Source organism: Marmota flaviventris, chromosome 14 (genome assembly GCF_047511675.1).
Source record: "Marmota flaviventris isolate mMarFla1 chromosome 14, mMarFla1.hap1, whole genome shotgun sequence".
Classification (NCBI taxonomy): domain Eukaryota; kingdom Metazoa; phylum Chordata; class Mammalia; order Rodentia; family Sciuridae; genus Marmota; species Marmota flaviventris.
Genome location: NC_092511.1, coordinates 53,128,991 through 53,192,370, shown reverse-complemented (window position 1 = coordinate 53,192,370; position 63,380 = coordinate 53,128,991). Strand labels below are relative to the sequence as shown.

General features: G+C 42.6%; 2 pseudogenes; one reads left to right on the top strand and one right to left on the bottom strand.

Annotated features, from left to right (window-relative positions):
- The first annotated feature begins 14,778 nt into the window (after positions 1-14,778).
- LOC114091879 (solute carrier family 35 member B1 pseudogene) lies at positions 14,779-15,933 on the top strand (annotated as a pseudogene).
- A 1,508-nt stretch (positions 15,934-17,441) lies between these two features.
- On the bottom strand, positions 17,442-27,266 carry LOC114091981 (RNA binding protein, mRNA processing factor 2-like; annotated as a pseudogene).
- Positions 27,267-63,380: the final 36,114 nt, after the last annotated feature.

Here is a 63,380-nt window from a genome sequence, read left to right as displayed (position 1 = left end):
GGCTGTGTGACTTGGGACCGCCCGGAGGTCCCCTGAATTGCTCGGCCGTTTTCTGCGGTATGCGGGCTGAAGGCTAAAATTCTTCTAGAAGAAAGAGCTCTCGCGCCACCACTTGTGCGTTTCTGCCACGTAACCGCAGCTGAAACACCAGCCCCTTTAACCTCTTCATCCCGGAGCCCGCCGTGGCGCCTAAGCATTGCAGACAGCAGTTTGGCCATCCTGAAATGTGGTTCCTTATTGCTCACGTCCAGTTGATTTCCTTTTTATTTGATCCTTTATTTAACATCTGCTCTGGCCACCGCAGATATAAGGGAAATCTCTGCAGAGTCTGTTTACTGTGCTACGTTTTTATTTATATTTTCTCATTCTACTTTTGAAAAGAGTTATTCTTTTATGATGTCTGTGAAAGTTTTAATATGTACCTCACTTGGGGAGGAAGGCTACTTACTCTCGATTTCTTGTGGAAAAGGAGTCATCTTAAAACATATCATGACATACTTGTGCAAATTAAGATGCCTTCATAAGGAACTTTTGGAACTGTCCAAATTTTGGGACAGTTCCTGGTTCATTACTCGAAGCCGGTAAGCTGTTGGCTAGAACTAGTAGGGGGTTTTGGTGGAAGGGAAGGGATGCGTCTGGTAAAGAGCCTACATATTTTTTATCTGGTTTACCAGAACCAATTTATTTTTCTGTGCCCTGAAAAAAGAGTAATTTCTACAGACACCCGCTTTATTTTGCCCATCATCTTCTTCCTTTGACTACCCCCTTTATGCAAAAGTTCTCAAATTGTGCTCTAGAAATAACTTTCCAACTGCCTATTGTAACATCTCCACCTGGATATCCTATGTATCTCAACTGAACACACTCAAAACCAAATTGATGGTTGCTTTCCTCAACCCTGCTTACTAATCTGATTTCCCTGTTTAGGTTACCAGTATCATTGATGACCCAGTCACCTGTGTGTGAAATTTCAAAGACCTTTGATTTTCCCCCTCTGGTGTCTTCTCTCCTCTCATCTGTTGCCAAGTCCCACAGACATTCCTTTCGCAATATTTATCACATTCCTCTCTCCCATCCATTCCCTTTACTATCATACTGGCTTAGTTCTTACTTCCTCACTTCTTATCTAGGCTATTGAGTTCTTCTAATCAGCCTTCCTTCCTCCAATGTTTCTCTTGTTTCAGCCATTCTGTAATTTGCCTTGCCCAAGGGTAATCTTCTAGGGAAAAAAAAAAAATGGACCAATGAGGGCATTCATTCTCCCTTTAAGAACACCTGTAATCCCAGCTACTCAGGAGGCTGAGGCAGGAGGATTCCGAGTTCCAGGCCAGCCAGGGCAACTTATCGAGACACTGTCTCAAAATAAAAATAAATAAATAAAAGCAGGGTATGTAGCCCAGTGGCAGAGCACTTGCCTAGAACCTAGAATGTGTGAGGCCATGTGTTCTATTCCCCAAAAACCAAGGTAGTGGGGAGGCGTGGTGACATGATACTTCCTAAAACTTGTACACATTATTTCTCTCATATTTCTTAATGAAAATTTAATAAAAATGACCATACCTAGCTGCAAGAGAAGATAGGAGATGTAATTTGCATAGGCTTGCACTCAGTTAAAAGATGGGCTGATGTTATTGAAGAAGCATAAAAGAATGCTACTGGAGGGCGGGGGCTGTAGCTCAGTGGCAGAGTGCTTGCCTAGCATGTGTGAGGCACTGGATTCGATCATCAGTACCACATAAAAATAAATAAAATAAGTGTATCCTGTCCATTTAAAACTACAAAAAAAAAAAAAAAAAAAAAAAAAGAACAATACTGGAGGACAACTCCTTCCTATCACTTTTTGTTCAAAAGCTTTTATTGGCTCCCAAATAATTAAGAATGTGTTCTGGCCACAGTGGATTACCTCTGTAATCTCAGTAATGCGGGAGGCTGAGACAGGAGGGTTCCAAGTTAAAAGCCAGCCTCAGCAACTTACTGAGAACTTGTCTCAATAAAAAAAAGAAAGAAAGAGGGGTGAGGATGTGGCTCTGTGATTAAGTGCCCCTGGGTTCAATCCCTAGTACCAAAAAAAAAAAGAAGAAGAAGAAGAATGTGTTCCTCACCCTGTCATTCAAGCATTCAAGGTCTGCCATGATCTGGCTTCAGCTTACTGTCTAGACCTGTGTCCTCTACTTGTGAAACAAAAATAGGATTGTGTGCTGCTCCCACATTTTGGGGGAGGGGCACTTTCTTACCAGTCCCAGTTCAAACACAATATCCTTCCCATAGACTTTCTGATTTCCCCTTTCTTCAGCTCTGCTTGCTGCCTATATATATATATATATATATATATATATATATATATATATTGTACTTGGGATTGAACCCAAGGGCGCTTAACCACTGAACCACATCCCCAGCCCTTTTATATATATTATTAGAGACAGGTTCTCACTGAATTGTTTAATGCCTCACTAAATTGCTGAGGCTGGCTTTGGACTTGTGAACCTCCTGCCTCATCCTTCCTAGCCACTGTGATTACAGGCATGTGCTACCATGCTCAGCTCCATAATTTTGTGTGTGTCAGCATAAAACAACCACCATCCCTAAATAGAATGACATAAAATGACAATCCTTTTCTTATGCTCCTGACTTTGTAGGCCAGAAATTCAACAGGGCATGGCAGTGGATCTCATCTCTGCTCCCTGATGACTGAAACCTCAGCTGGGGTGCTTAATGGCTGGAGATAGCTGGGAACACATTAAGAATGTGTTCTGGGCACAGTGGATTACCTCTGTAATCTCAGTAATGCGGGAGGCTGAGACAGGAGGGTTCCAAGTTCTGGTTATCCACTAGGATCTTTGGTTCTTTCCCATTGTCACATCTACTGAAGCTGGAATCTTCAAGATGGCTCTTGCATTTACTCAAATGGCACCTGGGCTAGCTGTGGCTAGCTAGGCATTTTTCTCTGTCAGTGTGGCTAGCTTGGGCTTCCTTGTGGTCTGGTCATCTTAGACAGTCAAACCTGAGTAGTTGGCCTCTCTCAGAACGAGTAGTCTAAGAAACTAGGTAGAATCTGCAAGACTTTTGACCTAGCCGCAGAGTCCTAGAATATCATTTCTTTCCCATTCTGTTGTCAAGCAAGTCACTAAAGCCTCTAAGAAGGAGAATTAAACACCACTCTAGGGGCAGAGTAGCAAAACATTTTCAGCCATCTTTGATCCCCAGTAACATTCCTACTAAAGTGTTTATATTTTGTAGGCCAGAGTAACATATATAAATCAATATTTCCAAAAGTTTGTCAGCTCTGGAATCTCTTTGGACAAGACTATTGGAAAGTTCATTTGGCAGTCTTTTCAATTAATGATGCTCGGGAAATTACATATCCACTTGCAGAAGAATGAAATCACCCATGCCCCAGACCATATACAGAAATCTATTCAACCTGTAATCCCAGCGGCTCAGGAACCTGAGGCAGGAGGATCGCAAGTTCAAAGCCAGCCTCAGCAACATTGAGGCGCTAAGCAATTCAGTGAGACCCTGTCTCTAAATAAAATACAAAATAGGGACAGGGATGTGGCTCAGTGTTTGAGTGCCCCTGAGTTCAATCCCCAGTACCCACAAAAGAAAAAGAAAGAAAGAAACTGCTCAAAATGGATTAATGATTTAAATGCAAAACCTGGAACCACAGAACTACTAGAAAAAAAAATGGGGGAGCCAGGCTCAATGATGCACACCTGTAATCTCAGTGACTTGTGAGACTGAGGCAGGAGGATCATGAGTTCAAAGCCAGCCTCAGCACTTTGGCAAGAAGGCTCTGAGCAACTCAGGGAGATGCTGTCTCTAATAAAATATAAAAAAGGGTTGGGGATGTGGTTCAGCTGTTAAGTGACCATGAGTTCAATCCCCAATGCAAAAGGAAAAAAAAAAGAAAATATGCTGGAAAGCTGAGTGACATTGGTCTGGGTAATGATTTTTGAATATGATTCCAAAAACACTGTCAACAAAAACAAATGAGATTTCTTTTAGACCAAAAAGCTTCTACATATCAAAGGAAACAATCAACTGAGTGAAGAAACTAACCTAGAGAATGGGAGGGTATATTTTCAAACTATAATACGATAAGAGGTTAATTTCCAAAATACATAAAAAATTTGAACAACTCAAGAGGAAGTCAAAAGTATAACTAAAAAATGGGCAAAGGGTGGGGGGGCTGGGGACATAGCTCCATTGGTAGAGTGCTTGCCTGGCATGCACAATGCCCTGAGTTTAATCCCCATCACTGCAAAAAAAGAAAAAAAACAAAAAAGGCAAAGGGCTTGAATAGACATTTCTCAAAGACATACATGGCCAATGGGTATGGGAAAAATGCTCAAGATCACTAATAGTCTGGAAATGTGAATTAAAGCCACAATAAAATATAATCCCATGCCTGTCAGAATGACTACCATCAAAAAGAAGAAAAATAACAAGTATTGATGAGGAGGTGAAGAAAAAAGTACTTGTATATCATTGATGTGAAAATAAATTAGTACAGTCATTACAGAAAACAGTATGGAGGGTCCTCAAAAAATTAAAAATGGAACTACCATATGATCCAACAATCCTAAATACTGGGTATATATTCAAAGGAAATGAACTCAGTATATGTGTTCACGGAGAGAGAAGAGATATCTGCACTCTTGGGTTATTGCAGCACTATATATAATAGACAAAATATGGAATCAATCTAATTGTCCCTCAGTGGGTCAGTGAATAAGGAAAATGTGGTGTATATACATGATAGAATACTATTTAGTTTTTAAAAAGAAGGAAATCTTGTCATTTGCAACAACCTGGATGTACTTGGATGATATTATATTAAGTAAAACAGGCCAGACATAGAAAGACAAATGCTGCATGATTTCACCTGTATGTGCTCTGTAAAAAAGGTCTAACTCAGGTGCTGGGGTTGTAGCTCAGTGGTAGAGTGCTTGCCTAGCATATGGGGGGCACTGGGTTTGAGTCTCAGCACCACAAATAAATAAAGTTCTATCAACAACTAAAAAAAAAAAAAAAGAGGGGGTGGTGGTGGTGTGTTTGTGTGTCTAACTTATTGAAACAGAGTTGAATGGTAGCCAGACACAAGGAGTGATGGTGGGATTAGGGAGATGTTGATCCAAGGACACAAAAGTTTAGTTAGATAGGAGGACAAGTTCCAGAGATTTATTATACATCATGGCAACTAAAACTAAAAACAATATATTACTGCTAAGAGAGTAAATATAAATTGTTCTCACCACATGCAAAATGGATTTGAGGTAATGCATATATTAAATAGCTCCATCTAACCTTCCACAATATACACATATATTAAAATTTGTTGTATACCATAAATATACTTAATTTTTACTTGTCCATTAAAAATTTTAAAATAGGTCTCTTTGGCACATTTAGTCATGCACTTGAAACCATCACTACATCATCCATCATGAAAATCAATTTTCCCTAATTTAAGCAATGGCTATAGGTTTTACTTGGTGTTATTCCTACCTTGTCAAAGTGACTGGTTGTCACTGTCAATTACTTATGTATCTGAGAATAGCTTGTGTGACACACCCACATGCTGGCTTCTGCTAGTAAGAGATTATCTCAGTTCTATTTTCATATGTGATAACCAGTTCAGTTATTTTTTTTGTTCAGTACTGGGGATCGAACCCAGGACCTTGTGCATGCTGGGCAAGTACTCTACCATTGAGCTGTGTACACGGCCTTTTTGTTTTTATTTTGAGACAGGGTCTTGCTAAGTTGCCCAGGCTGGCCTTAAACTTGTGATTCTCCTTCCTCTGTGTTCCAAGTAGCTGGGATTACAGATGTGCATCACCACACTGGCTTGTTGTGTTTTTCCTACATTATTCACTAGAGTCACTAGAGGAATCAGTGGCATCACATAATAGGAATTATATTTTTTTGTCATTATAGAAAAAAAGAAAATTATATTCTGTATCTTGGGCAAATTTGGATTCTAGAGTACTTCTTTACTGAAAGACATCAGATAGTTTAACAATTAAATTTAAAAGTTAAATGTCAGTTTATGTTTTTGTATTTTTCTATAAATATAGATTTATAGAAATTACAATTCTATCTATATGTAATTTTTTATTTTGGTTTTGGGGATTGAACCTAAGGACATGTAACACTAAGCCACATTCCCAACCCTTTTTTGTATTTTATTGAGAGACAGTCTCACTGAGTTGCTTAGCACTTCCCTAAATTGCTGAGGCTGGCTTTGGTCCTCCTGCCTCAGCCTCCCAAGCCTCTGGGATTACAGGCATGTACCACTATGCCTGGCAGAATATTTGTTTTCAAAATACATTAGATTACTTAGCATTCAGAGTAAGCAAAGAGAAAATCCAAAATAATAAATAAGTGAGTTTTTTTTTTTTTTTTCCCAGTAAGGACAACTTAGTATACACTGGCATCAAAGTACTGGTGACTGTGTAATCTGTAGTCCTTCCTTTAGGGTCCTTCAGTGTCATCTCTACCCCCAATTTTTTTTTTTAAAAAAAAAGGAAGAGAGAGAAAAGTGAGGGGGGTTGTAAAGATTCTCCTAGAACCAAAAGGTCAGGCTCAGACTCAGATAAATAATTTGAATCAACACTAAACAGGGAATTTTGTTCGAGTAGTAGCAAAAAGCAGGATGAACCAGAAGTAATGGTTTGTTTCTATGGTTTAGAGATTGGCTAAAATATGTCAACTAATGCTTTCTTCTTAGAGAAGCCAAGTGAAATAGGAATGCCCAAAAACACGACTTCAATATGGAAATATAAATTAGTTGGGCTAGCATTTTCTAAGAGTAGGGATTTAATTCAACAATACAACCAAATGTTCACAGAGTTGTTTACTAAGAAGACAAATCATTCTTCAAGGCTCACAGAGCTAATACAAAAAAAAAAAAAAAAAAAAAAAAAGAGATAAGCATTACTTTGATAGGGGGTTAAAATGCATATTCCTGAGCTTAGAGCAGAGCTGTCCATAAAACCTAGACACAAACTAATTTATATTTCCATTATTGAAGGGGCATTGGGGCTAAGTATCATGGAGTCCGCATATGGCTCTCAAGAGGACTGCAAAGGGGAATGTGTAAATATGAAGAGGGTGATGTTAGTAGCAGAGGCCAGATGTTAGTAGCTGGTGAAACTGGATGAGGAGTGTATGGTTGGTTGTTCACTGTTTTGCTCTGGAAACTTTTCGGTGGGTTAAAATTTTTTGAAATTATAAAACATTGTTTTTTGTTACAAGAACATATAAGTGGTGAGGAAAAGACTTTGTTTGATTTTGTGGCATGCACAGTTGAGTAACTTTGGCAAAGGTATAATTATAGAAGTTTGAAGCAGAGAGGTCACTACGGCCTCTGGCTTTGGTTCTCCACTTATTTTCACATGACAAATGATGCTTATACACAGTGCCCACAGCCACGGGCATTGGATATAATCTTGGCTAACCAGGATTAGATATAATTCTTAGCTACTGACCTAGAACACAACAGATTTTCCTCCTACTTAAGAAAGAATGTTGTCTTATGAGTAAATGATGTTATCGAGGGACAACTTTGAATCTGATTGAATTTATATAAAAAAAATTAATGTCCTAACTTTCTGCACTTTTGTGTGGAAGGAGTTTCAAGATTCTGATCATTCTTTGCTATTTGTGACTGATCTAATCTTTGTCACAGGCAGTCACGCACTGGGTCATTGCATGGAGGAGAAATTGATTTTAACTCGCAGGTAACTACAACATAGTCTTTCCCAGTTTAAAGAATGAATACTCAGAATTTCAGACTACCTTTCTTATAAAAAAAAAGCGATGGTATAATGATGTGATTGTAGAGAATTGTAAGGGGGGTTATAATGTTTGTAAAAATTGAAAAAGAATGGCCCTTTGGCGGGGGATACTGGGGATTCAATTCAGGGGCACTCAACCACTAAGCCATATCCCCAGCCCTATTTCGTATTTTATTTGGAGACAGGGTCTCCGTGAGTTGCTTAGTGCCTTGTTAAGTTGCTGAGGCTGGCTTTGAACTTGTGATCCTCCTGCCTCAGCCTCCTGAGCAGCTGGGATTACAGGCGTGCGCCACCGTGCCCAGGCAAGAATGGTACTTTACTTAAAAGAAAAATGTACAGACATTGCGGGGATTACAAAAGAGTCCAGTTCTTCAATATGCCCTGCATCCTGACCTTCTGTCATGTTATGTGTTGGGGATCTCCAGCTCCGAATCTGAGCTTAGCCATGTGATTTTTCTCTGTAACTGACCTGAGAGGACTGGAGGTTTGATGTGGGCTTATAGGGACATTAGGCTGCTCCCTTGTGCCTGTGCTGTCACCCTGAGACCATGCCTGGCCCCACCTTCTGGAGCGTGAGGCACAGAGCACAGGTGCATCCCCAGTCATCACAGTGGAGATTGTCCTAGTTCAAATACCAACCCAGCACTGTCTAGTTTCCACTCCCTCACCTCCAAAACAGGACATAAACATAAACACTGTTGTATGCCTGGAAGATTTTGTGGTCCTTTGTTACTGTGTTGTTCCGTCTTCCAGGATGCCAAGATGAAATAAAATGTGTAAGGATTTTCCTGGGGCAGATGACTTACTCAAGAGAATGGAGAGGGAGCTGTGGGTTGGGAGAGCCATCAGAGGCAATGCCCCTGAAGGAAGTGTCCCTGAGTGAAGTTCCCCTATGGGAGTTCCCCCTGGGGGAAGGAAGTTTGGGAGCAAACATCCTGGGCTATCTTGCAGTCAAAGGAAGATGCAGCCCAGCTGTTGAGGAACCTCTAGGCAAAGTCAGCTGCCCGCTGATAAGTCTGCAAGGTGCTTTCTTATGGCCCCTGAAATTCCACAGCATTTTTGTGGTTAAGACTTAACTGACAGAAACATGGAGACTACACCTGTAGAAGGGTCGTTCTTAATATAGGCAGTACTGCCTCCTAGGGGGCATTTTGGGAATGCCCAAGAGCATCTCTTGGCTGTCAATGATTGAAGAAGGCTACTGGTCATTAGAGGGCATGAGTCAGGAACGCTGGAGATCCTGCAATGCCCAAGCCATCTTCCTGTGTCTTCCATGAGTTCCAATGCCATAGTTCCAAGGGGAATTATCTGTTTAAAGTTATCTGAGCCAAGAACCTAATTCTGCTTTACCCAGAAACTTTAAATATTTTTTTCCCAATGTAAATGGGCATAAAATTTCTAAGATTGCAATTGTCATGGACATTGAAGAAAGACCGCTTTGCTTCAGACTTTATTAAGTGTTGGTTACCCATTTGGGAAGCTCATGCCACCAAGCATAGCTGCTTGTGGTATTTGAACAGTAATATAATACTTCTGAGATTGTTGACCTTTGTGGGCACGGTCACCATGGGCAATAGGCAAATATCTGATTATTTTGTTATAATTCCCCTGTGTGATCATGCCCAGGCACTTACAATGAAACACATATCATTTGGTTACATTAATCTTCTTTAAATTATGTGGTGAGTAGGCAATATTACCTATGAATTTTATTTTGGGATGAAAGAAGATGATAGGTCTGACATGACAAAGGATGTCACCTATAGAAGGAGGGACAAAAGGGATTACAAAAGAGAAGAAAATATATATACTCATTGGTCTTAGTCCATTTTGCTGCTATAACAAAATACTCAAGACCAAGTAATTTATAAAGAATAGAGCTTTATTTATCTCATGGTTCTGGAAGTTGGGAAGTCTAAGAGCTTGATGCCAGTATCAGGTTGGCCTTTATCCAGTATCACATCATGGCACAAAGCAACACATGGTGAGACAGAGAAAACATGTTAGCTCAGGTCACTCTTCCTTTACTTGTGAAGATACTAATGTCACTATGGGGACCCCACCTTCATGATCTCATGTAATCCTAATTACCTCCCAAAGGCCCATCGCCAAATAATATTAATATATACATTTGGGAAGTAAGTTTGCAACATGAACTTTTGGAGGAGACAGTCAATCCGTAGCACCCATATTGATAGCAGCATTACTCCCAATAGCCAAAATGTAGAAGCAACTCAGGTGTTCATTTATGGATGGATTAAAGAAAATTTGGTGTATTCATACACCTTCCCAACAGTTCAAACTCACATCCAGCTCCACCCCCTCATCAGAGGGCAGAGCACCATCTGTGCAGGGAGATGTCTGAGCATCAGCCCTGCAGAACTCTGTCCTCTGAAGTCCTGGTTCTACTTATACCGCCTCCTCCCTTTTCCTCCCCAGTCCTGGATGTGGTAGCTGCTGTCCTCAGTAACCTCTGGCTGGCTGCAGCATTTCCTTTTTTTGTTTTTCCTCCCAGTTGCTTGACACCTTTGCAATCAATTACTTGTATTATATCTCTTCCATTGGAAATTCCTAGTGTGATTTCTATTTTCCCTGGCTAATGAAATCTCTGAAAAATATACATTTCTGCATGCTGGTAATCTTAGTTACATGAAAGGCAGGAAGAGCAAAAATATGAGAACAGCCTAGGCAACTTAGCAAGAGCCTGTCTCAAAACACAAAAATAAAAAAGGCTGGGGATGTAGCTCAGTGGTAGAGTGCCCCTGGGTTCAATCCCCAGCACTACCATGAAAAAAAAATGGGTTTGATATAGCAATTATTTCTCTTTAGTGCCCTCTGAAACTTCATTTCTAGATGTCTGAGTGGAGATGTTGAATCAGCATTTGTGATCTTTTTCTAGAGTTGAGAAGTCTGGGCAGATAAGTGTGATGTCCAAGGCTGCAGGAACAATTGCAAAATCTCACTGGATTAACACAAATGTTTGTCATATGTAGAATTCTGTTTCATGTTATTTCCCCTCTGGGTCGCTGAATAAGAGAAGCTCAAATGTCTGGACTACTACTATGGCCAGAGGAAGAAAAAAATGGGAGTCTCATGCCAGCAATGAAATACATACATTCACTTTGAAATGACCCATTGCTTTTCCTTGGCTCAAGTCAATCACGTGGCCTTCAAGGGGGTGAGGAAGCACGATTCTACTTAATGTCTGGGAAAGGAAGATCAGGAATATGGGCGCTCAACATGCCTCCTGGATCTGGAGGTATGCAAAGGAAGCATTCATCAGCACATAGATGGTATTTAAAGCCATAGGACTAAACGAGACGGCCAGGAAGTTCAAGGACTGAGCCCTGGGGACCTTCAGTATCTGGAGTTCATAAATTCAATTAATATGCTTAATATGGCAATTCTGTTCCCCTTGATTACATGAGTCATTTATAACTCCTAGATTAAGTAAAGAATTAACAGCATTGACAACTTGGTGTAAATTGTGTTTATATAAGTATAATTACAAATTTTGAATTTTTATACTGCTCATATGGTTTTTTTCCTTTATGATGCTCTTGGTGATTAAGATAATCTGGCTTATTTATTAAATTTGTAAATCTGCTTTCCAAGGTTTATGAATCACTTGAATAATTAGGAAGATTTTACTTGCTAGATTTATAAGTCTGTTTTTGATATTTGAAGCTCTTAGGAGAATTCAGATATGCTGTGTTTGTGAACGAGGTTTGAAATCTCTAAAGGAATTTAATTAATTGAGTTTGTAAATGTGTTAAATGTTTAGGGAGCAATTCATCTATAAAATGTATAAGCTTATTGAGAATAAATTAAAAAGAAAGCAAAAGTGAGTACTTTTTATTTTAATACAAGGAATTACTAGATCTATAAATATATAAAATTTATATGTTGAGCTTAAAGCCTTTTGAAAAAATTTAGGTTGATAGATTTATAAGCTAGTTCAGTGTTAATGGAAACATGAATAACATCTTGTGTTCTTTTCCACACATATTAGCATCCCGTGGATGCTGAAACCCAAGCGGTCCTCCTCCTCCTAGTCCTTCTCATGATGGTGTAGGAAGGGTACCTAAGTGACCTTGTGATGGTACAGGGGTCCCTTGGGCACTTGCTCCTCTATCTTTGGGGGCCATCTCAGGACTAATGCTCAGCCCACTCCTAGTTGTGTACAGCTGTCACTATCCTGATTAGCCTGTCCATCTGATGGATGGATATTTTTTTGTGATGGGTTGAGACTGAGTTAATTATTCAACATTCTGAATATTGTTGGCTATTTTGGATCATGGTTATGTTCCATGCCATTTCCTTTGGTCTCAAAGTCACTGCAGGCTGAATCCCATCCCCCACTCCCAGTATTGGGGATTGAACCCAGAGTTGCTTTACCTGAGCTATATCCCCAATCCTTTTTATTTTTTAAATAGGATATCTTGCTGAATTGCCCAGGCTGGACTCAAAGTTATGATCCTCCTGCCTCAGTCTCCCAAGTTACTGAGATTCTAGACATACACCACTACACTTGGCAATACTTCCAAATTTTAAGGCACAGTTTGATGTATATGCTCAGCCATTCCTCTCTCAGAGGCATTCAAGTTTGTACCACCTGTAGGCCAGGGCTAAGTGAACCAGGGAAGGCCACCAGACTCAGGACATGCTAGTCAGTGTTCCTTCTTTGGGACTGTAGAATTGGGCTGAGACAGTGTGAACTACTATTAACATGGGAGTGTAACATCTCCAGAAGCCGCAGAGAGAAGAAGGCAGCAAGCCTGGTCCATCCAGCGGACCAGGGGGTCAGAGAAACCAGACTGCATGGGTGATGAGGATACAACAGAATCACAGAGGAAAGCAGAGACAGGGCAGAACTCAGATGGCCCTTCAGTTCTTGATTCTAGTCCTTCTCAAGACCTCTTAGCATTCCTCCCCTTGGGTTCTGGGATACACTCCAGTCCCTTAATATATTCCCTATTTACTCCAAGTAGCTTCATTGCTTCTGTAATTTACAACCACAAAGTCGTAACTAACTCACCAGTAAAAACACATGTCAAACTAACGAAGCGGGTGATTCACCACATTCCTTTTCTTATATTGTAGTTAACTATACACAACACAACATATTACTATTTTAACAATTTTATCTCTATTGCTTTCTCTCTATTGATCCTATTGGTCCTCTGCAGAACCTGATTAATATGCCATGTTCTACTGATCCTTTCCATTTTGCCCATTTTTCTTCACAAACACAGTCAAATGAAATATTCAAATAGGGGCGTAATATCCCTAGCATTCAGTGTGCCTCACGATTTCCAACTTTACCTAAACAGCATCAAGTTTATGAGATCTTCATTTTTTTAATCATCAGGTTGAACGTTTTTATTTTTCTACTTAACACTTATTTTATAAATCACTGAAAATGTAATAAAATATTAAATAATCGATTGGCATCCTAATAAAAGTGATGAAACTACAGACCAGCCATTGGCTGGCGAGCAACTCTGCTGTGAGATCCCTGGGAATATTCATTTTACCAGCTGATGCACGAGAGTCTGCATTTGGCAAATAACATGAGTGCAGGACAGTAAAAGGAAGTTTGGTTGTTTCAAAGCCCAGTTATCACAGCTGAAGACGAGTTATGCCAGGTAGTAATGAGGGATGAGAAGTGCACAGATGACTTTAAAGCCAGATGTTACAAGTACCTAAAAAGGAACCCAGGAAAAACAACAGTGAGAGGTAAGGTCATGCCTACCTGGGAAGGAGGGGCATCTGGGGTGGCATTTGTTCCGGGTCTTAAAGAACAAGGAGAAGATTTGAAGGACAGGCAGGAAATGTTGATGTCAAAGAAATTACATACCCTTCTCCTTCCCTTTTGAATTTTGAATTATTTGAGATGCAGACACGGAAGTCTGGCAGCTGGAAATTTAATTATCACTTTTATTATCTATAAAGCTGCTAAGGGAACAGGGCTAAGGCCTACTGCCAAGAGGGCTGAAGTGACATTCCTCGGTCAGGGGATCCACTAGGCGAATGATTCATTTTTGTATGGCAGAGATGTCAACCAGGACTCAGTCCATCCCAAAAGCAGAGCAGAAGGGACTGGGATCAGCATGCCCAGATCTTTCTCTCAGATGCCACTTCTGAAAGGAATACTGAGAAAGGAGAGGGAGAGAGGCCAAGAGTGGGGCTCAGGTGGATGTTTCCACGGGAAATGTGAGGAGGGGGATGGGACAGGGTATCCAGCTATTTGTTCTTTCATTGCTTAGAGTTTATCAAGTGTGCCATCACCTGCCCAGGGTAGTGGCTCATGTCTGTAATCCCAGTGGCTTGGGAGGCTGAGGCAGGAGGATTGCAAGTTCAAAGCCAGCCTCACCAACTTAGTGAGGCCCTAATAAAATATAAAAAGGGCTGGGATGTGGCTCAGTGGTTAACAGCCTAGAGGGTGTTATTCCCACCTTCTGATATTGGAATGGACCTCTGAATGTCCTCTTAGGACCACTGCTGGCCAGTGTATATTTTATCTCAAGAAGGGACGAAGACAACCCAGAGAATGAAAGAGTCAGATAAAAAATATTAGTTAAATCATTTTTGTTCCAGTTATAATTGCTGCATCATAGACTCTTACAAATTTAGTGTTAGAAAACAACAATCCATTGTTATTCTTAACCATTCTTTAGTGTACCCTTCAGTGGCATTAAGTGCATTCACATTAGTGGGCAGACGTCACCACCATCCGACTCCAGAGCTTTTTCACATGCCCATACTCAACCTCTCTACCCTTTAAACGCCAAATTCCTGTTCCCTCCTGTCCCCAGCCCCTGGCAATCCCATTCTACTTCCTGTCTCTGAGTTTGACTACTTAGATAGACCTCATAAAAAGCCAGTCATATTGAGGCCCCTGCCGCCGGTCGGCGATGTCCGCCTGGAGTTGTCGCCTCCGCCGCCAGTGCCGTTACCGGCTGTGAGCGGGTCTGTCGTCGGCTCGTCCGGGTGTCTCATGGCCGCTAGCAAATCTCTGGTGCCCGACCGGCTGCGCCTGCCGCTCTGCTTCCTTGGTGTCTTTGTCTGCTATTTCTACTATGGGATCCTGCAGGAAAAGATAACAAGAGGAAAATATGGGGAGGGAGCCAAACAGGAGACGTTCACCTTTGCCTTAACCCTAGTCTTCATCCAGTGTGTGATCAATGCTGTGTTTGCCAAGATCTTTTTTTGACACTGCCAGGGTGGATCGTACTCGGAGCTGGCTCTATGCTGCCTGTTCTTTGTCCTATTTGGGTGCTATGGTCTCCAGCAACTCAGCACTACAGTTTGTCAACTATCCAACTCAGGTCCTTGGTAAATCCTGCAAGCCAATCCCAGTCATGCTCCTTGGGGTGACCCTCTTGAAGAAGAAGTACCCATTGGCCAAGTACCTGTGTGTGTTGCTAATTGTGGCTGGAGTGGCCCTTTTCATGTACAAACCCAAGAAAGTAGTTGGGATGGAAGAACACACAATCGGCTATGGAGAATTACTCCTGCTATTGTCTCTGACCTTGGATGGACTGACAGGTGTTTCCCAGGACCACATGCGGGCTCATTACCAAACAGGCTCCAAACACATGATGTTGAACATCAACCTTTGGTCGACATTGCTTCTAGGAGCTGGAATCCTGTTCACTGGGGAGCTCTGGGAGTTCTTGAGCTTTGCTGAAAGGTACCCAATCATCATCTATAATATCCTGCTCTTTGGCCTGACTAGTGCCTTGGGTCAGAGCTTCATCTTCATGACAGTTGTGTATTTTGGTCCCCTGACCTGCTCAATCATCACGACAACTCGGAAGTTCTTCACTATTTTGGCCTCTGTGATCCTCTTTGCCAACCCCATTAGCCTCATGCAGTGGGTAGGCACTGTGCTTGTGTTCCTGGGTCTTGGTCTTGATGCCAAGTTTGGGAAGGGAGCAAAGAAGACAACCCACTAGGAAGAGAGAGACTACCTCCACTCCAAGAATACTTAAGTTATTATCTCCAACAGTGACATCTCCTGGGAAAATGGACTTAGTAGTGATAAGGAACTGGGTTCCAGATTTTGTTTGTTTTTTTTTTTAATCAAAGGAAGCAAAATCACATATTCTAAAAAAAGCTCTTGGATTTTAAAAAAAAAAAAAGCCAGTCATACAGCACCTGTCCTTTCGTGTCTGGCTCATTTCACTACAGGGCCTATTTTATATTTTAGTTTGTTTTGCCTGGGGCTGGGGACGGAACCCCGTGCTTCACCACATGCTAGGCAAGCACCCTACCACTGAGTTACAGAGCTGGTGGGATCTATTTTATAAAATAAAATCTGCCATATGTTCTCAGATCAGGTTGGGACAAAGCTAATTCTATTTTTCTTTTTATTTATTTATTTTAGTTATAGGTGGACACAATATCTTTATTTTATCTTTATATGGTGCTGAGGATCGAACCCAGGGCCTCCCACAAGCAAGGTGAGTGCTCTCCCTCTGAGCCACAATCCCAGCCCCTAATTCTATTTTTCTATCTAAAACTACATCCAGCCACACTACTACTGTGCTTAACTGGTTTTGCAATGAGTTAAATAGTAAAAAGATGCTCTGATAATACATTCTAACAGAGAGGACCCAAATTTGAACATAAACATCTCTATAATTATCAAATTCCCATGGGAGTAGAGTCCTAGAATTAATTCATTTAATTCAGTCTATTGAACTCAAATTCTAAAAGTTTTGAACTAAAGTCTAAAAGGAATTAAGGTTTAAAATAAAATGATCTTGTCCTATGAATTAAAGTTCAAATTTCTTAAAGTTCAAAAAAAAACTTTTTTTCTTTATTTTTCTTAAACCAATGCCTGACACAAAGGCTCGCTGCTGAAGAATGGAAACCCTTTTCTTCTTCATGCCTCAAACCAAACATTAAACTTATCTGACAAGGCAAACAAGGTCTCTTTAATAATTAATAGTACACACATGAAAATCCTTTATGATGCATAAATATTTTGTTACACAGAGTACAAAAACACTTTTCACATCTTGTTTGATTTTTTAAGGTTTGGAAAAAACAAGGAGCAGTGTTGGGGGCAGGGCGTCCTGTGGAGAGGTCAGCAAGATGGGCAGAGGAGAGGACTTTCTTATAGTTATTGGCCCATCTGAGAAGGAAGTAGAGGACTGATTCCAAATGACAAGGCAAATGTTGTGTGGTGGTTGCTGAGCCTGGAAGTGTGTGTGGCACACGGGTCCTTGGGGGAGAAGTGGCCACAGGGCTCAGGCCTCTATGAAGCCTGGTGGGTGTAGGGGCGGGGTGTGGAGAGAGGGACCAAGCACCATAAGCTAGGACCTGTTGCTATGGAGACAGTGTGAGAACAAACTGTACACTCACATATACACAAGTTGAAGTGTCTTAATTCATGCCAGAAAACATGCAAAATTAAATGCCTCTTTTCCTTGAGGGAGAGCTTAAGAAGCATGTTTGAGTAGGAGGTCAGGTCAGGTCTTGCTGGGTCACAGTGAGGCCTCCTAGCTCGGGCTGGGTGTTCCAGCAAGAAGGCCCTCAAATCCTCCAGGGAGGCCTGGGAGAAGGGTTTGGGGTGGAACAAGCCTGAGGAAGAGGGAAAGGAACAGGAACCCATTCACTGAGTCAGGCTTAAGATTCACAGTCTCCAGAGAAGCAGCAGCTCTGCACAGGCCGCAGGGGGCAGTGGCAGCTCAGGGCCCTATTCTGGCCCCACCACATAGTTCTAGAACCAACAGAACTGGGATACTTCCATCCTTGCTGGGTGCCGTGGGAGGAGGGGTACCAGTGCACCTGAGCATGTAGGCCAGCAGCAGCAGCTGCAGTGGCATCTGGGTAGGTGAACACAGCATGTGAGATGGCTGGGGTCAGCTCTGTGGTATACAGAGGATAAGGGGCCCAGGCCTCTGGGGAAGCAGGAATCAGAGCAGCCCCTATCAGGTCATAGGGATCCCTGGTGATGAAATGTGCTCCTAGGGCAGGGTGAACACTGGTGGGATTTGGTGTTGCAATAAGCTTGCTCTTGGCCATCTTGGTGTTGGCTTTGGCAAACTCTAGCCTCAATGGTTTGTGGGTTCTCAGGATCAAAGCGAATATGCTTCAGTGCATTCTTGGAGGCTTCTGCTCCTGCCTGACTGTCAAAGATGACAAAACCAACAGGCTGTCTCCAGGTGAGCTTGATCAGGGACCCTTCATGTGTCTTGATGGCTGGAAGAGCAGGTAGAGTTCTCTGGGTTTAATGTCCACAGGAGGCCACTGACAATGTCCGAACCTCCTCCTCCAGGATTGTGCTGGCTGTCAGGCTTCAAGCTGCTCACGGTGAAGGGGGAGGGGGTGGCTAGGGGAAAGGAACAAGGAGGGCGAGCCTGGCGCCTGGCCCCGCTGGGATGTATAAAGTTCAAAACTTTTAAAGTCTGGCCGGCATGGTGGTGCATGCCTGTAATCCCAGTGGCTCTGGAGGCTGAAGCAGGAGAATTACAAGTTCAAGGCCAGCCTAGCAAATCAGTGAGGCCCTAAGCAACTTAGTGAGACCCTTTCCCAAAATAAAAATAAAAAGAGCTGGGGATGTAGCACAGGGTAAAGCATCTGTGGGTTCAATCCCCAGTACCTCCTCCCCCCCAAAAAAGGTACATTTGGCAGCCACCTTTTGGAATGAACTTTAAATCAATAAATGCCTCTCAGTCATTAGACATTTTCTAACTTGCCATTTTTACCCAATTTGGTGCAGTTTAGGAAACGAGATAATTTATCTTGGAATTGTATCAAAAACTGGCATAACAAGTATTTACACATGCTCACTAAGTGCCAGGAACTGTTCCAAGTGACTCTGTGTGTCATTTCCAGTTTATTAGACCCATTTTACATACAAAGAAACTGAGGCTTAGAGAGGTGCTGCTGTAGATGTTGTTTTTAAATCAACAACAGAGCCAAAATAATTTTTAAAACTAACCTCCTAGTAATCCTATTTAAACCAAAACCAGGAACCATTATATAACTGGAATACCACTTGAGAGAACCATTTTATAACTGGAATACCACTTGAGAGAATCCTCAGTTCCCCAAAGTATATATAACCTGATAAAATTCTGGAAGTTGTCCTATCTTTTTTTTACCTCCCCAGTTCGGGTGATTTTTGAGTCCTGGCTTAGTCCCTTATGCATGCTAGGCAAGTGCTCTACCACTGTACTACATACCTAGTCCTATTAAAAAAAATTAAATTTTGAAACAGGGTGTGGCTGAATTATCGCCCAATCTGACCTTGAACTTGAGAGATCCTCTTACCTTAGCCTCCAAACTAGCAGGGATTTACATGTGTGCCCCACAGCGTCTTATCTATCAGGCCATCCAATAGTGGCTTCTTACTCCCCTCACCTGACAGTTTTCTCCCTGTTGCTTGGCTCTGTTCCCCTTCCTCCAGTGGCCATATTGTGATGTTCTTTAAGGGAAGCAGGAGATGGCTCTTGATTCGCCTGAGCTTATAATGACTGACACATTCATGCGTTTCTGAGTGATTGTTTAGATAAAGATACAGATATGATCAGGTCAAATAAGATTGGAGAATATCTGCAACATTTCTGGGAAGATTTTCCTCACTTTCAAAAAAGTAATAGATGATAAGGACATTTCCTTTTTCTGTCTTGAGATGCCATTCTTTGAGTGTGTGATGTTGCAGCTATTTTGTAGTCAAGAGGGAACAAGCTTGGAAACAAAGCCCAATCACTGAACACGGAAAAACAGAAAGATGGAGAGAATCGATGTCCTGGATGACGTCAACCAACTTCTGAGCTGAGCCCAGGATTTCCCTCACGTCTGGACTTCTTGTTTTGAGAAACAATAATAAAACTCCTTATCTTAAAGTCACTTGCAATGAGTTTTCTTTTCTTATGTTAAAATAATCCTAAAGGATACACATTCCCCTTTCCAGAAGAAATATGTCTTTCAAGGAACAGAACAAAATGTTCTTGATCTAATTGTTCCTGAGAAAATTGGTTCATTCTTTTACTTTATTCTTCAAAATTTGGTACAACTTGGATTCCAGCAAATTCATTTCAAGTTCGAAAGTCTGGAAACATCACTTGGATGAGATGCAGGGCAGGCAACGCTTTTGTGGTGATGTCAGCAAATTCTGCTTTCAAATCCAAAGTTCATGAGGATAGAACAAATGAAGGGGAAATGGATGGGCAGGATTAAGACGGAAAGTATGAGACAGTTCTATTAAGAGAGGTTGATGAGTAAGCAGCATGTTAAAACATGAGGCGATGTCTCCAGGAGGTTTTTTTGTTTACTTATGGATTTATTTGCCTACTCAAAGATTACCATATTATAAAATCTTACAAGCAAAGAAAAAAAAAAAAAAGGAGTTGCAAACCAAGTGTATGTAATGCTTCTTTTAAGACCAGGAGGGAGGGCTGGGGTGGTGGCTCAGTGGTAGCGCATTTGCCTGGTGTGTGTGAGGCACTGGGTTTGATCCTCAGCACCACATAAAAATAAACAAATAAAGGTATTGTGTTCATTGTGGGTGGGGGGAATACCCAGGAGGAACAATGTAATTATCAAAACAAATAGGCTAAGGTTATTTAAAACATTTATTAGTGGAACGATCCATCTAAAGGAATTCTACATAGCATCCAAATTAATAAAATGGAAGTGTTGTATAAGGGTTCATATGTGAATATGGAAAGACATGCAAGATATATTAAGTGAAAAAAATTGCCGAAGTATCTGTGACGTAGGGATAAACAATGGTCCAGGTTTTCAGGGACTGAGGCGATTCCTGGGATATGAGCCTTTCAGTCTTAAGGGGACAAAATGATCCACCTAGATAATGAGATTCTATTTTTGAAACAATATATTCTATCAATTTAGTTGTCTTCTGCTGCAAAATAATGGAATCCCTGGCTTATTTGACTTAAGCCATGAGGATATTTGCCCTTATAAGAAGTTCACATTCAAAGTGTTAGTTTGATTTTCCAGTTCAGTCCCTCAGAGACAATTTGGGTTTTCTTTTTTTTTTTTTTTTTTTTTTGGTGGTGGGTACTGGGGATTTTTTCCAGTACCCACTATGTGAGCCACGTCCCCAGCCCTATTTTTTATAGAGTCTCACTGAGTTGCTTAGGGCCTTGCTAAGCTGCTGAGGCTGGCTTTGAACTCATGATCCTCCTGCATCAGCCTCCCAAGTCGCTGGGATTACAGGCTCGCAACTGGCTCATTTTTTTTAAAATATTTTTTTTAGTTATGCATGGACACAATATCTTTTTTATGTTTATTTATTTTTATGTGGTGCTGAGGATCCAACCCAGTGCCTCACATGTGCGAGGCAAGCATTCTGGCACTGAGCCGCAGCCCCAGCCCTCAGTTTAGGTTTTCTTAATGTCAAATATATCCATCACTCAGAAGAGATTGTCTTGGTATCCAATTCAAATAAAGCAACATTAAGCAAAAAAGAGGGGCTGCCTCTTCCTGGGATATGAGGGGTCTTTCCAAGAAGCCCCCATCAGTTTAAAAGTAGTTGACAAATTCTGCTCCTGCCTCAAAGTTTGGAGCAAATATCCTTGAGGTATTGCCTCAGCGCTTTCTGTTTCAGACAGATTATTACATAACAAGATGATAGTTGTTGAGTCTGTTGTGTTGTCATTTAAAAAAAAACAAACATTTCTGCTTTTCCATAATGAAATTAGTAGTCCTAAGTAGGATATGATAGGTTTGGAACTGAGATCTATAAAGTCTTTTAAATCTAAAATTAAATTTAAAGTTGTTTAAATATAAGAGTGTTATTTTTTAAAAAACACCTGTGTTTCCTGGAAGTCCCAGGTGACTTGTTCTCAAGTCTCATTGGCCAGAATCGCAGCCTGTGCCCTTTAAACCAATCTGTGCACAAGAAATAGCTTGGATTTCCTGATAAAAATGGGTTATTTAGAAAAGAACAAGGGTAGATGTTGCATAGAGAGTCAACAATGTCTTCTGTGTATAAATTTTTACATATTAAAAATATATGTACTTGGAACTGCAAGAATGTAAATAAGGGGCTGGGGTTGTGGCTCAGCGGTAGAGCGATCACCTACATGTGCAAGGCCCTGGGTTTGATCTTCAGCACCGCATAAAAATAAATGAAATAAAGGTATTGTGTTCAACTACAACTAAAAAATAAATTTAAAAGAAGGATATAAATATAATAAATATAAATATAAATCAAGGCAGCTGTTTTTGTTTGTTTTTGGTACTGAGGATTGAACCCAGGTGTGCTTAACCACTGAGCCATATCCCCAGTACCCCAACCCCTCTTTTAATATTTTATTTAGAGACAGGGCCTCACTGAGCGGCTTAGGGCCTCGCTAAATTGATGGGGCTGGCTTTGAACACACAATCCTCCTGCCTCAGCCTCCTGAGCTGCTGGGCTTGCAGGTGTGTACCACCAGGCACTAGCAGGTCAACTGTTTTTTATGAGAGTGGATTTGTGCTAAGAAATAAATGTTGGGGCTGGGGATGTGGCTCAAGCGGTAGAGCCTTGCCTGGCATGCGCGGGGCGCTGGGTTCAATCCTTGGCACCACATAAAAAAAATAAAGATGTTGTGTCCACCAACAACTAAAAAAATAAATGTTAAAAAGTCTCTCTCTCTCTCTTTAAAAAAAAAAGAAAGAAATTCTCTCTCTCTCTCTTTAAAAAAAAAGAAAGAAATGTTTCTGATTTTTGTTTTGTTTTATTTTTATAATAGTTTTTTTTCCAGTAACGAGCATTATTTTTACATTTAAAAATGGAATCATTTAGAAATGAGTGCAGGAAAAGAGGATTAATTTCACCCAGGATATGGACCCATGCAGATAAAAAGAATAAAATCGTTCATGATTGTGGAAGGAGAGACCTTCAGCTATAAACCCAATTCCATCCTGAGGGGGAAGAATGATTTCCCAAGAGGCCTTTATTTGTTGTTCTCAGGACAGATTCTGTGCTTTTTAAAACACCTGAGAATGTCAAGGTAGATGCAGGCAGTACAACTCAAATTAACAAGTTTCATCATTATTTTTGGAAGAGTGGGGGTGGGGGTGCTGGGGTTGTGACTCAAAGGTAGAGCACTTGCCTAGCATGGGTGAGAAGCTGGGTTTGATCCTCAGCACCACAAATAAAGATATTGTGTACACCTATAACTGAAAAATTAATAAATTTTTTTTAAAAAGGAATTACCCAGGAATTATACAATGGGTTACTATTTATTCATTTCAAACTTGGAAGTAAAAATTAGTTGTCCTAAATAGGGCATGGTAGGTTTGGAACTGAGATATATAAGTAGATTTTATTTATATATATATATATATATATATATATATATATATATATATATATATATAAAATAGTTGTCAATGGACCTTTATTTTATTTATTTGTATGTGGTGCTGAGAATTGAACCCAGTGCCTCACACATGCTAGGCAATTTCTCTACCACTGAACCCCTACTGTAGCCCATAAGTAGATTCTTATGTAAAATTAGAAAAAAAAATTCTAGTTCAAGGGTGCATTAAAACAAAACAAAGCAAAACAGACAAACAAACAAACAAAAAACACCTTCAAGGAAGTGTGGAGTTTTTGTTTTTTTCTTTCTCTGAGCTATACCCCCAGCCTTTTTTGTTTTGAGACTGGGTCTGGCTAAGTTGCCCAGGCTGGCCTTGAACTTGCGATCTTCCTGCCTCAGCTTGCTGAGTCACTGTGATTACAGATGTGGGTCACCACGCCTGGCATTGATCCATATTTATAATTAACCAGAGTCTATACTTTATTCAGATTTTCTTAGTTTTTACTTACTATCCTTTTATGTTCAAGGGTCCCAGGATACTGCAGAATATCTGTTCATTTTGTTCTCAAGGCTCCTAGGTTCCCCTTAGCTGTGACAGTTCCTTGTTTTTGATGACCTTGACAGTTTGGGGTCTGAATGTATGTTTTATAGGCTGCCTCTCCATTGGGATTTTTCTGCAGTTTCATTCATGACTAAGCAGGAATTATAGGTGTGGCAGAGGAAAACCATTGAAGCATCATTCTTATCACATTGTGTCAGAGGTGCACAGCATCATCATGACTCATCACTATCGATGTTGATGTAGATTTAGCCATTCTTCATATACTGCTTTTCATGTTGAGATAAGAACCTGGGGGCTGGAAGTGCAGAGCATATGGTTAGCATGCACAAGACCCTGGGTTCAATCCCCAGCACCAAAAAAAAAAAAAGCTCAATAAACAAATATAAGTACCTGGTCCTAGTTCATAACTGCCAGTGTCTCCAGTTAGCAAGGACTTAGAGACTCTAAACACAGGTATTATGATTTAAGAGGGACAGATGACCTTCCCGTTGGCCCCAGGTATGGGAGAAGGGTGTGGGGTAGAGAGGAGTCAGGAGGACCTGCCCACTTTTGCCACATGCCAAACCCACAAGGGATGCTTGCCAAAGGCCAAGGTCAGCTGCCAAGCAGGGCCGAATGCCCAGTCCTCTTCCTGTTGACTAGTAATGACCTTTCATGGTGCAGCTTCAAGTGTTCAACTCCCTCTCTTCTGTAAGTGCCTTCCTGTGGATGATGACTCACTCTCCAGGGCAGATCAGCAATAGTAAGGATCCAGGCAAGCTGGCCTCGAGTCAAGGGAGGGAAAAGGGAAACTAGGAATTAGATATGAAAAATGCACCAGAAAAATGTCTAACTTCCTCCCCGTCGCACAGCAATTTTGCTTGGATTGTTCCTTGCATTATTTGAACATGAACAAGTATTCAAATTCTTTGTCCTTGGAAGGAATTTTTTTTCTTTCTTCTGACACATTAACCAGTTCATGCAACTGAAGTAGATCACACAAAAATAATATAATTATAATTATTTTAGTTAACATATATTAAGCATTTTATAATGTATCAGGAAATGTGATAATTATTATATGTTCCAAGCTCATTTGATTTTCAGCAATACTGCAAGGTTGCTAGCCATGTTTTATAGAGGATAAAATGAGGCACAGAAAGGTTAAGGAGCTTGTCCAACTGAGAACACATAGCTAATATGTGGCAGAGGAGGGTTTAAATATGTCTGATTCTTCACTCCACACCCCTGCACTGTTCTACCAACCACTCTGCTAAGTTCTTCAATAAACCGCTAAGCCACCCGGCTGCACCAATCACGCTCCATACTGCTGGGTCATTCCACAAACCACTACTTTTTCCGCTACCTCCTTCAAAAAACAACTATGTCACTACTGCACTATTCAACAAACCACCACCACCACATAAGCTACACTCAGCAACAGACCAGTATGATCAGTACAATATCCATATCCAGGATGGTGTGGAGGGTTAGACAGTTAACCATGACATCATAGCACTACACCGTCCAACGTGCCTCTACATCAGTCAGCAGTGTCACAATGCTCCCAGCAACATGCAAAGTTCTGATAGTAAGAGGATGAATGAACTGGGTCCCAGTACAAAGGGTATTACTGTTGGTTCACTTAACCCTAGAAGTGCAGGGGATCCAGAAGTTCCCATGTGACAGTGTGAGACTCAGGGCTGCAGGAGAGCTGGCTGTGTAGAAGAGACCTTCAGACAGGATAAAGAACTAGCAGGGTATGGTGGTGCACGCCTATAATCCCAGCAACTCAGTAGGCTAAGGGAGGAGGATCACAAGCTCGAGGCCAGCCTAGGCAATTTAATAAGACCCTACGCACCTTAGTGAGACCCTGTCACAAAAGAAAAACAAAATACACTGAAAGGGGGCTGGGGAAGTGTCACAAGCAGTAGCGCTCTCGCCTGGCATGCGTGAGGAGCTGGATTCGATCCTCAGCACCACGTAGAAATAAAATAAAGATGTTGTGTCCACTGAAAACTAAAATAAATAAATAAATAAATATTTAAAAAAATTCTCTCTCTCTCTCTCTCTCTCTCTCTCTCTCTCTCTAAAAATACACTGAAAGGGCTGGGGATGTAGCTAGACTATATGCACCTCTGGGTTCTGTCCCCAATACTGCAAAGATAGATAAATAGATAGATAGATAGATAGATGGATGGATGATAGATAGAGCTCCTTGGTGGATCATTATGTAAGTATTTGAGTGTTTCACTGATTGAGAGGGTATTGGCTGAGGCTTTTTGGATAGGTTGGGACTGCATTAATATTTTCCCCATTTTAACTCATGAAATTTGTTATGCAGCATTTTAAAGAAAGCTATTTGATTCAGATGATTCATTATGCCTGGGATGCCAATTCAAGGCCATCTGGGGAGACTTTTTGGGGATCTTCTAAATTACCATGGAAGCCACCTCCTGGCTCAGCAGGCCCACTCATAGGATCTGAATACCTTCTGATGGATGGGTAGTGCTGGGTGGATACAGCAGCCTGAAAGGGACTTCACAGCTCTGCAAGGAAAGGAGCAAAAAGGTCCTGCATTTGACCGCAACACTAAACAGCCCTTTCATTACTAATGAAGAGGGTTTGGGGAAGGTTGGCCAGGATCCTGGACTGGGAGTTAAGGGCAAGTTATTAAAGACCTATAAAGAACCTCACTGGGAAGTTTAAGGGATTTCTGGCTCTGATATTAGATGGCATTGAAAGAAAGGACCAAATGGCCCTCCAGCCTCAAGAGGGGTCCTCCTGGATGGAGGCTGCAGGTTGCTGCCATCAGGTTCAACACCAAGCCAGGGAAAAGGAGAGGAAGGAAAAAGAAATAATCTAAGAAAGATCAATATTCAGCTTTAACGATGCTGAAGGGGTAGGAAAGGGGGTGATCACTTCCTGCCCATCATACAGGGTCATGGCTGACACCTCTATAACAAAGGACAAGTTAAAAGAGAAAAGCATTAACAAATATATTTGTTCATGGTTTTACCTGACATAGGAGCCTTCAGAATGAAGACTCAAGACCCAGGGTGAATGCTCCATCTTTATACTTAGCTTAGCTAAAGCACACACAGTTATATAGAAATGTGATTGGATTAAAAAGGGGGTGACCTGATAGTGAGAGGTTGAGTGGGGAAACCCAGCAAGGTGTGTCTGTGTGACCTTCCCTCCTTCTGGGTCTGGGGCAGGACCCTTTTTGGATTGAGGGTCTTAGGATCTACCTTAATTTTTTTATGGCCAGCTCATATGCAGAAAGTTAGGAAAAAGAAAGAGTAGCATTTTTAGGTTTCATGGCTGACTTTGGGGAAAAGGAAGTCTAGTTTCTTTGACCTGGGTGGGGGAAGCAGAATTCTAATTTCTGTGGCTTATGTCGAGGAGAATGGGCGGGGGGGGGGGGTGAGAGATAGGAGGGAGAGGAAGATCAAAGAGAAAATTCGCTCACTAGGACTTCACTTTGGGGTATTGCTTTTCTGAGTCCCAACAATACTAAGTGGGTATTCACGCTCTTTGGAAAAATGAAGCCAGGTAGGGAGCATTTGTTTGCTCAAGGAATCAAGACTCCTTGCCTCTCTTACCTCGGTAACCTTTACCAGACTTCATCACGTGCTTCTTGAGTTAGGTCTGGAGACTCAGTTTTCTTTCTGTTATTAAATATGAAGACATGCACGTTCAAGTTTTCCCATCCCATGAGATGGGCTAGACAGAGGTTCAACAAAGAAAGAGTTGTCCCTTTCCACCTTTTTCTGTCTCCTTAAAGACTCGTTATTTATTCCAATGTTCCTTTCTCACATTTATCCATTCTTGGTCTGCCCATTAGGAGAACAGGGCCGGAAACACCTGTTCTATCCATCAGCATGAGGATATCATGGGGCTCCATACACTTTGAAAGATGCATGGATGATCACTGAAATATTGACAAAGAGTAGAAGTCTTTGGGTTTTTAAAAAATTTTGTATGTATGTGTGTGTGTGTGTGTATGTGTGTGTGTGTGTGTGTGTGTGTATTGTTGATGGGCCTTTATTTTATTCATTTATTTTATATGTGGTGCTGAGAATCAAACCCAGTGCCTCATACATGGGAGGCAAGCGCTCTACTACTGATCCACAACCTCAGTCCCAGTCTTTGTGTTTTAATATTGTTTGTTAAAAGTTCTTAATTCCATGAGGGTGGTGGGGGTTTGTCTGGTTTTTCACTGATTTCCCCAGATCTTAGGACAGTGACAGACACATAGTCAGTGTGATGGCAAAACCAGACCTGGTTGTAAAATGAAATTATAAAAATGTTATGGTAAGAAACAATGCCTAGAAAAAGGGTCAGTTCCCCTCCCCTTCTAATCAGCCTTTCTTCAGGAAAACTAATTAGCCATGGGTCTCTACTTTTGGATTGTACATAACTGTCTCTAGGAGTCTGAGTTCTCCCTCTTGAAATGTAAACACCCCTGTGCCAAGCTTTCCAGGTTAGAGATTTAACAGATGCCGGGGGGGGGGGGGGGGGGGGGGAGCCATTTCTTCTTATCTGTTTCTGTAAGTGCTTTATGTTAGAGACCCTGAACAAGGCCTCCAGTCACTTTTTAAAGAAAAAAAAATGATGGATGGGTCTAAGATGATGCCAAATAACCTATAAATGTTAAAACATATACAATATGGATCAGGGCTCAGAATTTGGAGTTTCTTCTCTGGGCCTGCCTGCATAAAATGAAGTTTGGCATTCTCTTCCTCTCCGAGTGCTGCTTGCTGCTTCTCGACCAGTCTGATTCCCTCAATAATCAGCTCTCAAATAAAGTTGTTGAATGCATGGGAAAAGAGAAAAAAAGAATCATAGAATTTAACATCTGGAGGTTCCTTAGAGATCATCTCAACTCTCAATGGAGAAATCCTAGCAAGCTTTAGACCTCTCAAGATATCATGGCCTCAAGGGTTGAAAAATTGAACACGTCTCCCAGATGACGTGGGGCCCAAGTTTCACATTCAGTTTCTCTTCCCACTTTGCAATAACCTGAAAGCAATTTTGAAAAGCAAAAAACAAAACAAAACAAAACTTTAGGTCTATATTGACTCTTTTTTTTGTGTGTGTGTGTGGGGGGGGACAAGGAAAAAGGAAACCATTTCCACCCAGCTTGGAACACTACATGTCTAGTCTTATTCCACTTTTTAAAAGTAGACAGAATACCAAAACTGAGAGATTTTCTTGGCATTCCATGTTCTCATTCCTGGGTCACAGCACAGTCAGCATACGCATACCACCACGAACTTCTTCTCACACCAAAGTCACACTGTGGGCTATGTCAATGTGGCCTCCCAAGAGCGTCCCCCACACTTGGACCCACCAGCAGATTTTTCTGTTGGAACAATTGGGTTGATAATGGCCAAAAGGACTTCAGAAGTCTGGAGTCTTTTTGCCATGGTTACCTGGCTAGCCAGTGGCACATCTTCCCCAGTGGCCCAGCTTAGAGACATTTAATGAAGGAATGCTGCTTGTCAACTGATGCTGGTCCCTCTTCAGACCACAAGACCTGTTATTGTGAGTGGGGAAACCCACATTCTGTGGGTTAACGACAGGGGAAGTTGCACATCTTCCATGCGGCCTCTTGTTGCACTATAGCACGAGAGAGTCCATGTTTATGCATGTTGCTATCCCTGGATTCTTCAGCCTTTCCTGAACTTTCCCTGGATCTTTCCTCAGCATTGAGGCCCTATGTCTGTTTATGCAAGCAAAAGAAAAGGTGCAGAAAGATGTTTGTCAAACTGTTACCAGTGGTTATGTTGGGTGGTAGGATTGGAGTCAGGCAGAAGGAGATTAATTAACTTTTGCCTTCTCCACCTTTGCTCATTACAACCAGCATGTATCGCACCTACAGTTTTAAAATCCCAATAAAACTAAAAAGCAAGTTGCAAAAGGATGCATACGGTATGATATCATGCACATAAAATCCAAAATGTTTCTGACTTCTCCCTACAGGCTGATTCTCCACACAGGTCTTGTTGAACAACAGGATGTATTGTCATGGGGTTCGTACCTAGGGATCTAGTAACAGCCTAAACCCTGTTGGAAGACTACACACCCCCTGGGAAGGGCTGATAGAGAAGGGAGGTGGAATGAGGTTGAGGGAGGCAACTTCACCTGGACCCGTGACCTTCTGTTTCCTAAAAAAAACAAAACCCTCAAAGCAAATATGGCAAAAAGGTCAATGTTCATCCCAGCAAGTGATGTGCCCTTGGGTGACTGTAACAGTATTCTCCATACTTTCCCATATGTTTGAAATCCTTATAAGCTAAAAAATCAACTATAATAAAAGGGAGAAAATAATTGAGTTTATCTCCTGTGTAGTTCATCATCTTTAAGGAACACTCTATTAAGTACTCCAGGCAGAAGAAAGGAGAGGAGAGAGGAAGGAAGAAAGAATGAAAGTAGAAGCTGGTTTGCTTTTCTGACTCCCCCTCCCCCCAGGTCCTATTCAGCAGCAAACATGAGAAAGAGGCAAAGTTAATGTCATCTGATGGACGGACAGAGGGATGGATAGATGGACAGGTTAATGGACAAACAGTTTCTGGTTCTCAGTGTGGGTAGGAAGTGGCCTTCCCCAGGAAGGCTCATGGGGGCTGCCCCTGTGGCCACGGAACTGGCTGCTGTTCTCTGGATGTAATAAACTCTCTCATAAAATCAGGATCCGTGCCTGTCTGACTGCAAGTACCTACATGTAGGAATGAGTAGTTATGACAGAAATAGCAGCTCCTGCCCATCATTCCCCTGAGCCCTGCGGCAAACATTCCTGAAGTCCTGCCCCTGCCCTGAGTTCAGACCTGCAGCTGTGGTTGTGGGGATTCAAAGGGAGATAGTGGCTCCCTTCCTCTCCAGCCAGGAAATAATGATGAACTATATGGCTGTTTCTCTGCATTACTGTAATTCTTTTTCTTAAAAACAAACAAACTGAAAACTATTGAGCAGGGCAGGTGATCTGCATTTTACTCCTTCTCTTGGAATGTGTAACCTCCATCTGGGTGGTAAGGGTCTAGCCCAGGGTCATAGCTAAAGGCATGTGTCCTAGCTCGGACACCAGAGCTGAGCTTGTGTATTAACAAGCATAGAGGGGCTCTGGAAGGGAGCCTACTGGGGAAGTGCCCATCCCATCCAGGTGACAGCCAATATTTTCTGGACTCTCATGCTCCAGATGCTACACACTTTCAGACGTTATTTAATTCTCTCAACAGCCAGTAAGTTAGGTGAGTCATGTAGCTGGAATGTCAGGGATGCATAGGATGAATCTACAGAAGCCTGCCAGGGCCAGGCAGGGAGAACCGCCACCTGTGCTAAGGCTTCATCAGCAGGACAAGGAGGAGCCATCAGTGACTTTTAATAGGGGAGTGACGTGACCTGACCTGCTATCTGGAAAGGGCACTTTGGCTCCCTGGTGGAGAAAGGATTGAAGGGACAATAGCGGAGGCTGAGCAGGGAGGTCACTGCTGGGATTAGGATGGTCAGTAGGACCAATGCTGGGGCCTTGGGCAAGGACAGGAGAGATGGCTCTTGGATCTAAGAGGAGAACAATATGGAAGATCATTGGAGTGGGAAGTGGATGGTCAGCAGTTTAAGGAGGGAAAACATTTCCAAGGAGAGTCTTATTTAGGCTCTGCCACTCAGGAGCCTTGAGACCTGTCTGGGATTTGGCTTCCACTTCTGAACACTAATGGGGCTGGATGCAGCCTTTCCCACTGCAGTGACTATGGTCTTGCGCATTTCCATTGTTCCAGGGGTGGGGAGAGCCTGAACTGTGGCATAGCGCCTGGGACTGCCAGTAGCACCAGAGGAACTGCCAAAGTGTCAGGGAGTGGCGGACACATGGGAGCCAGTTGGCATTGCGGCCAGCAAAATGGCAATGCCAAGGCCATTGGCAAGCTAACACCACCAAGGCTCACTGTTTGGCCAGGATGCTGAAGTCACCATGGCAGGGCTCCCGCTGAGCATGAACTGCATCCCTCCTTTACATAACCCTCGTTGCAGCAACTTGTTTTTTCAGGTGGGCAGTGCCAGGCCTCTGACCAAATGGTTTTTGCAGTTGTTATTGTCAAGTTTAAGTGTTGGCTGCAGGAAAGAGTAAATAGTAAGACAGCTTCAAAATTACCCCAGTGTTGGGGACAGTGACACATTCCTGTAATTCCAGTGGCTCTTGAGGCCGAGGCAGGAGAATGGCAAGTTTGAGACCAGTCTGGGCAATTTAGCAAGATCTGCCTCGAATTAAAGTACAATAGGAAGGGCCAGGGATGTGGCTCAGTACTTGCCTGCATGTGTCAGGATCTGGGTTCAATCTTGGTCCTGGGCAAAGCAACTCTGAAGACTGAGGCAGGAGGAACAAGGATTGAAAATTCAAAGCTAGCTTCAGCAACTTAGTGAGGCCCCAAGCAACTTGCTGGGGTTCAGTAGTTGGAACGACCATGGATTCACCCCCTGGATTGAATTAAAAAAAAAAAAAATCTTGGTACTGGGGTGGGGGGTGGGGAATGAGAAGACATCAGTGCTGTGGCTGTGGACCTGGACTGGCTTTTGGCATTTTCACCTGCTGAGCCATGAAGAGGGACTTAAACTCTCAGTGTCTCAGTTTCCTTACTTGACAGAAAACCACGAGCCTGCAGTGACCTTGTACGCTCCCAATTTTGCTCTTAAGAATGATACTGAGAGGGCTGGGGTTGTGGCTCAGTGGCAGGGCGCTTGCCCAGTACATGTGAGGCACTGGGTTCGATCCTCAGCACCACATAAAAATGAATAAACAAAATAAAAATATTGTGTCCATGTATAACTAAAAATGTTCTTAAAAATGAATGATACTGAGAAAGTAAAACTTTTAGCACATCATTAGTGAATTAACAGGGATTCTCACAAACACGCAGCAACCCTCAGTACTCACTGAGTGCTAGACTTAGTGCAAAGCTCAGGGGACACGGTCCTAACCAGCTAGCCTGACAGTTACTGTCTGGGGGAAGGTGGATGAGTTTCCCGGGGCTGCATTAAGTAGTGGCATGCAAGAGCCCCCCTGTTGCGGAAACAAGAGGGGCTGCTGAGGCTCACAGGAGGGTACCTGCCCCAAAGCTGTGAGGGCAAACCTCGGCAACTTCTCTCCTGCTCTCTCTTCTTACTCTCCTCAGAACACAGAACAGTGCCTGGAATCTAGCAGGCATTCAACAAGTCTTTTTTTTCTTTTTTTCCATCAACAAGTCTTGTTTAATTTAAAAAAAAATTTTTTTTGAGAAATTTTACATTTTGGTTCTGGGGATTGAACCCAGAAATGCTTTACCTCTAAGTCACATCCCCTTTTTATTTTTATTTATTTAGAGACAGGGTCTCACCAAGTTGTTGAAGCTGTCCTTAGATTAGATCAGCCTCAGCCTCCCAGCTAAGGATTACAGACATGCACCGCCCTGCCCTCAACAAGTCTTTATTTGAATGAATGAACTAATTAAAAGAAAAAAAAAAAAAAAAAAAGCTGGGCAAGGTGGCGGATGCTTGTAATCCCAGCAACTCGGGAAGCTGAGGCAGGAGGATCACAAGTTCAAAGCCAGCTTCAGCAACTTATTGAGGCCCTAAGCAACTTAGTGAGACTCTCTAAATAAAATACAGAAAAGGGCTGGGGATGTGGCTCAGTGGTTGAGTGCCCCTGGGTTCAATCTCCAGTACCAAACAAATAAAAAACCAAACCAGGGCTCTTAGTGTTAATATTGAGTCCCTGAACTCAATATGAACTGGGACCCTGGAGCTACCCAGATCCAGATTTCTTGTCATGAGAGTCTCCAGCTGTAGGGATGTTGGGAAGGTGTTTGAACTGAGACAGAAGGAGCAGGGCACTGGGTACCAGGATGCCCATCACTGGCCATAGCTTGTCCATTCTAACATAGCCTGACCCTCAGGGAAACTAAAACCAGAAATCCAGCTCTTAACCTTGGCCCTTCACCTATGTGACAGCCTCTGTGCTTGGTTTCAGCAAGAGAGGAGTCCTACATTTTTTCTCCAACCAGGGTGAATTTGATGTTTGCAGAAATTCCTGTCCCTACACGGAGGTTGGGTTCAGTTGCAAATAACAGGAAATTGAAAATAGTGGCATAAGCAAATTAGAGTTTTAAGTTGCCCCACTTCACAAGTCTAGACTAGAGCACTAGGGTCAGGGCAGATGTGGCAGCCTCCTTATGTTCCCGTGTCCCCAGCTCCTTCTGTCTTTTTGTTCCCCTATCCTGAGCATGTGGCTGCTACACACATGCTGGAAGGATGACTGTGTGCTCTCCAGCATTTTGTCTGCAATCTCAGGAAGAAAGGGGAAAAGGCAATAGATAAAAGCCACATGGCAGGGGGGGATTCCCAGAAACCCCACTCAATGACTAATTTCTATTTTTCTAGATAGAACTGGTATCTTCAGCTGCAAGTCCCTTCGTGCACCTGTTACCCCAAAGAAAGCCAGTGTTCTGTTAAAAAAATGGTACCTTCTTTAGATCAATATAAAAATCTTCAGGGTCATCCTGTCCCAAGGTCCTGATACATAGAGACACATCCCTCTATGTTTCTCCCTTTGCCAAGAATGTTTGGTTGAATTTTATTCTTTTGTTATAGAATTTTGTTAAATAGAATTTTGTTAAAATTCTATTCTTTTGTTATAAAAAATTCCAAATATAACATTGTTAGGAAATAGAATCTTTTAAAAACACCCATGTTCGCTGGCAGGGGTGGGATGGGGGCAGGGGGTGGCAGGATGGTGCATATCTGTAATCCCAGTGGCTTGGGAGGCTGAGTCAGGAGGATTGAGAGTTCAAAACCAGCCTCAGCAAAAACAAGGCATTAAGCAACTCGGTGAGACTGTGTCTCTAAATAAAATACAAAATAGGGCTGGGGATGTGGCTCAGTGGTCAAGTGTCCCTGAGTTCAATCCCCAGTACTTGCTTCCCCCCCACACAAAAAACCAAAACACCTGTGTTCTTATGCACCAGCAAATGTGTTCTTCCCTCAGGACGGGAGCCTCAGTTGAGACTGCGAGCTCCAGATAGACTGAGAAAGGCGTGATGAAGCATATTGATTCAAAGCAAAAATGTGGAGCCCAGCAAACATAGGTTCGAGTCCTGATGTCACCATTCCATAAACATGCTCTTTAGGCAACCTCCACAACTATACCTGGCCTTATTTTTTGTGTATCTTTAAAATGGAAACAAGTACCGTACTATCTCTTCCATGGGGCTCACTAGGCAAAGCTAGATGAGACAGTGTACACGAAACAGCTCCAAGCACAAAGCAAATGCTCAACAGTGGCCATAGAATACTTTGTTGACTTGAATAGAATGTAACCAGTGGCTGCATGGAATGAGAATTTTCACAATGTGTATATTTTTACCTCCCAATTTCTTGGGGGCTTCTCTCTGTCCTCTTTTGAAAAAGGCCTCCCATCCACTTGTTTTTCTAGAAGGGGTTGACCAAAAAGAATTTAAGCCTCTTCACCAAAAAGTAGCCAAACCATTAAAATACTATTTTAGTGGAGGGTGATGCAGAAGGATGGAATGGAGTCGGAAGGGACCTAGAGAGTCACCACTCTCATCTGACTCATGAAGCAACTGAGACCCATGGAGGTGAAGGGAGGTCTTCATTCCCAGCGCTGGGGCTGCAGTCTATGTGGTGGCACCTCTGCATGCTGTGCAGTACACAGTGACCACCTGTGCATGGTCCTGCATGTCCTCCTGGCTTTTGTGATGGGATACAGTGGTCCAATCAGAAGACATCTCAAGACTTCTGGGATGTTGGGACAATGACTTCCACTCTTTACCCACTCTCTGAAATAACATAGCCCAGGAAGCTGCTGACATTGCCTTAAAGCCACAAGGGAGAGCCTACCAAGGTGGGAGGCAACCTGAGATGAGGGATGGAAGGAGAAATACACCCTCTAGCTGGCTGGGCTCAGTTCCCAACCATGCCTGAGCATATTGATGTCAGACATTCTGCCACCTCCTAATTGTAACTAATCTAGGAGCTCAAAGCTATACATATCTAATAAGGAAGGCTTTGGATTTTTAAAAAAGCCTTCCTGGATGAGGTTGCCTCAAAGGAGACTCAAAAAGGAAGACCAGGAAGCAGGAAGGCTGGGAAGGAAGAGAGAATTCAGGGAAAGACCCTAAACAAAGATCTGAGATAGGAAAACCTGGAGCTATGGACTGAATGCTTCTGTCTCTTTCCCATACGAGAGGCATATGTTAGCCCAATTCCCAATGTGGTGGTATAAGATGTGGGGCCTTTGGAAAGTAATTAGGTCATGAGATGGAGCCCTTATCAATGGGATTAGTGCCCTTCTAAAAAAAAAATGAGAAAGCTTGCTTCTTCTCTGCGCTCTTGGCCATGTGCAAACTAAGAAGTCCCTCAGCAGAACCAACCATGCTAGTGCTCTGATCTCAGATTTTCCAGCCGCCAGAATTGTGAGAAATAAATGTCTGTTGTTTAAGCCACCTAGTGTGTGGGATTATGTTATAGCAGCCCAGACCAATGGAGACACCTGGATGAGGAAGGGAATTTGGGGAATCATATTTAAGTCGATTTGGCTAGAATCTTGGATGCCTGAAGGGGTAATGGGAATTAGGGTTGAAGATGTAGGTTCCTACCAGCCTGTGAGTTTTTTCTTTTGTGTTGTAGGTAGGCAATAAAGAGCTGGGCTTCAGGATGAAATCAGCAGGAGAGAAGGGAGATGAGAACAAAAAAGAGGCTACTAGTAATTGTCAAAGCGAGAAAGAGTCCACAGCTTCTAGAGTGACCAACTGTCCTGGTTTGCCCAGGACAAAGGCATTTCCAGATGTGTGATTTCCAGTGCTAACACTGGGACAGTCCCAGGCAAGCTAATGACTGATCCCTCTAAAACACAACCCAGAACTATACAGGAAGAGAATGATGGATTTCATTGTGTAAAAACAACATGAATTAAAAATAGAAAATAGTCTGGATAACATGGAAACTTCTGTGTTTTTCCGTAGGAAACAAAAATGAAATAAGTGAGTATCTCTTTTGAGATGCAAGCCATCCAGTGATGTTTGACTCCACTTAACTGATTGCTAACATCCAGCCCTGGATCCCATCAGTACCAAGAGCCCAGTCATCTTTGAATTTGTAAGTTCCTACATCTTACTTTCTGGTACTCTTTTGTCCTTTCTGAGCCTCAAATCTCTTGGAGATGTCTTCTTTCTTCCTTGTTCTCCATTACCCCTTTTGTCTTCACTTTCTATCTAGCCAAGACCACCTAATCTGGTTTAATCTGGCATTTCACAATCTACTTGGTCAATATCATGACTTTTGGTTCTTTGAATGTGGCAAAACTTTGGACACTGAATCAATTCCATTCCTGTTCTGCACAGTGGTTGCAGAGAAAGCTGGACGAGCTCTCAATCTGCCCACCAATGCTTCTTTATGTATTTCTTTTTTGCTTCTCCATGTGGCTGTTTGAGTCTCAGCTCCGCCGCTGAACTAGCTTGTGCAAACTTGGGCAAGTCTGTGTCATGGTTTTCTCACCCCCAAAATGAAATGTTGTATGGATCAACTGAGCTAACATGCATAAGACATTTAGCACATGACTTGTCATGTAATGTTAGTTTTTACTGATGCTAGGATTTTGACTGCACACTTACAGGGTTTGAATTAGTGTCTCAAGTGGGAGGTCACTGCACGGGCTGGGGGGGTTGACAAATCAATCACATGGAGTTCCAAGTCATGCAAATTTTTATTTTTGCAAAAATTTAAATGGACATATCACTGAAGAAGATATACAGAGAGAAAATAAGCTCATAAGATGTTCAACTTCATGAGTCATTAGAGAAATGCAATTAAAGCCATAGTGACATACCATTGCACACAAATTAGAATGTCAGTCCTCAGTAACAAAAAGGAATGAGCAATTGATACAACAGACTAACAAGAATGAATCACAAAATTATTAGGCTGAGTCAAGGAAGATGGATAGAAAGAGGAGAGACTCTATAATTCTACTTACATGAAAATCTAGAAAACACTCCTCTGTTATGATAGTAGGCAGATCAGTTATTGCCCAGGAAATGAGGATGAGGAAGGTAAAAAGAGACAACAGTAAGAAACTTCAAGAGTTGAGAGAAATTTGGGGGCAATGGAAATATCTCAATTGGGGCAATGATTTCAGAGATGTGTGCATACGGTAAAAATGAATCATACGGTACACTTTCAATATATGTAATCTATGTATGCCAATCATACCTTAACAAAGCTATTCAAAATTACTTTTGTAGATTAAGAGTCCCAGCGTTTAGAAACAGCAGTTGTAAAAAAGGAACCCAGTTACCTCAGATGTGAAATGCATGTCACTGTATTGCTTAAAACCCCCAAAACTGGCCAAGTGACTCAAAGGCTTGAGTCAAAATCAATAAGAAGATGGATAAGAGTACAATTACTGTTTGGAAGCTTTTGTGGTAATTTACTATTTTATAGTTGCATCTAGACTAGTAAATCATGGAAGCACTTATCAATATTTTCTAGTGCCAAAAGGTACAGTCTTGCAGCTTGGGAGGCTGAGGCAGGAGGATGGAGAGTTCAAAGTCAGACTCAGCAATGGCAAGAGGCTAAGCAACTCAGTGAGACCCTGTCTCTAAATAAAATACAAAATAGGGCTGGGGATATGACTCCGTGGTCAAGTGCTCCTGAGTTCAATCCCAGGTACCCCTCCCCCCTCAAAAAGGAAAAAAAAAAAAAAAAAGAAAGAAACAAGCAAATGCCCACCATAGTAATTAGCACCAATTTAGTAAAATAAAGACTAGTTCAGTCTATGATTCCTAAGGAAGCTGGCTCCCGGGGCCTTCTCCCCCACTTGGATCAGAGCAGCAGGAGAGGGTCTGTGGCTAAGGCAACTCTTGCTTTGGTTTAATCTGGCATTTCACAAAGAGCAGCAGCCTCTTAAAAAGCTCCTGTCCATGTGAGAAAAATAATAAGTAGGTGGCTACTGAGAGGTTGTTTCCCCCATAGGAGAAAACTGCCAATCAAACCAGAGTGGGAGCAGGCAGCCAGGGGAGGCATGCTGACCATGAAGTAATACAGCAAGAAGGGGAAGTTCCTGGTCATAGTGCCCACGTGTTTTCAGAAAGCCCCTTGGAATCAACGTGTCCTACAGAAGAAGGAAGGCCAGGGGAGGTTCACAGGGTTGATAACTAGCCCTGGGACCTTGGGTGAGCTGCCTGGTCTGTCTGTGCCTCTGTTCCTGGCCTGTCAGATGGGAATACTGAGGCCCACCTCATAGGGCTGCTGAGATGCTGAGAGTTGACAAGGGCCCCGGAAGTGTGTTTTGAAAAAGCAAAAACATCCTACCAACATATGATATGCTGGGAAAATTAGCACCATCCAGGGGCCTATGAGAAATCCAAGAGAGCTTGGAGCAATTAAGTCTAGGTCAGTTTTCTTGATACTGATATATCAGGTTTAAAAACAATATTCCACCTACCAAGAAGAGTATGCTACGCTTTAATTTCTGACTGTTGTGCTCTGAAAACAAACAGATATTTGTCTTATTTCCCAATTATACAAACTCCTGCCTCCCAGGAGAGCTTGATTCTGATTCGTTCTCCTAGCCCCACCCCCCCATATGTGTTTATGGTGATCACAGTCTAACTAGGGAGACAGGGCTCAGGAGTAAATTGTAGGGAATGGAGGGGAGTGGGGGGGGAGGGCATGGAGATAGGAAAGATGGTGAATGAGAAGGTCATCATTACCCTAGGTGTATGATTGCACAAATGGTGCAACTCTCCATCGTGTTCAACCAGAGAAATGAAAAGTTGTGCTTCATTTGTGTACAACGGAACAAAGAGCATTCTGCTGTCATGTATGACTGATCAGAACAAATTTAAAAAAAGAGTGAGTTGTAATTGGTTTTAAGGGGTGCCTGGAGACTGTCAGTCCTACTTGGGTCCTTACCCCTTCTTCCCCCCTTCCTGAGAGCTGAAAGTCACAAAAGCCTTCTCTGGTCCCAGTCAACACAAGACTCTCTGGCCATACTGCCCGATCCCTGGCAGGAGCCTGTGCTAGCCTCTGAATGTTAGTTGTTAGAAGACAAATTCCTGCAAGGTCCTTGTTCCTATGTCTCTGTCATCCTGGGCTACCCAGAAGCCCCATCCTATAGTCTCAATCTGAATCCTGGCCGAGTGTCCGTGCTGGGCTTTTGTCCTCCGTGGGTAAATGTGCCTGGAGAGCTGACCTGTGAGGACCTCTGCACAAAGCAAGGTTTCTCAACCTCTGCGCTGTTGACATTTCTGTTGGCTCTGGTGGGGGTGTGAGCTGCATCCCTGGCCCCTACCCACTAGATACTGCTTGCACTTCTTCCCCAAGGTGTGACAACCCAAAAATGTCTTTTTCCATTGCCAACACTGTTCCTAGTTGAGAGTCACTGGGATAAACTCTCCCTCTGAGAGCCCCATTGCTGCCTCCAGGAGATCCTGTCACTCAGGGACAGGGCTTTTACTGCACTTCGTGATAACCTCCACTTCTGAGCAGTCAGCACAGCCACAGAGACTGATGGGCTGGTCTTCGCTCTAAGGAACATTTGTAAAGTTTTGGCAGCCCAGCCTCTGACCCCCTTCCTGAGTTTAGAACAACCTCATCGAACACGATCAAAAGGCAAAGCCCACTGCTGAGGCTGGGCACTCTCTGTCTCAACGTCTTGTGTCACTAGAGCTTGGCTGATTAGAAGTACCTACCTCAGACTTCACATTCTGCTTTGACAGTGCCAGCAGGGTGACCAGTGCATTCAGACCCAAGTGGTGGCAGAACAAGCTGCTTCCGGGGATACAGCATGGGCTCTTGTCCTGTGACATCCTCCTCTTCCATTTTGCAGCCTGGTTCTGTCTTTCTGGTCATTCTGTGAGTATCCAGTATCCTCTCAGTAAGTTCTTTGCCCATCTCCAGGGATGGGTTTGACATCCAGGATCAACACTCCAGCTCCAGATCTTGTCTCCCACAGGTCCTCAGTGTATAGAAATACCCCACTGCCTGTGTTCAAATCCTTTGAGAACATAGACAGCTCCCAACTCAGACACCTGACTTACAAGAGCATGTCCAGCTTATCAACACCGGAGTATGGGCTGTCAAAAAAAAAAAACCTTCTGGAAGAGGTCTGTTAGTCTAGTGTGGAGTTTGAGAACCCATGGCTCCAAAAGAGGAAAAAGAGATCCAGATCTGTTCTATGACACCTGACACCAGGGGAATACTGTTCCCTTGTCCCAACACATTCTAAGCAGTAATGGAATAAAAGAACAGTGTTTTTTTTGTTTTGTTTTGTTTTTTGAGTGTGTGTGTGTGTTATAATATAGAAAGAACTGATCATGAATAATGCCTTAAATAAGATAGAACTGTTCATGAACTGAGATAGTTGCAATGAATACAACAGGCAAAGGTTTGCTAGTCTTGATGTGTAAAATGTTGTTCAATTTTCTAAGAGAAACTAAAATCTTAACCGAAAATAAAGACAAATGACAGATCAGATTACTCACTGAGACAAACAAAACAAATGACTAAGCTAAGAAAAAGGTGGAGATGTGCAAGAAATCAAAGAAATGGAAATTAAATCAATAATGAAATCATGTTTTTCACCTATCAGATTACAAAGCATGAACAAACAGAACATTCGATGTGGACAATGCTAGGGCCAATCTGTCCCTCCAACCCAGCAGAAGAGAATGAGAATTGAACCAGTCTTTGGAGAGTATCTTGAGCTCACATGTCAAGTACCACCAGAGGAAGGTTCATGTTCTTTTTATCTGGAAATCTCCCTTCTAGAAATGGAAGGAGACAACCAGCAACACATTCATAACTTAGCATGCTAGGTGTATGTACAAGTGCTGAGGCCAATGTCTGGTCCAAATCCTGGCTCTGCCTTTCCATCTCTCTGGATCTCAGTCTCCTTATCTATGCACATAAGGCAGTAAAATGTTTTAGGGCTATAATCCAGATGAAGTATTTGTTAATGCTTAGAAAGTGCACACAACTGTGTCTGGCATATAGCTAGGGCTTGGCAAGTATTAGCTATGAATGCAGTATTGTGTATAATAGCAACACACATGCATGCACAGATACACACACAACCTAAATATCCAGAACTAAACAAGTAAATAAGTCATGGTGCATTTATATACTAGCATGCTGTGCAAGCACTGTTAGCATTTTAATATTTCATGACAGTAGTGAGGAAATGAGTGCCCCTGTAGTGAAATGAACGTCGTGTCATAGATTCAAAAACTTCAAAACTGTTACTGAATATCATGACCCCCACTTTAAAATATATTCTATTTTTTTAGAGCAGTTTTAGCTTCACAATAAAATTGAGTGGACAGTATAGAGTTCGCAGGGATCTCTGTCCCCACACTTACACAAAGCCTCTCCCTCTATCAGCATCTCCCAGGGTGGTACCTTTGTTAAAATCCTTATTACCCAGCCAGGTGTGGGGATGCACATCTATAATCCCAGCATCTTGGGAGGCAGAGGCAGAAGAATCACAAGTTCAAAACCAGCCTCAGCAACTTATTGAGGCCCTAAGCAACTCAGAGGGACCCTGTCTCAAAATAAAAAATAAAGATGGCTGAGGATGTTGCTCAGTGGTTAAGGGCCTTGGGTTAAATCCCCAGTACAAAACAAAACAAAACAAAAAAAACCACATTATTACCCAGAGCTCATAGTTTATATTAGGGTTCACTCTTGTTGTTGCATTCTATAGGTTTGAAAAACATAAGATAACATAAGAGTATTTTCATACGGAATATTATCATACAGAGTATTTTTGCTGCCCTAAAAATCCTCTGTGCTCATTGCTGGTGGGACTGCAAAATGGTGCAACCATTTTGGAAAGAGTGTGGAGATTCCTCAGAAAACTTGGAATGGAACCAACATTTAACCCAGCTATCCCACACCTCAGTTTATATTCAAAGGATTTAAAACCAGCATACTATAGTGATATAGCCACATCAATGTTTATAGCAGCTGAATTCACAATAGTTAAACTGTGGAACCAACCTCGATGCCCATCAATAGATGAATGGATAGAGAAACTGTGGTCTATAATATACACAGTGGAATATTACTCAGCTCAGCATTAAAAGAGAATAAAATTATGGCATTTGCAGGTAAATGGATGAGTCGGAGAATATTATGCTAAGCAAAGTAAGACAATCCCCCAAAACGAAAGGCTGAATGTTTTCTGATTAATGGATGCTGATCTATGATGCGGGCGGATGGGACATTGGAAGAATGGAGGAACTTTGGAGTGGGCAAAGGGGAGGGTGGAGAGGGGTTATAAGGATAGAAAAGATGGTAGAATGAGATGAACACTACCCTAGGTACACATATGATTGCATGAATGGTGCATCTCTACACCATGTACAACCAGAGAATTGAAATGTTGCACTCCATTTGTGTATGATGAATTGAAATGCATTCTGCTGTTATGTACAACTTAGTAGAACAAATAAAAAAAAATTTTTTTAAATCCTCTGTGCTCTGTTTACCCCTCCTTCCATGCCTCTCTCCTGAGAAAACATAGTTACCATTGAGGCTGGTGGCAGCTCTCTTCCCTTCTGCCTGCAGAATTTTTAGTAAGTAGTGCAAATCACCTTTCAAAACCCCTGGAAACCATCCATCTTTTCACTGTCTCCATAGTTTTGTCTTTTTCTAGAAGGTCATATAGTTGGAATCAGATTGAAGGTGGACTTTTTGGATTGGCTTTTTTCACTTAGCAATATGCATTTCTGTTTCTTCTATGTCTTTTCATGGCTTTAGAGCTCATTTCTTTCTAGTGCTGAAAATAATTCATTGTCTGAATGTATCACAGTTTATCTCTCATCTACTTCAGGACATCTTGGTTGCTTCCATATTTTGGCAATTATGAATAAAGCTATGATAAACATCTGTATGCAGGTTTTTATGTGGACATTAGTTTCAACTCCTTTGGGTAAATACCATGGAGAGAGAGACTGCTAGATCATAAAAGGGTATATTCAGCTTTATGAGAAATTGCCAAGCTCTCTTACAAAGTGGTTGTACCATTTTATATTCCCACTAGCAATGAATGAGAGTTCCTGTTGCCACACACACTAGCCAGCATTTGGTGGTGTTAGAGTTTTGGATTTTGGTTATTTTATTAAGCATGAACTAGATGCCATTGTTGTTTTAATGTGCAATTTTTAAATTATTATACCTTTTTAAAATTAAATTTATAATGTATCTCTAAACTCTGTCACATGTTTTCTTTACCTTTGTTACTGAGCTTCCCCTTGGTTTATATTGTCTTTCCAAGAATATATTTCACCTTGTCTAATATTCCTCTACTTGCTTTCAAAATATCTACTTAAACAGCTTTTTTTTTTTTTTTTTGAAAAACAATAATAAAAGTATAACAAAAGTCTATTTACTTGTAAGTACAAGATTTCCCGCTCCTCTGGATTCCCAACACAATTTCTGGAAAGGTGAGTGTGAACTATGGGGTGTATGTGAACTTCTTGAATAAATGACAATCCTTTTTTTAAAAAGGTAGTTTCCACTCTGGGCTGATGGCTACTCCCCTCACTTTTCTGCCATAGAATTTGTAGTAAACAGCAAAAGTCACATTTCAAAATTTCTGAGACTGGTCTTATTTCTGCAAAAATTAAAATATAACATGAAAGCAGCAAAGAGCATTGAGTGATCACACTCGATTGAAGCATTGAAGGCCACACAGCTGCGAGTCCGGCTGTCAAAGAAAACATTCAGCCTTTAGTTTTTTGGGATTGGCTTACTTCGCTTAGCCAGCGCTTGCTGGGCCTCAGCAGTTGCAGCCCAGACTTACAGGGTGCGCTAGTCCGGAAGAATTGACCTGGTTTAAATATTGGCAAGACCTGACGGGGAATCAGCTAAGGTCGCCCTTCCTTTGTTTACCACTGACCTGCCCAACAAGCCGCTCTGGACTGTAAAAGGTCTTAGGAAGTGCTGCGTGTGGTTTTGTTGCACGTAGGGACAGGATCAATATTTGCTGAGTGGGGAAAGGAGGAGTCTCGTGGCCACGCCCCTTACCGGTACCTGGGTGGTGGTTAAATGACCTGGTGAAGATGCTGAGCTCTGAGACCCTGTTAAACACAAGGCTGACTCTAGTGGCCCAGGCGTCTGGATTTCTTTCTAGAAGCATAAGAGTCTTCAGCAGCCATTGAGGGAAGCCGCTGGCTTTTGTAACTGGCTACTGCAATGAGATCACAGAGGTAGCCGCAGCTTGAAAGGCTTCCAGAACAAAATCGATACAGGCCCTGCTAGCCAATGTCCCAAGGCAAGTTTCAGCTGTTTTTTTTTTTTTTGGTGCTGACCTGGAGAGAATTGAAGGCCCCGCCCCGTGCCTTTGGGGCAGCTGTTGGCAACATCTGTTTAGTAACCATTCAGGAAAGCCCCCAGAGGGATCTTATCTTCGGTAATAACAGGACAGTTTCTTACTGTGTTGAGCAGCTAGTAACTAGCATGTGTAAGCATGCACACACACACTATATATATATATATATATGTATGTATAGTTGTTGATAGATCTTTATTTTATTTATATTTGTTGCTGAGAATCAAACCCAGTGCCTCACACATGCTAGGCAGGCAATCTACCACTGAGCCCCAGCCCCAGCCCGGCATACACATTAATTAACCTCTGCAACAGGCCTGTGGAACCCATAGAGGAGATCACATGACTTTCCCAAGGTCACCCACCTGGTAAAGTTGAGAGTTGGGTTCCACCCCCGTCTGCCATCTATAGAAATGTACATTGGAATTAAACTTGATCTCCAAGGCCCTCACTACAGTGTACCAAGAAGCAGATGCAGAGCCATAGATAGAAGAGAATCTCATTTCTATAAAAAACAAAATCTCTATATAAATTCATATGTCTTCCTTAGAAACTAGTCTGAGAGAATGCTTAGTGAACTGTCAATCATGATTAGCTCTGGAGAGTAGGCTCAAAACTCTGAGCCATATTTGTGTAAAGGGACCTTACCCTTTTTCCTTTCTATATGTCTATATCACTTGACATTTCTACAACAATATGAATTATTATTTTTAAATTGTTTTTTATTAAAAGAGAGTAAAAGACTGGGGTTGTGGCTCAGTGGTGAAGCTCTTGCCTAGCATGTGTGAGGCACTGGGTTTGATTCTCAGATTCTTATACATATTTTTTATGTATAAAAAAATAAATAAATAAAATAAAGTTTAAAAAAGTCTATTGGTCAAACCATATTGTTATATTGTGTGCATGCATGAATATGTAAAAACAAATTCCATCACTATGTACACTTATAATGCAGCAATAAAAATGTGGGGATAAAAGAGTAAAATTCACTCTTTGGTGTGCTATTTGGTGCATAAAGTTGTATAACTACCTCAGGATACAGAAGAGTTGCATAACCAGAAAAATATCCTGTTATAGTTTACCTTGCTCCACCCCAAGTTCCAGTATTCTCCCTCATTACAGTTTTGCCTTTTCCAGAATGTAATTGAAATAAAATCTTGTGGTATACAGCCTTTGAAATCTGGCTTCTGATTGTTTTGAGATCCATCCATTTTGTGTGCACATATTGGTTGTTCATTTATTTATTATTCTTTAAAAAAATTTTTTTAGTTGTAGATAGACACAATGCCTTTATTTAATTTATTTATTTTATGTGGTACTGAGGATTGAACCCAGTGCCTTATATGTGTTAGGGAAGTGCTCTACCACTGAGCCACAACCCCAGTCCCTCTTTTTTATTCTTGAGTTACTATTCTATTGTAAAATGACACAATTTATTTGGAGTAAATAGGAGTAGGATTGTTGGGTTCTAAACTAAGTATATATTTAACTTTATAAGAAATTGTCAGATTGTGTTTCAAAGTGTCTCTACCAGTTTGCATTCTGTTGAGAAGTATGAGTTCCGATGGCTCCACATCCTCTTCAGAACTTGAACTTGGTATAGTAAGTTTTCTTGTTTGTAGCTATTTTGATAGATACGCAGTGGTATGTCATTGTGCTTTTAATTTGTATTTCCCTAATATAAATGGTGTATACAACATTATTTTATGGGCTTACTTGCTCTCTTTTTTAATAAAGTGTCTTTTGCAATTTTTATTTGGTTGTTTTATTATTGTTGAATTGCATTATTATTTTTAAGAGCTTGGTTGGTGTATAATTGACATATAATTGCACATATTTAAAATGTATGGTTAAGGCCAGAGCACAGAGGTTGCACATCTGTAATCCTAGAAACTCAAGAGGCTGAGGCAGGAGGATCACAAGTTCGAGTCCAGGCTCAATAACTTAGCAAGACACTGTCTCAAAATAAAAAGGGCTGGGGATGTGGCTCTGTGGTAGAGCACCCTGGGTTCAATTCCCCAGCACAGGAAAAAGAAATTAAAATGTACAATTAAAAAGTTTGAGACAAGTACACACCTGTTAAACCACTGCCACAACCATGATAATGAATAGAGCCAATTACCCCTTCCCCAAGTTTCCCTGTACTCCTTTATAATCCTGCGTTAACCTTCTCTCTTACCCTATCCTCAAACAGTGACCAGCTTTCTAAATTAGTTTTCATCTTCTAGAATTTTATATAAATAGAATCTTACAGTATGTACTCTTTTTGTCTGGCTTCTCTCTCTTAGCATAGTTATTCATCCCTGCCTGAGTATATTGATAATTTATTCATTTTTTTAAATCACGGAGAGTATTTCATTAAATAGATATACCTCAATTTGTGTATTCATTCACTTGTTATTGGACATTGGGATGTTTTCAGGTTTTAGCCAATAAAGCTGCAAATAAAGCTGCAGTGATCATTCATGTACACATCTTTGTGGGGACATGTATTTTTTTGTCTATGTTGGGAAAGTACAGAAATGTATAGGAGAGGTTTGGCTGGATTATATACATTTGCAAGATTGTTTTCATAGTTGTTGCGCCATTCTGCATTCCTATATTCACTAACGAAATGACTTCAAAAAATGGTTTTACTAGTGTTCATTGATCCCTGTGCATGAGCTGTACACTTTTCTCAGATCCAGAGTTTGGAGTGGAAATTGGGAGAGGATGATTCTCTCTCATAACAGAGGGGAAAAGTTAGAGTTGGTGGTGTAGGGTAGGGCTCCCTTGTGGCAGAAACTCAGAAAATAAAAATACCTGGTGATCGTCTCCTAAGGGAGTCTACGACTGTGTGAGGCAAGGGCTGTGCTCTCTAAAGACTCCTCCTCAACCTGCTGCCACAGAATCTCCCATGAAGTCTGTGTGTCTCACCCAGGCTTCCTCCAGAGTGGATTCCTTGGGCCAATGCTTCCCAAACTCCAGATAAGCACCCATTCTAGAAGTTATTATTTTTCTCTAAACCAACTCACCTCACTTTCCAACCCAGAAAAATAGTGCTGCCTGGCACACTGTGAGTGGTTTTCACACCCTTTTTGAAAGGATAGAAAAACTCACAGCTCATGACCAGGTAGCCCCTCTGGTAAGGAGACTTCTAGTCAGCCCATACCAATCCCTGGGGTCCCATCTGAGTTGTTGAAATGCCCAGCTCCCCCCCCACACCCCAGAATCTTCTAGACCCCTTTCCTTTGCACTTTGCCTGGGGACAGTAACACTGCTTTGGACTGGGGGTGTCGAGCAGAAAGAATGGTCTCTGCAGGTCTGGTACCCACAGTGGGGCTAAACAGGGTTTTGAAAGTCCTCACCACCCTTCTCATGACAGAGTAAGAGTTCTGAGTTAAGAGTCTTATAGGAAGGGTGCCCGGCCTGACAGCCATCTTTCCTGTCTACACCTGGTTCTAACTAACAAGTACCCTCCTGTGGCCGAGGCATGTCCCAAGAGCTTCCTGAGAGCGGAGGGCATCACCACAGGGTGATGGTGGTGGGGTTGCAGTTCCTTTGGAGTGATGCTTTTCTCTTGAGCCAGGATTATACCACTTGTTCCAGGTGAGCTTTTCAGGAGTTTAAGAGATTAGCAGCATTGTTATCACCAGGAATGTGTTGGAAATGAAAAATGTCAGGCTACTCTATCCCTCCCACTGAATTGGAAACTCTGAGAATGGTGCCCAGTAACCAATGTTTTCTAACAGGCTCCCAGGGACTGTGATGTAGCCTAAAGTTTGAGATGCTTTGGAATATGACAAGAAGAAAACCGACTCCCACTATCTCACCACCAAATTAATTTGTAATCACCCCCCCACCACCACCACTTGGCTTGCAAAAAACTATAGCCTGAAAGTGGGGAGTGTGGGACCCAAATCACTGAGGAACTGACTTAGAAAATCCTCAACTCCCTTCCCCCAGCCTTGGGACAGGAGCCTCTTGCTTCCAGGACAACTTTCACATAGTCCTTATTCAATTCTTTGTGTGTTCTTTAACTTTTGTATTCCAGCTGGGTACAAAGCTGAGGCCTGTTTTCCCATTATCTGCTAGATGAATGCTTGGATCGGTGTCCAGGCTGCCTGGTCGTGCTCGGTAATTCGAAACAAAGGCGTTGCAAATCTCCAAAAATTCTAGTTTGCTGCGGGGGAAGCCGGAGCGAGAGGAAAGAATGCTGGTGACACAGCGCCACCCTGTGGCGATGAGAGGAAGAGACGCTTTTGGCTAGTTGCATTGCACCTTAGACTTTAAGCCTTATGGAATCCAAAAATAACAAAACTGCCATTTGAAGAATATTTACTCCACGTTAGGCACGATGATCATTGCATCATATTGCTATAGTCTCAGATTTTATAATCGGATACGTCAAATAGCATTTTTTATTGGATATTGTTTTACCAACGAAGAAACTGAAGCCCAGAAGTTCAACCCTTAATTTGCTTAACATTACACAGCCTTAAGAGAGAGCCGTACTAAGTCCGTGGAGTTTAACCACAAAGACCACATGTTTCACCACCACTCTGTCCTTCCAGACTCCCACTTCGTGGGGGAGGTGGGTAATGCTCCCTAAAGTTGGGCTTCTCAAACTCATAAGGGCAGGAAGTATCTGGGGTTAGTGTTAAAATCCAAAATGTGATTCAGCAGATCTGGTAGAGCTCAGAAGCCTGCATCTCTAAATGCTGTCAGGTGATGCCTATACTGATGATTTAAGGACTGCATTTTGAGTGGCAAGGCCCTGAAGTAGTATCCCTATCTGGTAGAACTCTATGTCATGATGGTGGAATGTTCAGACTCTCTTGTCTGATCTGTCTTCACCAGCCATAGGTGGCTATTCAACACTTGAATTGTGGCTACCCCAACAAATAAATGAAATTTTAGTTCATTCTAATTAACTTAAACCCAAATAGCTACAGGCTGTAGCTGGATAGTACAAGGCCCACTGTGAGAATGGTACTGGCCTTGAGATGGCTTGTCATTGAAAAATCAAAAGTCCAGGGCAGGATGAAGCAGGACCATAGGTTAACAGATTTTTTAAGTTATTAGGAATAATAGTATACTCCAATGCTGCCCTTTTACTGATGAGGAAACCAGGGCCCAAAGAGGCAAAGTGACTTGTCCCAAAGCCACAGAGCTGCTCCTGGCAGAGGCAAGGCTTCCGGTCGAGGGACAGCATTCTTCTTACTATTTCACATTTAGTTCTGGGTCCACTGGTCTCCAAAAGAAGACTGTACATTCCCAGATTTAGAAAATCCTCTTTGAACACAATGCGACCAATATATTGCAATCAAAATGCTATTTATTAGTTTGCGCAGCATTTGAGGCAGTTAACCAAATCTAAGTTATCCAATTTCCTGAGGAAATTAACTTGAATTTTTAGCTGTATCTGCAAGGCCAGGACCACAGGAAAAGATTCAGCCCCTTGTGATGTTTTAGAAGGCCAGGGTCTCCAGCCAAATAAAAATTAAGGATGCCTCTACTGGTTCTAGCTGGTTCTTCTCAGGCAAACTTCAGCTGATACAGGGTGCTGAGGACTGATGATAATCAAGACAGGTTGCCCTTTATTACACTGGAATGAAGGATTTACTTGATTGAGATTATTTGAAATATTTTTTTTTCCTGCTTGTAAAGCAATCAAGAATCAACCCTTGATAACAATTGGGGGATTGGTTCCAGGAATCCGTGTATTGCAAAATCTGAGGATGCACAATTCCCTTAGATAAAATGGCATAGTATTTGCATATGACCTATACTAATGCTTCTATTTACTTTAAATCAGCTCTAGGTTATTTATAGTACCTAATAGTATGTAAATGCTACCCAAATAGTTGTAGACTATATTGTTTTACTGTATTGAGTAATACCAAGAATAAAGTCTGTTCATGTTTAGTATAGATATAATTAAAAATTTATTTTTATTCTGAGTGGGTTGAATCATGAATTCCGAACCCCTGGACACAGAGGGCAGACTGTACATTATATAGAAATTGAAAATTGGGGGAAAAAGTATTGTATTATTTAAGACATCAAACATTCACTATCTCTCAGTTAGAGGAAGCACCTTATCTAGTGGGTTCTGATTCAGAGACTCTATAGAGGTTGCAACCTATATGTTGCCAGGGCTGCTATCTTTTTTAAATTTTTTTTTTATATATATACTGGGGATTAAACCCAGGGGGACTAACCACTAAGCAACATCCCAGCCCTTTTAATATTTTATTTTGAGACAGGTTTTGCTAAGTTGCTTAGGGCCTCGCTAAGGGTCTTGCTAAGTTGCTGAGGCTGGCTTTGAACTTGTGATCCTCCTGCCTCAGCCTCTCTGTGGCATATGCCACCACACCTGGCTATAGGGCTGCTCTCATCTGAAGGCTTGACCAAGACTGCAAAATTCACTTCCAGGCTGACAGATGTGGCTGTTGGCACATCAGGTGGGCCTTTCGATGGGGCTGCTCACATGAAATTCCCCCCAAGAGCAAAGGAGACAGAAAGAGCAAGAGGGAGTGCACCCATTGGAAGCTGCAACCTTTTACAGCCTCAACATGAAGTGACAGGCAACCACTTCTATATTCTATTGGCTGCTGAGACTAATGTAGGAGAAGACCACACAAAGGAGTGGGTACCAGAAGGTGGGCTATGGGAGGCCATTTTGAAGGCTGGCTCTCACAGTATAAAAATAAAACAAAATTCACTTGGGATCTCTCCATCATAATCACAGTTACATTAGGAGATAATTCCTTATGTCCTTATGTATATTTATATGTATGTTTAACAGACTTTTTTTCTGACTTAATTCATAAATTATTCTCTGACTTTTTCTTCTGTCTCCCTTTCCAGAAGTGAACCCAGGCTTTGTTTAACCCTCTTCTCCCATGGAGGAAGTACACTCGATTCTAATTAATGATACTCTAATTTTTGAACATGCATGTTCTATATTATATAAATAGTGAATCAATGTCTTTCATGCCTCCCCAAAATTCAGTGATATTAAAATACTACATCAGATTTCCACCCTCCCATCTTATGTATTATTGTTATCCAGTACCTAGTCTTGTCTCATTTTTATATGTTCTGAATTCATTTTATTTCATTTTCTTTTTAGATTTACCCTCTGGCTTGCCTGTCTCTTTATTAGACATTGCTTTTTGCATCCTGAAGCAAAACAAAGTCCTGGCTCTGTGGTCTTGGTGCCTGGTGATTGATGTCCGCCCCCCCTTCTCTCTCTCTCTCTCTCTCTCTCCTCTCCCTCTCTCTCTCTCTCTCTCTCTCTCTCCTGCCTTCCTTCCTTCTTCTTGAAAGTTCAGCATTTCTAGAAGTTTATAGTGGGAGAATTTTTAAGTCATCTAGTTTCTATGTTGCTTCTATCCCTTTAGATTCTTGTGCCCCAGCCAGACCCTGGGGGACCCTGTAAACTGAAAGAAGACTGTGTGGACTGCACCCCCCCCCCAAAAAAAAAAATAAAGTCACAGGAACATCCCAGCATTTCACTTCTGTGAACCAGAGATGCTGGCACAACTGTGGCATGAGGAACTATGAGCAAATTCCCATCGGATAAATGAGAGCCCTGAGGCAGAATTAAGTTGACAGAAAGAAAATAAAGGGGCCAGCTGTGGTGGCACATGCTTAAAATCCCAGCTGCTCAGGAAGCTGAAGTAGGATGATAACAGGTACCAGGCCAGCTTGGGAAACTTAGTCTGTCTCAAAATAAAAGTAAAAAGGGCTGAAGGGCTGGAGGTGTAGGTATGTGATAGAGTACCTGTGGGTTTAATCCCCAGTACAAAAAAAAAAAAAAAAAAAAGAAAAGAAAAAGAAAAAAAAATCTGTAATGTAGATGGCTGTATGTCACAAGATTTCCTGCTTCCCTGGCAGTGAGCATAGTCAGGTCACATTCCTTTTGCAGGTCACATTCAAATGCTCCCTGTTTCCCAGTTGGGAGAACCCTCTGCTCCATCCAGGTCTCCTGGGCCCTGCATGGCCCTCACTTCTCCCTCCAGATGTTTACTCAGCCAGCAGGACAGGCCAGTTCTGGGACCTCTGACCTGGAAGCCAGAGAGCAGGGAGGGCTGCTGGCTTCTGCCCTCAGGGTCTGGTGCTTCCCACCTGCCACAAGGTGTCACCAGCAGATTGGCAGGTGGGTGCTTTTCTTGTCTCCAGTGATAAGGTGACCCAGGCTGTTTCCTCAACCCTCAAATGGAGCTATTACTTTCCATGCACAGATGTTGTTAGAATTAAAGAAAAATGGGGAAATATATAATTATTATTGTAACCACTGGGGATGGCCCCCATACTCATGCATCGCCCCCCATTTTGCCCTCCAGATGTTTACTCTGCCTAGCAGGCCAGGCCAGGCCAGTTCTCACTCTCCCCTCTGGAAACATTCTAGAGCTATACTCCCCCCACCCCTTACTGGACTTTAGATGCCAAAGACAAGGGAGTGGAGGTGATGCTGGCCAAGCCCAGGTGGCCATTTGCAATTTACCGCATTTTCCCTTTTCCTGCCACTACTGCAGTCTCCGTTCCAGATGGCAGCTACTCTGAGGCCTCCTGGGTCCCTGATGAGGACAATAGCAGACAGCCCCTCAGCACCCTATGATGCAAGGAGTACATGGAGAATGAACGGAGACCAAGTCTTCATTGTCTTAAGCCCTCAATCTTTGGCATCATTTGTTACCATAGCATAGCCTAACCTACCCGGACTGATTAGATTTTTAACAAAAGGATAAGCACACTCAAGATTACAGAAGACTAATATTAAAACACAAGGGAGGAAAGCGTGAAGACCATTGGGACCATTCTAGGCTTCTCTGTTATCCTCATTCAGTGACAGATGGCGTCAATGCCTGCACATTGTGTAGAGGGTCCCTTTCTACTCTTCTGTGAGTCCTGTTGCTATTCTTAGCCCACCTCTGATAGGGCCCCACCTTGCCTGTCACGTATTATAGCCTTTGTGGAGATCAGGAGTCCTCATCCTGCCCTGGGAACATTAGGCAATGAGGGGGATTCAAAAGCAAGATGGCAAACCAAGCTCTAGAAGAGCCTGAATGGCCTGAAAATGCCATGCCCAACATAAAGAACACACAATTCTTGGGAAAAGGACATCAAAACCTCTTCTCCTGTTTGGTCCTGGGCATAGAGTCAGGGCTGGCTAATCCATTAGGCACAGCGGTACAATGCCTAGAACTCATGATACTTTCAGGAGCACCTGAAAATGCTTTAATTTCTTTTCTTTTCTTTTTTTTTAAAGAGAGAGAGAAAGAGAGAGAGAGAGAGAGAGAGAGAGAGAGAAAATTTTTAATATTTATTTTCTAGTTTTCGGCGGACACAACATCTTTGTTTGTATGTGGTGCTGAGGATCGAACCCCGGGCCGAACGCATGCCAGGCGAGCGTGCTACCGCTTGAGCCACATCCCCAGTCCCTTTAATTTCTTTTTTAAACTCGAAGGGGAAATGAACTTTCAGGTTGAAGATAATATTTTAATATATAATATTAATAAAGTCATCAGTATACTGTACAGGGAAAAATTAAAATCTGATTAATGAGAGAAAAGCATAAAAACTTATTTAATATAAATGTACATGGCACAGAGGCTTCAGAAATGAAGACCCAAAGAAACAGGGAGGATTATATCTTTAAGGACAGTCATGTGGAAGGAAGTATGTTTGGAGGACAGAAGGGGCCGATCTGATGAACAGGGGAACGTAGAGAAGCCTGTTTGTTCAGATTCTTCTTCACAACCCTGTGCCTTCAGAGATAAGGACATTCCTTTCTCCCAGGTACAGGGAGGGCACTTCTGGAAAGGTCTTCTTCAGAGGGAGGTCAGGGAAATCTTTTATTGCCTGCTTCAGAGGAGTAAGAGACCTTTCTGCTTCTGTTGTCTTTTCAAATGCCAAAGTGTCATATTTTGGGGTCTCTTGTCCTGAACCCCATCAATACCAACTCAGTAATAAAACAGAATATTTAATACTCTGTGTGTGTGTGTGTGGTGCTGGGGATTAAACCCAGGACCTCATGCATGCTAGGCGAGTGCTCTACCACTAAGCTCCATCTTTAGCCTTTATTTTTATTACGTCCTGTGGGAAGGGACCCTGAAGGCAAAAGTGACCAGTACTGATAATGACCGTATTGTGGCCCAGGAAACAGGGTTTCATAACTGATGTACATCTAGGTTCCAATGTATTTCCTGGAGATGAGGGTAGACCTGGCGCTGTTGTGACCTATACTGCCTTTTTCTTTATGAGCAAGTGGCAATTTCTCTAGTTATGACAAACTGGATCTGTGTTGGCGTTTTAAAGGTAATCGCAGGACACCTGGATGGTCATAACTGCTAGGGGGAAGGAAGGGTCAAAACGTTGGGTGTGGACAGAGCAGGCTCCTCTTTCCATGCTTGCATCTGCCCTTCCTGCTTCCTAGCAGCCTTCCGAGGCATGCAACAGATCTGGGAGGCCAACTTCTCACCCAGCTCCATCGGGGCAGCACAGGGCCTAAGCTAAGCCCACCAGCACTGGCCACAGTGAGCATCTAGGGGATCATGGCTCCAGGCCAGCCACAGTGAGCCTCAGAACTGCGGCCACCAGGAACTCTGGGATGCAAACATCCTTTCCTGGAAGGTGGTGAGCTTAGGTGAACCTGAATTCCTGCCTAATTTGCCACTATGATCAAAGTCAAAGGAAATCTCAGAGGAACTGAATCAGAGCCTTGATCAAACTATGCTTGTGCTTGACCATTTACATCTTTTAAGCTACATAAGCCTATCATTTCCCTTTTACTGTTAAAGCTCATTTAGATTTGCGTTTCCTGTTACTTTCACAACCTTACTAAAACTAAGCATACTAATTATCATCCCCACTTTATAAATTAGTAACAGAGGTGTTAAGTCACTTGCCCAAAGCCACTGAGTTAATTTGTCCAGGAGCCAGGATTAGATCCCAGGCAATATGACTCAGAAATTATCCATGTTAATTTTTTTTTTGGTAGCAGGGATTGAACCCAGGGGGCACTTAATCACTGAACCACATCCCTATCCCTTTGTGTGTTTTGTTTAGAGACAGGGTCTCCCTAAATTGCTCAGGGCCTCGCTAAATTTCTGAGACTGGCTTTGAACTTGTGATCCTCCTTCCTCAGTCTTTGGAGCCACTGGGATTATAGGCATGGGCCACTGTGCTTGGCTCTTAGCCATGTTAATCTTAACACATGCTTTACATTCATATTAATTGCTATGTTTTCACAGATTTCACAAATTTTATCTGCAACTCTCTAAGCACATTTTACTTTATAAACAGCACAAGTATGAACAGATCTAAGCAGAAAGGAATTGGTGCATGTAAGAATGTTGCCCTACTCTGTGTGTCTGCTTTAAGTAACTATGTATTCTGGGAAAGCACAGCATGTACTACATCAAAGGAACCCCCACCACCCACATGTACTAAGAGTGAGGAGATTAGCAATTTGAAAGCCACCCTCACAGCTTCCCCCTCTCTCCCCTGTCCCCTCCAGCCTTTGGCTGCCAACCCCATTATGTGTTATCTTGTCCCCTTGTGTCTTGTATCTTTACACAAGATCTAATCTCTTTGGGCTTCCAGCTTGTTTGCTGAAAGAGATTAGGTTGTTTGCGTCTGCTCTTCGGAGCTGGTACATTCCTGGGCAGCCCTGCACAATGATCCTGCCTTCCACAGCTTGATCTGGCCACCTGGATCTTGCCTTCCTAGGCTCATTCTTCTCAAGTCATTCACCCATCCCTAAAAGGTCTCAGCTTCAAGGAAGGGACTTTCGTAATGTTCTCTCTCCAAAATACTTTGGCAAACCTTCATTTATATGGAATCCAAACACAGAAGGGAAAGAGAGGTAATGAATATGAACAACTCATTTGAAAGTTAGGATGGGTCAGGTGGACAGTGCACATCTATAATCCCAGCTACTCAGAAGGCTGAGGCAGGAGGATCACAAGTTTAAGGCCAGCCTGGGGAAACTTAACAAGACCCTGTCTCAAAATGAAAAAAAAACAGAAAAGAGCCTGAGGTATATATCCCAGTGGTAGAGTACATGCCTAGCATGCACAAGCCCCTGGGTTCAATCCCCAATGGAGTAAAAGAAAGGGAGGGAGGGAAAGAAAAATTAGGGCAAGAAAGAGGAAATGAAGATGGGGGAGGAGGCGCAGGGCTCATACCCTAGTGTCCATTCTCCCTTATAGTAATAAAGTGTCTACCTTTAGCTAGGTACCAGAATAATGGTTTCATTTCCCAACCTTCCTTTTAGCTAGGCATGACCTGTTACTAAATTCTGGCCCTTAGAATATGAATAGATGTCATACCCCTACAGGAAGGGTTCCCATCTCCCTATCCCTCCTTCCCTATTCTTCTAGAACAGAAATTAGAAGCTGGTTTTGCTAAAAGCACTGACTCTTCATTTGGGCCTGCAGCTGCCCAGTGGGTAACTAAAAGCTTGGCATCTCTGCTTTCATTTGTATCTGACTTCAGATTCCTGCTCCGCTCTGCACGTGGCTTATTAATAATTTAAGAATTTTTAGCCTGGCGTGGTGACGCATGCCTGTAATCCCAGCAGCTTGGGAGACTGAGGCAGGAGGATCCTGAGTTCAAAGAGCCAACCTCAGCAAAAGCAAGGTGTTAAGCAACTCAGTGAGACTCTGAGTTCAATACAAAATAGGGCTGGGGATGTGGCTCAGTGGCAGAGCGTCCCTGAGTTCAATCCCCAGTAGCTCCCACCACCATCACCACCACCACCAAAAAAAAAAAAAAAAAAAAAAATAATAATAATAATAAAAGAATTATTCATCTAAAAACTGGTAATACAAGGTTTATCAACCCTAAATTTACCTAACCTCTTTCATCTCCCTTCAGGACTGAGGACACCAAGATAAGAATAATCAAGGTATTTTAAAGGTTTGCAGGAACATTCCACTGCCAGCTTTCCAGCCCCCTAAAGTGGTGCCTAGAAGTCTCCCGTCATTGCCAGGCACCTTCCAGGAACAGTGGAGCCCGGCAGACAGATCACCCCACGGTGAGGCTGCCTTTCTAAGCAGAAGCAATCATCTCATGGGAACTGAATTGTCCCTTCCAGGGATCACAGGTTTGATAAACATCTTGAGCTGCAAATGAAGGTTGTCCTCTCTAGAGAAAAAGAGCAGCCTCAAAACGAGAACTGAGATGATATTGGATTGACAGTTTACAGACTCAAGTGTGACCAAGACTGTGTCATTATGCATATCTCCTGTCCCCCTGCCATATTTTTGGCCTCTATTTAAACCTAAAGCTCATGCCGGAGCCTGAAGACAGGGCTGAGACACTGGATCTCCCTGGCCTTCCCAGTACGGCCAGACTGATTGAAGTTCCTTTCCTGTTTTTCATCATCACTTTTTCCTGTTGGTTCTGGGGTAAATCTGATTTGTGGGGACTCCCAGAGTCAGGCCCCTGGCCTAGGGCTGCAGTAACACTAGCAGGAGAGTGAGGTACCACAGACTGTGCAGACAAGACCACCCCCTAGGAAGCACAGATACTTCATAAGGTCTCTGTCCCTAGGTGCCACCCTGCCAGCCCTGGGCTGCTGGGTGTGGATGCCATGGGAAATGAGTCAACTTTCATCAGAGTTTTAAGTGGGTTCAGATATTTGGGATCTTTAGAGCCATCAAAACCACTGATTAATAAATACAGCTGGAAAGAAAGCTCTTGACGTTTTTGTTTTCGATGAATTTTGAACGTGTTCCAATGTCCATCGAAAGAAGCCTGGAGAAAGAGAGGTTGAAAATAAAATGTGTTGCCGGGTGTGGTGGTGCACGCCTGTAATCCAGTGGCTCAGGAGGCTGAGGCAGGAGGATCGCGAGATCAAAGGCAGCCTCAGCAAAAGTGAGATGCTAAACAACTCAGTGAGAACGTTTCTCTAAATAAAATACAAAATAGGGCTGGGGATGTGGATCAGAGGTGGAGTTCAATCATGGGTACCAAAAAAAAAAGTGTGTTGGGGGGTCCTCATCATGATGGTTAATGTAAGGGTCCTGAGAATGCAGAAGGGAAGAGGCCTCTGAGTCTAGTTGGAAGGGCCTGGCCTTGGTGGCAGGAAGGACACCACTCTATTGGACAAGGGACTGGTGAAGGGGGAACTGGATGCAGGAAACTTTGAGACGAGGTAGCAGGAAGTGGAGGCAGTTTCATGGCTTCTATTTTCTCACCAAAGCAAGAGGCAAGGCCCTGTATGTAAAGAATGGCAGGAAAATAAACCTGGGAGAGTGTACCTAAGTGTTTAGGGGTGGGAGCATGATCTGGGCTGCCTTTCCGCAGCTGTCTGCTTTTGTGTTGTCTAAGAGCACAGGAGCCAAACACAGATACTGATGATGTATCTCTCTATGTCAAGTAACACACAAGGCCGTCCCTGAACAGAATTTGAAAATAAAAAGTTGTTCTATGATTTTGATCATTAAGGGTATAAAACAGGCTGGGTGCAGGGGTGCATTCCTATAATCCCAGTGACTCTGGAGGCTGAGGCAGGAGGATTGAAAGTTCAAAGCCATCTCAGCAACTCAGTGAGACCCTGTCTCAAAATAAAATTTAAAAAAAGGTCTGGGTATGTGGCTCAGTGGTAAAGCGTCCCTGGGTTTAATCCCTGGTTTTAAAAAACAAACAAACAATAGATTGAGAGGATTATCTGTTTCATCCATCCAACTTATCAAAAAGTTTCAAACAAAAATATATATGTTGTCTGCAGTTAATAAATTATGATGGATCCATTTTGATGACAGTAAATTGGAATCACTGAGATCCAAATTAAAAAACCTAAGTGTGACCATTTCAGCTGTGAATCAGGAATGGCAAGACGCCATGCTTAGGAAACAGCTTCTCATGGCTTGGTGTTGTCTGAAGTACAGGGCAAGTGTGGACCAGCCAGTGTCCAAACAGTCTCTTGCCGGCACACCTGTGGCAGCAATTGAAACGAGAGTTCAGGTGAGTTGGAGGCCCTTTCCCGCTCCATCAGGCCTTAGGATGGAGAACTCGCCTCTTTGGAAGAAGTGCTTAGGGTTCTTAGAAAGTTTAAAGGGTCACTTCAAGAAACAGATCATTAGATTTCCTACTCATAAAGGTAGATGAGAGTTAGTAGTGGTAAAAATGAGAAATGTGGCTACATTTGTACCCTGAGGCAGTTGTCCACCGTGCTTATATGGAGTGCTTCCTTGGAGCTGTCCCCACTCCAGGATTCAGAACATGGAGAGAAGGCGGTTCAGGTAGTTGTTTCTTCCTGGGCTGCCTTCAGTTGTATGTTGACTTCCAGCGATTCTCCAGCATCATTTACAGCAGGCTCCTGGGCCTTGTGCTCCTAGAAGTGCCAGAGCAGGAGGCTCAGAGGACTGCCACCCCAGGAGGGATCAGCCACACCAAGAAGGATCAGCCCTACAGGCCCTAACTGAGGGAATTATCTTCTAGGTAATGAAAGTGCAGTTAATGCTGCTTGCAGACTAGTTCCTCTCAAACCGAGATGTGGTTGGGTAAGTCTGTGGCTTGTTGTCGCACTCCTGGCAGGAAAGACCACTTCTCTGTAATCAGATTAGAGAGGCCACAGGGGCTCTTCTGAAACAGGAAGCAAGCTCTTTGCAGAGTGTTAATTTTATTTGTTGTGCGTTTTAGCAGATTAAGCACTTAGGGTTGGGATTTTTAAAATATTTCTTCTTTGGGCCAAAGGAGTATTTTAATAAAGCTAAGTCCTTTGTGTAAAGCTCCTCCAAATCCCTGACTAATTAATTTCTAAAGAAGCAGAACGTGGCTCACGATTAGTGGCGGCCCCTCTTTGTTCACAGGGACACCAGGGTGAGGGATCCAACAGCAGCCAGGAGCCCCACACGGTCATGTTGAACCAATCCACAGGTGTGTTTGTTTGGAACGTTCCACTTGAGAATCCAGATTTCCCACTCTTCTTGGAAAAGTGAACAAGTTGGTAAGAGTAGGTTTGGATTCTCCCAAGGGCACAGAACAGCTGCTGCCTTCTGAGGGCCAAGGTGACTGTCCTGTTCTGCCAAAACATGCCTACTGTCATGTCCTCGCCCAGTTGTCCCTGTTGGTGACTGCTCCACTTATCCATGTTACCTGCCTGGCCTCTCAGGGAATTTGAATTTGCCCCCTTCCCACCTCAGAGGGGCACAGGGGTTCTGCAGAAACTTCTTTTACACTTCCTCTGCAGACAACAAATCTTGGAAGACAAAAAGCACACCCAATTCATTTCCTGCTCTAGCTAGCCTTAAACGTGGGTTCTCAATACATGTCAAAATGGAAGAGAAACGAGCCTACTATGTGCCAGGAATGGTAATGGGAACCGAAAGGGCCACCAAGGTGTTATAAGCCATTGCATCAAGGAGTTTTCATCATATTTTAGCATAATTTGTGGGTCTGGTCCTTTAAGCAGCATGATGCATAACAGTCAATGTCAATGTCATCACCTGCCTGGATGAAAACTTTTGCAGAGCTATGGATGTGCCGCCAGTCTGGGGAAGCAGCATCTTATAGTCCTCAGCCCCTTCAGACACAACCATCATCTCTGTTCTGCAGAATGTCAAGACTATATAATAATGAACACTTTGAACTTGAGTTGGTGTTGCACTCTCTTCTGCCTCCCTAGGTGCCTCTAGTTTCCCACCCCACCTCCCTTTCCCACCAGCCAGTCAAGAGGGTCCCTGTTCACAGAGAAAGGCAAAACCATGAGGTGATGCCCTTGTCTCCGGACATTGGGACCATCTCCACGGCCGGTAAAGATGACTCTTGTGTTCGTGGGTGCCTTGGGTGTTCCTCAGAGATCACTCAAACTGGGGGCTTCTCAGTAGTCCTCAGGACTCCGCCATGTGGAGGCATGGGGAAGTCAAGTTCACCTCCTATTTCCTCTACAAGGAAGTTGACTTGCAGTTCCCCCAGCCTGATCATATTGGATGGACTTCAGATGTGCCCCAAATGGCTACCCAAGACTTTCTGTTGGTCCATAAGAAACAACCTGCTCTGCTTACTCTGCCATTGGCAGAAGGCAGTTTCTCCCTCTCTGCCTGGTTCAGGCTGCTTCAGCTCTCAGGCAGGATGGATCTGGCCCTGGTCTTTGGCATCTCCAGATGCAGAGAACCTGCATCAAGCTCTTGAGGGTCCTCTGAAGACCAGGCTTCCTAGGCTCCAGGTTTCACATTCCCTTTCCTGTTCTAGGCTGACAGCAGAAATCCTCCGCAGATTCTCTCAACCATTTTTTAGTTCTCAAGGTGACCAGGGAAGGACCAAATGTTCCAAAGCCCAAATTCTGTATTTAATGATCTTTCAAACTCATTTTGGGATCTCATATCTCTTTGTAAACAACAACAAGCTGGGCGGGGTGGTACACACCTGTAATCCCAGCCCCTTGGGAGGCTGAGACAGGGGGATCATGAGTTCAAAGCCAGCCTCAGCAACAGCAAGGTGCTAAGCAACTCAGTGAGACCCTGTCTATAAATAAAATACAAACTAGGGCTGGGGATGTGGAAAAAAAAGTACCCCTGAGTTCAATCCCCAGTCCCCCTCCCAAAACAAACCCCAACAAAACATATATGTATATATGTGTGTGTATAAGTATATATATGTACACACATATATGAATTAAGACAGAGAGAGACTCATTTTAATATCTGATGTGATATGGGAGTTCAAAGAAGTGTAAAGCCAGGCATGGTGGCCCATGCCTATAAATCCAGCTACTCAGGAGGATCACAAGTTCAAGGCCAGCCTCAGTAACTTAGTGAGGCCTTAAGCAACTTAGCAAGATTCTATTTCAAAACAACAACAACAACAAAAGAGCTGGGAATGCAGCTCCGTGGTAAAGCACCCCTGAGTTAAATCCCCCATACCAAAAAAAAAAAAGACGGTAAGATTTCTTCTGCCATACGGGGAGAACCAAGGAAGATTCCCTGGACAAAGTGGCCTTTGAGCTGGCCTTGACTCTACAGAGGCCAAGGATGAGAGTATCCCAAGTGACAAAACCAGTACAGGAAAGGCCCATGGAGGGAACTGTGCTGTGTGAACTCTGTCTCAATAGGCACATTTTTATTTCCCAGAACATGAAACTCATATCGCTTCAGAAAAGAAAAAAAGAAAGAAAGAAAGAAAGAAAGAAAGAAAGAAAGAAAGAAAGAAAGAAAGAAAGAAAGGTACAGGCACAGCATAGGAGAGAGGCTCTGGGCTGGGGTCAGCGCTCTGTTTGAACAAGCCCTCTGGTGATCCTCATCCACAGGGAAGCTTGAGGAGCTCTGCCATGGAGAATATCTGGTGACAGATGACTTTTAGGGAGGATGATGGGGTTGCTTGATGCAAATGGTGGGGGGAGCTAAGGGTTTTATAGTCGTACC